Here is a 60,948-nt window from a genome sequence, read left to right as displayed (position 1 = left end):
AACTCCACCAAAAGACTTCTAGACTTAACTGACAGATTCAGTAGAGTAGCTGGATACAAGGTCAACACTCAAAAAACAATAGCCTTCTTGTACACAAATAACAGATTCACTGAGAGAGAAATTAGGGAAACAATTCTGTTTACAATAGCATCCCAAAAAATGAAATATCTAGGAATCAATCTAACAAAGGAAGCAAAAGAACTCTACACTGAAAACTACAGCACTCTGAAAAAAGAGATTGAAGAGGATACAAGAAAAAGGAAAGACATCCCTTGCTCCTGGGTAGGAAGAACCAATATAGTGAAAATGGCCATACTTCCAAAACTACTATATAGATTCAATGCAATGCCAATTGAAATTCCAACAATATACTTCACAGAACTAGAGAAAACAATCCAAAAATTCATTTGGAACCGTAAGAGACCTAGAATAGCTAAAGCATTTCTAAGCAACAGAGACATGGCTGGGGGTATCACAATCCCCAACTTGAAACTATACTACAAAGCTACTGTGATAAAATCAGCATGGTACTGGCAAAGGAACAGACCTGAGGACCAGTGGAATAGATTAGAAGATGCAGAAACAACTCCAGACATGCTCAGCCACCTCATCTTTGACAAAGGAGCCAATCACCATCATTGGAGGAAAGATAGCCTATTCAATAAGTGGTGTTGGAAAAACTGGATTTCAACCTTTCAAAGATTGAAACTAGACCCATACCTATCACCATGCACTAAACTAAGATTGAAGTGAATTAAAAATATAAATATTAGGACAGAAACACTAAACTTGCTGGAAGATAAGTTAGGTAGAACTCTTGAAGACATTGGCATAGGAAAAGACTTCATGAACAAAACCTCAGAAGCACGGGAAGTAGTAGAAAGAATCAACAACTGGGATCTCATCTTACTAAAAAGCTTCTGCACTGCAAAAGAAACCACCAACAGAGCTAACAGACAACCTGCAATCTGGGAAAAAAATTTTAGCAGCTGTACCTCAGACAAAGGACTACTATCTAGAATATATAAAGAATTGAAAAAAATCAGACCCCCCAAATTCAAAGACCCAATTCAAAAATGGGCATCTGAAATGAACAGACATTTCTCAGACAAGGAAGTAAAAGCAGCAAACAAATATATGAAAAACTGTTCAACATCACTCGTCATTCAAGAGATGCAGATGAAAACAACACTGAGATTCCACCTCACCACAGAAAGAATGGCTGCTATCAAGAAATCAACAAACAACAAATGCTGGTGGGGTTGTGGGGAGAAAGGAACCCTTCTCCATTGTTGTTGGAAGTGCAGACTGGTGCAACCATTGTGGAAGTCAGTATGGAGATACCTCAAAGAACTAGGGCTAGAGGTCCCATTTGACCCAGCTATTCCCCTGCTGGGTATCTTCCCAAAAGAATTAAAAGAATCATACCACAGTGATATATGTGCACCCATGTTCATAGTGGCACAGTTTGTAATAGCTAAAGTTTGGAAGCAGCCCAAGTGCCCATCAACTGGAAACTGGATAAAGAAAATGTGGTTTTTTTAATAAAATGGAGTACTACTCAGCCATAAAGAATGAAAAACTAGAGTCATTTATAGCTAAATGGATGCATATTGAGGCCACACTCTTAAGTGAAATAAATAGGACACACGTGTAAATACCGAATAGTTTCACTAGTGTGAGAAACTGGTAGTGTAAACAAGGGTTAAAATGATTTAAATGAATAATTGATAATTTGAAATAGGAAAAAATGTCCAGAGACAAAGGAGTGAAGGGAGGGGAAGGGGAAAGGAAAAGAGGGAAAGGAAAAACTATGAGAAAAGAAAAATTGGAAATGAAATCTATGTAAATAGAGGGGTGAAGGGTGCACAGGTAATGGGGAAAAAAATAAGAACCAAGATATATCATATACAGGTACAAACATCCAATGATAAATGTAAACAAATTGTGTACCTAAAATGTACCAGTAAAAGAACTAAAACAAAAAATAAAAATAAAAAAATAAAAGTGTTGGGAGGGCCGGGGATTTAGCTCAGTAGTTCCACCACCTGCCTTGCAAGTGCAAGGTTCTGAGTTCGTTCCCCAGTATCAAAAAAAAGTGATGGGAAAAAAAAAATCTCATCTTGACAGATTGTAAGAGTGGCTGTGACCATCAACTGGAAAACAGCAGCATCTATTGGAAACAGTTGCAGTTTTAGCCTTTGGGAATTGCTCCCCCTAGAGATCAAAGATGAACACACATTAGCATTTGGCACCTCTTTCTGAATTTCCAAAAGTAGTATTCCATAAAAATGTACCTTAAAATGGGTATAGCCAATACTGCTGGGGCAAGAGTTTTCATACCCATTCATTTCAGGATCTTCTAATTTAACAAAAAGCAAAGATTTTATGTGAAAACTACATTATATGAAATCTGTATTTTCAATGTTGACAGTTGTTATCATTTTCTCCTTAGTCCTAAAATTTTGAGTTTTCAATTTTATATCACCAGGTTACATCATTCACTACATCACTCAGTACTACTCACTATTGCTGTGATCCACTGTTCACTTCCACTCCAATTCCTCTTCCCCATTTTTAGAGTCCATACTTCTTGGTTCATTTCCACTTTCTCTAGCACTAATCCTGTCTCAATCCTTGGTAATTTTATATGCTGCATTAGTTAGCTTTCCTGTCACTGGAACACAATACCTGACCCCTGCTATTTAAAGGAGGAGAGGTTTAATTTGACTCATTACATCAAGGAATTCAGTCCATTGTTAGCTGACTCCAAGGCATAAACATCATGGTGGAAGGGCATGGCAGAGCGAGTTCACAGTCTCCAGGAAACAGAGTAGAGTAACAGTGCCAAAGAGAAAGGGGAAAGGGACCACATATAGTACCCAAGCCCATACCTCAATGACCCACCCAGAAACAGCCAAAAGTGTTCTTTACTAATCCCTCAGGTTGCCCTAAGCCCATCAAGTTGACACAATCAACTTTAACCCTTACATTAGACCCCTTGTCAACTTGACACCCACACACATTTCCTTTATCTATACTCTCCAAATAAAAACAATAAGCTAATAATTCTGCTTAACATGATACAACTATCTTGCATACAACCAAAAGTGCAACGATCCTTACCCCAAAAGTTTAAACAGTTGCAGCATTTTTCAAAAGTCCCTTCTGAAAAGGAAACAAGGAAATAGATATTTTGCAAATGGGAAGATGACTAAGAGACAAAGGGTAGGAGGAGGAAGAAAGGAAACATAAAAATATTTAAGATGTGTCATGTTCATGTACATATACCAACTACCCAGAATGGATGTAATCATTATATATCTCAAACATACAGTGTACAAAATACTGTAATAACAGTAATAGTGAAAATGGGGAAAGGAGAATCTAGCGATGGGGAGAGGGAGGTCAGTGGAGGGGGGGGAGAAATAAAAATAATCAAGATATGTTGAGTACATGTACCCTCTCTCTAAGATGAATGTAAACATCATATACTGCAAACATGTACTAATAAAATAAGTCTCTTCAGAGTCTCAAGGCAAACTCAGCTATGAACTTGTGGGAAAAATCAAAAATAAGTTACATAATCCCAAGGTACAATGCCACAGAGTAACCAATGCATTGCAAAAGGGATGAATTGCAGCGGGGGGGGGGCAGTAAAATAGAATTGAACCAAAACAAGACCAAAATCTAGCTGGGCAAATATTAATCCCTGTAGTTCCACGTTCAACATTCAGAGCACATGGCTATGATATGTGAGTTCCAGAGAGCTTAGATGGCCTCATCTCTATACCTTGCTGATTTGAGGTCACATAGCCTTTGTCTTAGCCTAGCTGTACTCATTGCCTACAGCTTTGCTCAGCAGACATTCCATGTTCCTAACATCTCCAGCTTCCACTGCAACTTCAGCTTCATTCCCACAGCTTCACACACTGCCTTCTCCTTGCTTGGGAGAAGCAAGGGGCTCCTTGCTTGGCCTTTCAGGCTTTCTTTTGAAATCTAGATGGAAGTCTCCCTGACTCCACAACTTTAGCATTCAGTGTGCATGAAACACCAGCATCATATAGATGACATCAAAATTTGCTACTAGGGTGAGAGGAACCAGGTCCCCTTGGACTATAGCAGCAGCACCCTCTGAGTGCCTGGATGGCTGAGCACAGTGAAATGAATCCTGAGAAACCAATTCCCTAGGTGGCCCTTCTTGAGAAGGGGGCCTGGAGGCTCTCTTCCCAAAAGAAAGATTTATACTTTGGCATGCTTGAGCCTATGATCAGTGGGATCTTTTTGATTCCTGAAATCTCCTGGGACATGTTTCTAATTGTACATGGTTCTATTTTAATGTCAATAATCTCTTCAGCAACCACAATCCTTCAGCCCCAACTTTACATATAGTTTCCTCTGGGCCAAAATTTAAGTTTTTCAAATTTTTCTACACTGATTTTTGGCCGATTCTAACTATAAATCTGGCTAAGCCCAACCAGAGATACTCATGCCAGGCCTTAACTTTGAGCTGCCTTGAAATTTTCTTTGCCAGATCAATTAATCTACTGCTTTTAAACTTAATCTCCCACAAAGCCTGAAGACATAAGCAAAATATAGACATTTTTTGCCAGAGTATAACCCACATGACATCTAGTCCAATTGTCTAAAGAGCCCTTTTCTCCAACTGAAAACTCCTGAGCCTAATCTTTTCTGTCCACATTCCTATCAGCATTCTGGTGTTCTGTCCTCTGACCAGAATCACCAATCAGGCTCTGCATAGAGCATTCTAAGACTTCTTTAGTCAAGATCTCCAAACCTTTCCAAACTTCTCCCACAAACTAGTTCCAAAGGCTTCTAAACTACATTATCATGTAAAGTGACAACAATGTCCCAACTTCTCTGGTACTACTTTTCTATGTCAGTCAGCTTTCCTGTCACTAGAACTCAATACCTAACACCTATAATTTAAAGGAGGAGATGTTAATTTGGCTCATGGATTGGCTCAGAAGATTCAGTCCATGACTGGCTGGACCGAAGGCATAAATATCATGGTAGAAGGTCATGGTAGAGAAAGATGTTCAGTTCAAGGTACCCAGGAATCAGATCAGGGGAACAGTGCCAAAAAGGAAGGAGCAAGGGACCAAATATAGTACCCAAGGTCATGCCTCCATGACCCACCCAAACACACCCAGAAGTATGCTTTACTAATCTCTTGGGTGGGCCCAACCCAATCAAATTGACACAGTTAATCTTAACCATCACATACAAAGAACAGATCATGATCTTCTCATTCACTACTCTAGACTGTTTTTTTTCACTCTTCTCTTCTAGTGATCTTGCACTCCTCCTCTTCCCTATTTCGAGCTCTAACCCCAGTGATAACTCCCGTGATAACTCCCTAAGACTTGTCATTATCAGGAACTGGATCTTATCCATAATTTCTATTTCTTGGATCTGACCACATTGCCTGTCCTTCTAGCAATTCCCTCCAGTACTCCAACCCAAATCACCCTTCCTCTTCACCAGGATATCTAATTCAGTATCTTTTGTTTTCCCCATTAACTTTATTGGTACATTTTAGGTATAAAATACAGTTACATTCATCATTGGGATCTTGTACCATTACATGAGTCTCTTGGTTCTTATTTTTTTTCCCCTTCGCTTGTCCTCCCTTCACCCCTCCACCCTTCCCTATTTGCAAAGACCTTGTTTCCATTTTTTTCCTCTTCTCATATTTTTTCCTTTCCCTTTTTTCCCTTCCCCTACCCCTCCCAATTCCCCCACTCTTTTAGACCTTTTTGTCCTGTTACACCATATCAGTTATACATTTTTAAAATTACAATATTAAGATCTAGGAGACATTATCACAGATTTTACAGAATTTAAAAGGATATAGAAAGCATATTACAAAAATCTTTTTTGAAATAAATTTGACAACTTCTAAGAAGTACCTTGGAAGACAAATTAATGAAACTACCTCTGGAGGAAATATAAAATTTGAATAGCACCTATTAAAGAAAGTATATTCCTAGCTTGAAAACCTACCTATATGACAACAGCAGGCTCATAAACATTTTAACTGATAAATTATATCAAACAATTAAAGCAGAAAAAAGAAAGAACACTTCTCCCCTCATTTTAGGAACTCAACATTATGCTAATCCTAAAACTGAATAAAGATAATAGAAGAAAAAACTATGAACATAGATAGAAATTTGTTTAACAAAACAAACTCTTAGAAGTCAGATCTGGCAGGATGTAGAAAGTGGTTCTGTTGTAGGGATGGCAGTGTTGGTTCAGCATTGGAAGATCCACCCCCCAAAGCCATCATTTTAACAGAGGGAAGGAAAAAGCCATATGATCTTCTCACTAGTTGGAGAAAAAGTATTGGACTAAATTCTACAGCTGTTGATGGTAAAAGCTATCAGGAGACTAGAAGTAGAACAGAAACTTCTCAACAGATTAAAGACATGTACTCCATACTTCCAGCGAGAACACCTTATATAAATGGAGAAGATACAATGCTTTCTCCTTGAGGTGGGGAACAAGGGCAGATATGCTTACTCTTTATCTGTCCATTAAACTTTGAAACCTAGGCCCCACCAAAATAGTCTGGCAATAAAATGACACAACTAGGATAGGATTGGCACGACAGAAGCAAAATCTTTATATGTAGATGAAATGATCATCTACAGAGAAAATACCAAGAAATCTCTAGGAGCCCCTAGAACTTGTACTTGAATTTAGCAGGATTAGAAAACACAAGGTATATATAAAAATTCAGGTCTGTGTATACTTGCTATAAATGAAGAGTTGGATATTGAAATTAAAAGTTATGTAGGAGTACAAAGGACCTAGAAGAGTTAAAAACAAAAACAAAAATAGTGTTGGAAGACGTTTAGTACCTAATTTTAAGACTTCTTCTAAAGCTACAGTAATCAAGGCAGTGTTGGTGTGAGGAAAGACATATAGATCATTGGAATAAAACAGAGAATCTAGAAATAGAACCACACATATATGGTCCACTGAGTTTTGAAAGATTATTTAACATTAGCATTTTATGAAATATAAACTCAATTCAAGAGCCGAGGAAGAGATAGTGTTTTCAGCAAACGGCACTAGAACACCTGGTACCCGTATATAAAAAATTAACCTCAACCTTTTATTTCCATACATGAAAATAATTTGAAGGGATTTATGAACCTAAATAAGAAAGCCTAAATGTAAGAAACTTTAAGAAGAAATTATAAGGGAAAATATTTATGAATTCAGGGTAGGCAAGAACTACCTAGGATACAAAAGACATGATGTATAAAAGAAAAAAATTGATAAATGAGATTCCATCAATATTTAGAACTTTAAATGACATCATTAAATGAAAAGTAGTCCTTAAACAGACCATATTTCCAATGCATATAACCTATGACCAGAATATATAAAGAACTCTTATAGCTCATTAATAGACAACCCAATGAAAATGTAGACATAAGAAGATGATAAATAGCCAGTATAGCACAAGGAATCCTGTGCAATTCTAGAATCAGAAAAATACTAATCAGTACAATAATAAGATTGAATTATACACTCATTAGGGAGATGAAGTCAAAACTTTTAAAAGCCTTGTCATGACTTTTTCTTTTTGTTGGATTCTCCCCCTTTGCATTTAATTTCTCATGCCCAATGGATTCATTCTGCTGGGTTTCCTGGGGTTGTGATCCTCATTGTCTTTTCCTAGGGTATTGTCTAAAATTTTTTGGAGTGCCGGTTTGGTATTCATGCAGTTCCTGAGGTGCTCTTTATCATGAAAGTATCTTATTTCTCCATCAACTTTGAAAGATAGTTTTGCAGGGTACATCAATCTGGATTGGAGGCTGTTTTCCTTTAGGGCTTGAAATACATCACGCCAAGCTCTTCTTGCTTTGAGGGTTTGCATTGAGAAGTCTGCTGTGATTCTGATGGGCTTTCCTTTGTATGTGATTTGTTTCTTTTCTCTCACTGCTTGTAGAATTCTGTTCTGCTGTTGGATTTCTGCAATCCTAACTATTATATGTCTATGTGTAGATTTTTTTTGATTAAGGCTAGCTGGAGTCCTATATGCCTCACTTATCTGTATATTAAGTTCTTTCCCCCTCCTTGGGAAGTTTTCTGCCATCACTTCTGTGAAGAGTTTTTTTATGTCATCTGCACTCTCTCCTCTTTCTTCATTGATTCCAATCAGTCTTATGTTATTCTTCTTTGCATCATCTAGCAGCTGCTGGATTGATTTCTTGTGTTCCCTTACAATTTTAAAGCAATTTTTCTTTTCCTGGTCATTAATTGCAATCTTATCTTCTATATGTGAAATTCTATCCTCACATTGGTTCATTCTGTTGTGCAGACTTTCGATGGAGTTTTTAATCTCTTGGAAATCTGTTTTTATCTGTTTTATGGATTCCATTTGTTTCCTATGTTGGGATTCCATCATGTTCCTCAGATCCTCTACTTTTTTATCTATGTCCTCTCTAGATTTATTAATCATGTCTTGCACCATGAACAAAATCTTTGCTGTTATCTGAGAAATTATTTCTGATTTCATTTTTCCCAGATCCTCTTTTGTTGCCAGTTCAGAGAGTCCAGGTGGTTGAGCATCAGATTGTTCCATCTTGTTTCCCTTTGGGGTTGCTGCAGATGATCTGGAAGTCTATTTTTGAGGCTTGTTTATGTGCCTTCTCATTTCCATGGGGGGTTGCTTCTGGTGCCCACGAGGCTCACCTTCTCTGCCCTAGGAGCTTGGGATGGCAGCAGGGGAGCTTCCTTCCGGGTGCTGGGACTGGCTGAGCTTGTCTGCCCTAGGAGCCTGGGATAGAGGCGGGGAGCTTCCTTCCAGGTGCTGGGACTGGCTCACCTTCTCTGCCCTAGGAGTCTCTCTAATTCAGTATCTTAATACCTCTTCTCTGGCCTCACTCCCTTATGTCCTTACATTACTCCTTTTATTATTATAATCACTCTTTGCATATGCTTTCTATTCCCTTGCTCACCAGTCACTTTGTGGAACTCTCTTGGCAAATCTACCATCTTGATTGAGTTCAGTTTTCCAAGTTTAAGGTCTGCACACACTCTTCTGAATGCAGACGAATGCTATTAAACACACATAGACACACACACACACACACACACACACACACACACTCCAAACATCCCCAAATCCTGTTAATCACATTCATTTTAAGTCAAAGCTAAGTCTCTTTTAAAATAATGCTGGGCAATAATACTATGCACCTTTAATCCACTTATTCTTTTAGTCTCTTTCTGAATTATTTTATGATTTCTTTTTTCCCCCTCAATTTCTATCATTTTCTCCCTTACCCTTATGCTCAGATAATGCCCTGAGAATAATAATCCATCAGGAAGTACTGGAGACCCCCACAGCAGATCCTGATCTCCTGCTCAGTACTACAATGCATAGCAACAAGAAAGACAGAATTAAAGAGACAGGGAACTGGGATGACCAGTGCTTAAGCAAGCAAAGGCTTGAGCAAGCAAAGGCCCTGGCCAGCCAAAACCATCCATATTTATTGGTGACACAATCATTGTTAAGTTGGGGTGAAGGGACTATGTGTAGGGGCTACATGTAGTTGCCTGGGATAGTTGCAGACAAGGCTTGAAGAAGAAGAGACAGAGTATTCTTGTATTAGGCTGGGCATGGAATTTAGGTGAGTCACTCTGACCTCGGCATGTAGGCTTTGGCCAGACTCACTCCTATACACAAGCCAATTTACAGCCTGCACTGCTTATAGCCTGCTTTGGGCATAATCAGTGGAGTGGTCCTCCACAAGAAAGAAAAAAATTTCTACTGAATCTCACTACCATATTCACCTACTTACTAACAACTGTACTAATGTATGCCTTCACTCTCTGAATTATCTAGCCTTCTATCCAAGTCTAAATTTCTCACTTCCATGCTAAATTCTACCCCCTGTTCCCTGGACAAAGGCAACAAGGGCAGTTATTTTCCCTCATTTATGCTAAATTATCTATTTTTTACTCCTTATCGGCTCAATTCCATCAGAATACAATATGATGTTATTTCTTCCACCTTGAAAACAAAACTCTTTGATGCCACTTCACACTTTCATCTACCACTTCCATTTCTTTGTTCACTTTTGGAATAGAGTTGTATATTCTCACTGTCTCCAAAGTTTGTCCACTTATGTTTTGTCTTTTATACATGTTCTTGTTAGAGCCACCCCTCTCATCTTGCTCTACTAATAATGCTCCATTCTGGGTCACCTGTGTCCACATCATTGTAACTAAAATACCAAGGTCAGTTTTTAGTCTTTGTCTTACTTGATCTATTGGTAGTTTTGTTTTGTTTGGTTTAACTTGCTTTAGCACTCTTCTTCTTGGACAATTTCTTCATTTGACTTCTAGGATATCACATTCTCTTACATTTTTCATTTACTTCATTCCTCAGATTCCTCTGTGATCCTTTCTCTTCTCCCTTAAATCTTAATGTTGGAGTGTCCCATGAATTAATCTATGGTCCTCTATCTATACTCCTTTGGTGATCTCAGTCCATTTCAAGGTTTGAAATATCACCTGTGTTCTAAAAATTGCCAAGTTTATATGTCTATCTCAGACTCTTTCTTAAACTCCAAGGTCATTTCCAAAATTGAACCTTTGATCATGCCTCTTGAACATACTCTTTCCAAATTCTTCCCATTTAGACTAACAACAACTCTCTTTTCAGCTTCAAAATATGTAGACTCATCCTAGACTCCTCTATTTTTTCATAGCACTCCATCAATCTACCAGCAAATACTGCTTACTCTATTAAAATTTATCTAGAATCTTTCCACTTTTCCTCACCTGCTCTGTTGCTGTCTGATTTGAGCTCCTCCTTCACATCTTATCTGGATTATTATAGTAGCCTCCTAAAAGTAGCTCCCATTCTTGCATCCCACAGGGCTTCCCCAATTCTGCAGTGGGTTGGCCCTTTTAAATCATATATGAAAATGACACTCCTCTGTTCACAATTCAGCAATGGCTTCCAATTTTAGTCAACAAAAGCCAAACGCTTTATATGATCTACATTCTCTTTTTTCTTAGTCTTCTGCTCCTTTTCCCTCTGAACTTGTTTTCTTGTTCATTCTGCTTTGGTCACAGTGTCCCAGCTGGCCCTTCAACACCCCAGGGAGAATCTCACCTTAGAGCTTTTGTACTTGCTATTCCTTTGACCAGTATACTCTTCCCACATATCTAAGGTCTATTTTGACTTCAAAATTAAAATTGAAGTGATCCATGCACGCAGATTTGGGCTGAGATGTGACTGGGTTGGTCCCATAATACATAGCTTGGAGGAAGCATATCTCATTTGATTTCTTCTCTCTGTGTGTGAATCTGAATAGGAACAGATAGCAGATCTGACCATCTCTGAGACCCATTCTGCAAACATCAAGGTTGATAGTAGAAAGAAATGAACTCTGGTAATAGTCCTGTGAGAGGAAGAACTAGGTTTTCAAAAAGATCACTGAGCAACTCATTAGTTCTATGCCTGAAGCCTTAAACTGGTGAACTGAAAATTACATGGTTTAAATTCCCTTGTTAAACCATTTTTTAAGCCAGGAATTTTGCTATTTACAGTTGAATGCATCAGAAATGACATACTGGGGCCGGGGATTTAGCTCAGTGGTTTTGCCGCATGCTGCGCAAGCGCCGAGTTCGATCCCCGGTACCAAAAAAAAAAAAAAAGAAATGACATACTGATGAGCATTTGGTAATACTCCCTGATTTGTTTATCATTTATAAAACATACGGGAAGGAAACTAAATTCTGCCCAAAACTATAGTTCAAATAGCTGCTCAACTCATGCTAGGTAGGAAGTAGAGAAAGAAGTTTAGAAGCTGGGTCATACTGCCAGTGACCCACCTCCTCCAACCGGATCCTACCTCCTAATAGCACATTCTGCTATAAACTTATCAAGGAATCCACTGATAAGTATAGTGCTCCCATAATACGATCAGCTTCCACAATCCCCAACTTTGAGCCCATGAGACCTTAGAGGGACATTTTAGATCAAAACCGTAACACCAAGCTACTTATACCTCTGCCTGGCCAACTGCTACTGAATATGGCTTGTCCATACAAAACTCATGTTTAGTCAGGAGTTGAAATCTTTAAAAGGTAAGGCCTAGTGGAAGGTGATTAGATCACTGGAGGCACCACCCTTAGAAGGGATAATGCTATTCTCTGAGGAAATGAGTTCTCCCTCCTGTGGGACTGAATTGATTACTGAAAAAGCAAGTTGTAATAGACAGAGTTTGGCTTTCTCAGCTTCCTGTCTTACTTCATCTATTGCCATGTGATCTCTTTCACATGTGCTGCTTCCTGCTGTCACATATGCTCCCACCCTGTGATGCCATCCACCACCTTGTGATGCAGTCAGAAGGCTCTCACCAGAAGTTGACAAGATGGGGGTGCCTGATCTTGGAATTCCAGCTTCTTAAACTCTGAGCCAAATAAACATCTTTTCTATATGAATTACATACATAGAAACACAAAATAGACTAAGACACCAACTATAAGTTTTAGGGTCCACATGATTACCTCCAAATATGATAATTCAGTAGAATGACTCCCAGGACTCAGTGTCTGTAAGGGATTAGTTCCAAGATTCAATTACTGATGATATAATTGAACTCAGTGTCCAGGAGGGTGTAGTTGATAGTTCCAAAGCTCTAGTCTTGTGCTTGGTCATTCTGGCATGGGCAGTGCCTTCTTTGAAACTACGTAAGAGCTCACCATGAGTTAAACTATGAGTTAGATTCAAACATAATGGAACAGAGTTCATTGTGAATAACTGGAGGACTGCCTCATTGATTATGCCCAAAGCAGGCTGTGAGCAGTGCAGGCTGCAAAGAATTAACCCCACAATTGGCTTGTTTATAGAAGTGAGCCTCGCCAAAGCCTATGTGCCGAGGTCAGAGTGACTCTGATCCAAATTCCATTCCCAGAATAAAGACCATCTTTACTAAAAAGACAAGATTATTTGCTAACCACAACCTATAGTTTGTTCTGTTCCTAATTCAAGAATTCTTTGTCTCTTCCTTTGTAAGACTTGCCTGGATCAACAATGTATTCCTAACAACTGCATGTAGCCCCTTTGCTCTGACTTAACTGTGATATCATAATATGTATCAGCGGCTTTGGCTGGCCAGGGCCTCTGCTTGCTCAAGCCTTTGCTTGCTCAAGCCTCTGACTGCACAAGCACCAGTCATCCTGGTTCCACATATCTGTCTCTTTAACTCTGTCTCTATGTGTTTCTTCTTGCCATGTGTGGTAGCACGGAACAGGAGACCAGGATCCACTGTAGGGGTCTCGGGTAAATAACAAAAGACACTTTTGTCACTCCAGAAATTCAAAGGGGTTTTAAAGCTCTGTGTCAGGAGATAGGAACAAAAACCAAACACATTTAAAAAATAATATTACATTCATTTTGTCATGAGGATTTATTGGAGTATTTGTCAGGGCTATCTACATTTTGTAGAGAAGAAAATTGAGGCCTATCTAGCCACTGAAACTATGTTGCCTTTCCAGCTCAGTTTTCTTTCAATTAATTGTGTTTCCAAATGAATCTGCGTTGGACAGAGTGTTCATTCCATTAATTCCTTTAAAAAATCTGCAGCAGCTCTGCATTTTATACTGAAACTCTGCCACTCAAGGTTCTTTAGAGCAGTGATGGAAAACCTTTTAAAGACTGAGTGCCCAGACTGCATCCAAAACCCACTTATTTATTGCAAAGTGCCAACGCTGCAATTAACCTTGAATTCTGAGGTTTTAGTTTAGAAAAATCAACTCATACATAAACATCTTTTGTCTTAAAAGAAAAGCGCAACACGTGTGCCATAGGTTCGACACCTTTGCTTTAGATCTATTGGCAGTTTTCATCTATTTCATAGTGGTTGTATTTATTCCTACCCCCCTTCCCTCCCTGTTTCTGTACCAATCCTCAATAGCTATCAAATTCTAGCTATCCTGTAAGGTGCAGCGAGAAAGAAAAGTAACCTTAATGGAACACATACTATCACATAGTTAAGTGCTTTCTGTAGTGTCTCATTTAACATGCCAATAACCCTACAGTTTTTCTCATTTCATTTTATTTTTAGTTTAGGTGCTTGAAAATATGTGAATGAGTTAAAATTTCAAATTCAAATTTATTTGGCTCTAAAAGCACATGCTCTTTTTCAGTAATCCAAGAGACTTACTCCACTATTCTGGCCTCTAAAGTTGAATTGTATATAAAACTTTATATTTTTATTAAATTTTAAAAGTAGTTTCATCTTAAATTTCTGCCTTTAGTATTGAATACAGATTACTACCCAAAAGTCAAAATAATTACGTATTTTGTAGTCAATCCAGGAATAAGGACAGAATTATACAGCCTGAGAAAAGTTCATAACACATTTTAACTAGGGGTTTGTAGAAGAAACATTAGATGAAAAGCAAGAAAAGATGAACACAGGGAAGGAAGAGGAAACATGCATATAGAACTTTAAAATCACAAAAATTTATTTTGGATTAGTGGTTAAATTTGCAAAACACTTTCCTTGAGATTGCAACTCAAAAGGAATAGAAGCTGGCCGCGGTGGTGCATCCCTGTAATCCTACAGTTTAGAAGGGTAATTTAGGAAGATCCAGAGTTCAAGGTCAGCCTAGGCTACATAATAAGTAGCCCCAGCCTAAGCTACCTAGAGAGAGACTCTAGCTCAAAAAAAAAAAAAAGAAAAAGTAGAGAAACAATAGAATACTGTTATTGGATTCCAAGTCAATAAATAAATGCTCTATATGTCACAAGATAACTTTCTTACCTAACCTGGAAGGGAGCAAATAATGTTTTTCATTTTTTGAAAGAAATTTTTAAATTTTGATTTAATATACAAAATGGCACATAAATCTTAAGTATAAGCAGTTTGTTACATCACCACAAAGTGAACATATGTAATCAACCAGGAAACAGAACATTACCAGAATCCCAATCCTTCTATGTGCCTCCTCTCAATTATTTTTCCTTTCTGCCCTGTCAAAAATAAATACTTTTCTGATGTCTAAAACCATACATTAATTTTGCTTGCTTATCAACTTTACATGTTATCACAAAGTATGTATTCTTTATATCTAGTTTCTTTTGTTCAGCATTATGTTAATGAATTTTTCCATGCTACATCTAATAGTAATTTGTTCATTTTCATTGTATAAGGTATAAAATTATATGAATGTATCACAATCACTTTCTCTATTTTTCTGATGATACACATCTTAGTTGTTTCTAGTTTTGAGCCATTATAAATAATGCTACTACATACATTCTTGGAGATGTCTGCTGTAAACATATACATACATTTTTGTTGTGTGCATATTCTACCTAGAAAACCAACTTCTGAGTCATAAAATTTACAGTGTCTGTTCAATTTGGGTAAATACTGTTGAACAATTTTCCAAAGGGATGGCTCCATTTTATACTCCCGTTATCAGGGCCAGCTACACAATTTATGGGAGATAGTGCCCCATTAAAATACTAAATTATAAAGCCTTTTCTTTTGCAATATCTTGGATTACTATGATGTTTTTTTACTTGAAATTTAAAGTTATAAATTAAGTAAAAAATGTAAAATTATAAGTACAAATTTTACCATTGATCTTTATATTGTACAGTGCCAGTTTTAAACACAAATATAAAGAAGCTTTGATTCATGTGTAATCACTAAAATTACCCTATTTTTATCTCATTGTTTATCCACTTATGTATTTCATTCTTACAAGAACTGTAGACAAGCTTCAAACTAAACTGACTCAACTATTTTTACTTTCTTTCTGGATTTGTACACATCATAAAAATATCTCTAACTTCAGTTTATTAATTGGGACTAACTGAAAAGAAACTATTTTTCCCTTTCCTTCTACGGTGTCATTTTTTAACATAAGTGCTTGGCTAGTACAGGAAAGTAACACAAGTAAAAAGGACGTGATAAAGTTTCTTGGTCTCCCATGTTTCTTAGAATATCATTGATTTTTTTCTGCATTCAAAGCAAGTTCTGGATTGGTAAGGAGTGCGTGGCTTCTAGGGGCTGTCAGCACCTTCCCAATTCTCCCCTAGACTCAGTCACATATACAACATGCTTTGACTCCAGCTTAACTCCGTTCAATTGTAGATCACTTAGAATTCTGTGTTCACAGGGCTTCCTGAGTCTCAAAATGCAAGTGGTTGGCTGGAAACAGTGGACATCCATAAAGTGCCTACTTCTTCTGCTCATGTTTATTCTATCTGTCTCCTTTTAGACTTCACTTATAAAATACATGTTCAAAGGCAAACTTATTAAGAATTTCAAAACAGCAACAACTGAACATTACACAAAGTGCAAGGTCTTTCTGAGTGAAGGGTCCTATGTGAAGGTCACCTGCCTATGAAGCAGTGCTGGTTAGAGTTCCAATTAATCCCTAGTCTTGCCAACACTTGACATTGTCAATCTCTTCATTTTAATAATTTGGTATTTTAGAAATATTTTGTCATTTATCTGCATTTTCTTGATCATCAATGAGAGTAAGCATCTTTTCATACATTTATTACTATTTGGCTGTGTGTAGGGGAGCCCTTGTTTCAGTTTTTTGTCCATTTTCCTACTGGCTTCTTGTGAATTGATTGAGGTTTTGTTTTGTTTCGTTTCATTTTGTTTTTTTAGTCTGGATTTGTAACAATTGATTTTATATGCTCAATAGGAGCATTATGTAGGTTGTATGTGTAGCAAATATCTTTCCCTTCTCTTTAGATTGCTTTTCACTCTCTTATAATGTATTTCGATGACTAGAAGTTCTCAATTTTAATATAATTTAGTTTGTCAATCGTTTCCTTTCAGGTTAAATATTTTGAATCTAATTTTAGGAAATTTTGTCTTCTTCCAAATTATATTCATTCTTTTATATAAATTTCTTTAAATTTATTGTTTTGCTTTTCACACTTAGATGCACAATCCCCCTGGAATTTCATAAATATTAACTCTGATCTATTGTATTTGCCACCATCTTCTCTTTCTTACTTCAATACAACACTATCCTCCTTTCCTTGCCTTTGATCATAACCTTTTCAATGTATTCTACATTTGGCACATAACAGCGTGTGATCTCGTCATTCTTTCCAGCCTCATTCCTTGCCACCTGTCCTCTTCACCAGCTGTTTTGCCCTGTCTTTGCAGAAGTTGTTCTTTGAGAACCTATTTACACCACTCTTCTCTGGTTGTTGAATGAATGGCTAAATCCATCTCTTCTATCACTTGTACCAATTCTCTAGGGGAGAGGACTTTTAAAACTTTTTGAGAAAAGTCCGAGAAAAGTTTTCCCTTCGGGTGACGCTGGGATGTAGTCCGGTATACTTAAAGCAATCTCCTCTCAAGCCCACCTAGGTTTGAGGAGTAATCGATCAGATCGGGTATCGCCTCACCGAGGTAGCTCGGCTAGTTCTGGCTCGATTGGCTCACCCCGGAAGTGGAAAGTGGGTTGAAGTCGGTTGTGGTCAGTTGTGGTCCCGCAGCCTCCGGAGTGCACGGGTTCTGTAGCCAACATGGCAGATCCTGACCCCCGCTATCCCCGCTCGTCAATCGAGGATGACTTCAACTACGGCAGCTGCGTGGCCTCTGCCAGCCTGCACATCCGAATGGGTAGGTGACCCGGTCGCTCTGTTTCCCGGGCGCGCCCAGTTGCCCCGCTGTGCGGTGATCCGGCCGCTGCCCGGAGCGGGCGCCAGTTGCCGGAGTGCAGGGGGTACTTTGAGTTCCCGGGCGGCGCCGGCGCCTGGAGCTTGCTGCTCTGGAGCCAGGAGCTCAGGAACCCCAGCTGGAGCCTTCAGGGGAGAAGGGGACGTGCGAAAGCCTCAGCAGCTTGATTCCACAACTTGAAAAGAAACGAAGAGTTACTTTTTCTACGAAAATAAGTTTACTACGTGATCTCTGTGACGTACACCCGAGTGCAGTCGCTTACTTGATGTGTTGGCTTTAAAGGGTGTAAACGCGCTTCTAGGTTTTCTTTACTAGCCTGCCTCACGTGCCGGACTGTAAACTTGGTCAGGGATAATGACTTTACCTATCTTGTTCATTATTTTCTTCTACAGGTCATAAAGCTTAACATATGTTTGAGTATTATTCAAGAAGTTGCTGCAAATAAAAGCTTCCTAAGTCAAAATGCCATGTTAGTTTGAAGTTACAATGATACCGTCTCCAGCCTGCAGACATTAGTTTGAATTTAAAATGCTTAGTATCATATAAGTGGAATTTGTTCCTCCGTCTAGTTCATCCATTTGATCCCACAAACTGCCCTAGATTTTTAGCTTTCTCTGGGTAGTCAGAACTGGTTTTGAAAAGGGAAGTACGGAGATGTGATGCACTAAGAATCTTGGTGCCTAGCATCTATGCTTCTGTACTTGAATTTTGAAATCATTTTGACAAGCGAGTGGACTTTTTTTAAAAAAACAATTTGATTGTGGTTAAAAAAATACATAACAGAAACATTTCCATCTTAACCATTTTTAAATTTAGTAGTGTTAAATGTCTTCACATTGCTCTGTACCCAATCTTAAGAACTTTTTCTTTTTGTAAAAGTGAAACTATATACGCATTAAACAACTCCCCATTCCCTCCTCCTTCCTGCCCCTAACAACCTTCATTCTACTTTCTGTTTATGAATTGGACTACATTAAATACCTCCTAGTCCAGGGCTAGCAGCAAATGCCTGTAATCCAAGACTGGGAGCCTGAGGCAGGAGTATGGCAAGTTCCAGCCCAGCCCAGTGCAATTTATGGATTCTATCTCTTAAAAAAAAAAAAAAAAAAAAAAAAGCCTCATAGAAGTGGAATTACACAGTTTATCTTGTCTTTTGTAACTAGATTATTTCAGTTAGCATAATGTCTTTAAGTTGATTTCTTGTTATAGCATGTGTCAGAATTTCATTCTTTTTTAAAGGCTGAGTAATATTACATTGTATGTATGTACCAAATTTTGTTTATCCATTCATTCATTGATAGACATTTGTGTTGCTTCTTCCCCTTGGTTGTTGTGAATAATGCTATTATGAATATTGGTGTGTTTGCTTCGGCAGCACATATATTATGAATATTGATGTGCAGGTATCCTTACAATATGTATATCAGAAGTGGAATTGCTAGATTGTATGGTAATTCTATTTTTAATATTTTAAGGAAATATTATATTGTTGAACCATTTAACATTCTCAGAAACAGTGTACAGTTATTCTGAGTTTTCACATTCTTGCCAGCACACGCTATTTCCTGTGTATTTGAAAATAGCTGTCTGAATGAGTGTGAAATGATGTCTCATTTCAGTTTTGATTTGCATTTCCCTAATTATTAGTGATATCATGAATTTTAAAAGAATGCTGGTTGACCATTTGTGTATATTCTTTGGAAAAATGTTATTCAAGTCCTTCAACTAATGTTTTTTTTTTTTTTTTTTGGTACCAGGGATCGAACTTGGACCCTGCTCTTGCGTAGCAGGCTCCAGAACCACTGAGCTAAATTCCTGGCCCTCAACTAATTTTTTAAAATAGACTTTTAAAAGGCAATTCTAGGTTTAGAGCAAAACTAAGCAGAACATGTAGAGTTGTCATATAACTGGATTTGTACATTTTTGTTATAGTCAAGTTATGAAAGTCCACAGTTTACATTAGGATTCACTCTCAGTGTGGTATATTTTATGAGTTCTGACAAATGTATAGTGACATCTGTCATTGATAGTATTGTACAGTATTGTTTCACTGCCCTAAAAATACTCTGCTTTGGGCCAGGGATTTAGCTCAGTGGCACCACACCTTGTGCCTTGCAAGCACAAGGTCCTGAGTTCAATCCCTGGTAGCTAAAGCAAAAACAAAAAACAAACCTCTGTGCCTGAATACTCTCTTGCTCGTAGCTGAACACTGGCAATCACTGGTCTTTTTATTGTCTCCTTAGTTTTGCCTTTTCCAGAAGGCCATATAGTTGGAACCATACAATATGTAGCTTTTTCATATTGAATTCTTTCACTTAGTACTATGGTGTACATTTAAGATTTTCTACGTGTCTTTTCATACTACAAATATTCCATTGTCTGGATATACCACAGTTTATTCACATACTAGAGGACATCCTGGCTGTTTCTGAGTTTTGGCAATATCAATAGAACTGTTTTGTAAACATCTATGTGCAGGCTTTTGTGTGGACAAGAGTTTCCTACTCATTTGGGTAAATACCACAGTGCACAGTTGCTGGGTCAAATGGTAAAAGTATGCTTAGTTTTGGGAGAAATCTTTACCAAAGTATGTTCCTCAGCTTGCAGTCCCATCAGCAGTGAATGAAAGTTCTTGTTGTTCATTTTAGCAAGATTTGGTGTTGTCTGTGTTTTGGAGTTTGGCCATTTTAATGGATGTATGATGATATCTCATAGTTATTTTAATTTGCAGTTTTCTAGTAACTTATGATGTTGACCATCTTTTCATGTTTATTTGCAATCTGTATATTTTCCTTAGTGAGATGGTTCTTTACTAATTAAGAGGTTAATAAGAATGCTCCATTTCTTTTTAATTTAATAAATTAAAATTTGTCTAGTTTGTTGATATTGATAACTAGAGAGATTATTTGAAACTTGCTAGATTGATGATATAAACAAGCACAACATAATTAAACGTTAACATTTCAACTTGTTTACATTGTACTGGTAAATGACTGTATACTATTGTCATTGTATGTTAGCTATCACTCATACATATCACAGTCAAATTTATTATTTCTCTGTTATAGATGGTAGAAATTTGATTAAATAGATTTGAATCCCAGTCCTTTGTTTCTGATTCCTTTTTTTTTTTTTTTTGGTACCAGGGATCGAACTCGGGTCCTTGCGCTTGCAAGGCAAGCGACAGAACCACTAAGCTAAATCCCCGGCCCTACTTTTTAAACACATTGTTAGTTTAATTGTTTGCTTCCTGAGAATCTAACCTGATGAATTTGCTCTGGACTCTGTTAACAGGTAGTGCCTGGAGGATGAAGCTTGCTGACACTGTCACATATCTTCCTCTCCTGGTGCACTTTTCCTGCTGAAATTTGCCAGATCTCCTCCCTTAAGTTCAAGTATCATTAGCAGCTCATTTTATATCTCTACATTTTAAATCTTGGACAGCTGAGAGTTAACTCATACTTCTAAGCAGTGCAAGTTTTGTTAGCAAGCATAGTCCAGGGAAATGGGAGGGAGCAGAGCCATATTTTGATAGAGATTTGAAATGGGAAGTAATCTGAAAAATGCAGTATTTTTTAGAAAAGTAAATTAGCTGCTTGTGATGTGTACATTTTCTAAAAGATACTTTTAGAATACTATACAGGTACCTAATCAAGGCTCATGATAGAAAATAACAAATATAAAGCTATAGAAAAATTATGTGAAAATAAATTTCTGAGTGTAGTCTCTCCCTAAAGCACTTTTATGGTGCTAATTAAACTAGTTTATATAACTCTTCTATGTATGTAATATATGTAATGTACAATAGTCTCTGGTCTATTTTAGCAATATGGTATATGTATATTTTGTGTTTTTTAAAACTATTTCTTTTAAATTTTTATTATTACAACTTTGTCATACACAATGATTACATTCATCATGAGGAGTTGGTACACATACATAATACATCTTTACTTTCCATTCCCCTCCCTTCCTTCATATGTGTATTTTTTAAAAACAAAGATACTGTTATTTTTTAGGCTCAGAACTATAACTTATAATCTATAGGATCATATTATGCACATACTTGTTCTGCAGCTTTGCATTTTCACTTATATCTTACATTAAAAAATAGCAATACACATAGCTTTATCGTATTATTTGAAACAGCTGTGGTCTTTCATAGCCTGTAATTACCATAATTTAACCATCTCCACATGATAGCTGTTCGCTTTCTTTTTATTCCTTCAAATAATGCTTTAGAGACATCCTTCCATGTCTTTGTAATTTATCCAAAACTGTTATGAGATACATTTTTGGAAGTGTAATTTTAAGAAGAAAAGACACATGCATCTTAAACTGAATTGCTATCATTGATTGCCCTCCAAAGAGACTGCACCTGTTGATTCTTCAGTGCCCTTCATCCATACTGAGTATCATCAAACTTTTTAATCTTTGGCAGTCTGGTAGAACAGGAGGGGCACACATTTTCTACAAGGCCCAACTAGTAAATATTTTTCGCTTTGTGGGCTATATGGTCTTTGCCTCAGTTCTGGAATTCTGTGACAACTGTTCAAAATCAGTTGTGGAAGATACATAAATGCTAGATGTGACTGGGTCCTAAGAAAACTTGACTTATAAAGCCCATAGTGGGATGGATTTGGCCAGAGGGCCATAGTTTGCTGAGTTTGTTTGTGGTACATTAAAAAAAAAAAATCTTACCTTATATTAATTTGCATTTCTTTAGCTGTGTAAGTGAAGATGAGGATTTTTCTTCATCCATAAAACTTAATTGGGCTCTTTACTAGATGTTAGGAATATAGTGATGGACAATGTCTCAGTCTTCCAGAGTTATCATTTGGGTGGGGGAGTAAGAAAGACACACCCTAAAGAAGTACACTAATAAATGAACTACTAGCTGTGATAAGTTGTCTGATGAAAAGGAAGAGGTGTGACTAGAAACCAGGGTTTAGGGTGGCAGCTATAGGAAACAAAAACAACTCCTAAGGGATATTGCCATTGGTTTGTATGAGAAGGAGCTAGCTAGGTTTACTATAGCTACCCACTACTTTTTAACAATTACCTCAAAATTTAGTGGCTTAAAAACATGATTTATTATGTCACAGTTTCTGAGGGTCAAGGAATTTCGGAGTGGCCTAGGGGGGTGGTTCTGACTCTGGGTCTCTGTTGAGATTTCAATCAAAATGTTGACCAGGGCCCGGGGATTTAGCTCAGTGGTTTCTCGGCCTGCTGAGCAAGCGCAAGGACCCAAGTTTGATCCCCGGCACCAAAAAAAAAAAAAAAAAAAAAAATGTTGACCGGGTTGCTGTCATTTTTTTGTTTTATTTATTTATTTATTTTTGAGACAGGGTCTCACTATGTAGTTCAGGCTGGCCTCAAACTCACTATGTATCCCAGGCTGGCCTTGAACTCACAGTAATCCTCTGCCTCAGCCTCCTGAGTGCTGGGATTACAGGCGTGTGTCACCACGCCTGGCTTAGGTGGTAGCCATTTTAAGGCTTGCCTGGGATGGAGGATCTGCTTCCAGAAATTTGACAGGAAGCCTCACTGCCTTCCTACACAGGCCTTTCTGTATGGCTCCTAGAGTGACTTATGGCACCGGATCTGGTTTTTCCCAGGGCAAGCAATCCATAAGAGAAAAGAGGAAGCCGCAATGATTTTTTTGACTCTGTAATGGAAATCACGCACACCATCACATCTTCCTCTGGTACTGTGTGTACAGAAAGACCTAATGTTTATCTATACATGTTTGTGGAAACACAAGTATACATGTATATAAAAGACTGGAGTAATATACATTAAGGTGTTAATGGTTTTTTTCTGCATAATATGACTAAGAATAATTTATATGTTTCTTTGCTAATCTTTATTTTTCAGACACCAGGGATATAGAAATGAAGGAATTATTCTCTATTATTAGGAAACTTTTATGCTTCATAGTCTAATGCAAGTGAAAGACAAGTAGCCTTATTAGTTATAAATCGATGAGAATCCCTTGAGAACATGAAGGAGAAACATCTAATTCACTCTGGGGAATGAAGAAAAGCCAGTTCCTGAGAGATGATTGATTACTATGGTAGTTAATTAGAGGTGTGTTGAAAGAGGAGTGTGTTCCTCCTGCCTCAGCCTCCTAAGTAGATAGGGTTATAGTATTTAAAAAAAAATTTTAATTTACACATAATTGTACATATTACAGGGTACAATGTGATTTTTAGATACATGTATACATTATATAATGATTAATTAGGGTAGGTAGTGTATTCTGCACTTCAAACGTCATTTCTTTGTGGTGATAACATTCAAAATTCTCTTCTAGCTATCTTGAAATATCCCTTCTAATTAGCTGCAGTCCCTCTACTGTGTAATAGATGGAAATACGTACGGGTATTGCTATAGAGGGTTGGGTTGAATATTCCTCAAAGGCCCATGTGTTAAAAGTTTGGTCCCAGGGTGGTGCTACTGGGAAGTAGTGGCACCTTCAGAAATAGGACCTTAGGTCTCTGAGGGCTTGCCCTTGAAGGAGTTTAGGACTCTGATGCCCTCTTGGCTCTTTACTCCCTGGTCCTGAGGTGGCTGGCTTTGCTCTACCAGCTACTTCCGCCATGATGTGTGCTGCCTTGCCACAGACAGGCCCCAAACAATAGGCCCAGCCAGTCATAGACTGAAATTCCAAAACTGTGAGCCTGGATAAACTCTCTTAGTTGATTTTTTTCAGGCACAGTATTTTTAAATATTCTAAAGTCAATTAAAAATTGTTAGGATTTGGAGTTGATTTTATAGGTGTAAATAGTAAAAGAATTTCCGAAACCAGAGGCCTAAGTACTGTAAATATGTTTATATCTTATTTTCCTATTAAGAACATTTCATTTGGGGTAAACGTTTACTGCTGTGGAAATTAAGGCTAAAAAATTTATATCCAACTTTATGCTTTCTATTTCTGCTTTTCAGATACAAGATAGTACCATTTTATAAAGAATGTTGTTTTTAATCTTTTGCGCTGTTGTATGAGGCATTTGATATTTTCTTTTTATTTTGATGAAAACATTTACAATCTGTCCCATTAACTTATTTTTTTAAACTCAGTGATTTTTGGAGGATTAGTTATCTCCTACAATTTGTAAATTACTTTGGAGGCATTTCCCCTCTAGTTTTAGTTATAGATTCCATTATTTAGATTAAGATTTAAGGAAGAATGCATGTAATAATTTGATTTTTCAAAGAAGGAATTTGATCATATAGTTCTGTGATAGTCATATGTAATATTTTTCTCTTTTAGCCTTTCTCAGAAAAGTCTACAGTATCCTAACTCTGCAAGTTCTCTTAACAACAGTAACCTCTACAGTGTTCTTATACTTTGAGTCTATACGGACATTTGTATATGAAAGGTAAGGTAATGAGATGATTCTCAATTATTTTCAGACACTTACTGCATATGATCGAAAGCGTTTATATATAAAAGTTCATTTTTTCCCATGAAATGCAAAAAAAAAAATCCATTATCTAACTCCTATAAGTTAAATTAGTTTTGGTTTTTTTTTGGTTGTTGTTGTTGTTTTTTTGTACTGGAGATTGAACTCTGGACCTTGTGCTTACGAGGCAGGTGATGAACCATTGAGCTAAATCCCCGGCACAAATTAGTTTTGTTTTTGATAAAGGAAAATGTTCTACAACAGGGTGTTTTACCTCTTTTTAGTTATAGTTTCTTAGCATTGAGCTCCTACCTCCTGAAATAGTATTAAGAATTTTTACTGCATGCAATTTAAGTCTTAATTATTTTTTTGTACTTTATTATGTTATTTGCCCTGTCCCAAAAGAGCTTAAAAAATTACTTAATAAATAATATATGTTTATTTTAGTTTTGGCTAATGAATACGATAATTTCACTGAGAAATTTCCAGAAGGGCTCCTATTGATCCGACCTTAATAAAGATTTTTATCTTCAACATAATTATTTCTGTGGCTAAAAATAATATGATTTCATTATATTAAAGTAATGAGAAAATAAAGAGTATTTTCTTAGAAGTAAAGAATTTCTGTCTCCACTCCCCTACCAAAGAAGAATCTTAAGCAATTAGTTCTCTATTTGGGGTAAAATAATTTAAAGTACAGCCAAATGGTAAATACCCTAAAAAAGTGGTTATGTGTAAAATTTGTTTATTGTTTAATATCTTTTATTTATTGTATTTTAGTTATAAAAGCATTACAGTAATTACAAACATTACTCAAATATAATAGTAGTTAATGAAGTAATAAAGAAATGTCTCTCCCTATCACTGTGAGCTTTTCCTTTGTCCCGCTGATCTTCCTCACCTCACACTCCACAGATTTTCCAGGTATAAAAACATTTCTCTTGACAGTATGGTATGGATCAATCATTTTAGATTTTTTTCTCATACTTTTATGAATGCAAGAAATAGATAAATTTTATGAAATTGGATAACACTGTTCATACTATTTTAAAACTTGAAATGTTTCAATATTATGTCTTTTAGTCCTGCCTTAATTTTGGTGTTTGCCCTTGGAGCTTTGGGTTTGACTTTTGCGCTGATTTTAAACAGACATAAGCATCCCCTTAACCTGTACCTGCTTTTTGGCTTTGTGAGTACTTTGACAACGTGTATTCTTTTAGCATTTAGTCTGACTTTTCAAAGTGTTTATTTAATTGAATAAAGAACAAAATTGAGTTTTCTTTTATTTTAGGAAATTATTTGTAATTTTGTACTCTTTTAGAATTGTAAAAGATTTGTTAATTTCCACAGCGTTTGTATTAATCTTAAGATTTAGTAGAAAAAATACTTAATTGGAATCAGATGACTATCTGGTCATGTGATATTTGGCAAAGTATTTAGCCTTTCTGTACCTAATTTTTCTCATATGCCAAATGGGAATATTAAGGTAGATAATTCTTGTGATACTTTCTACCTTTAATATTCTGTGATGGGGAGGTGTTATATTGTAGCCTTAATTTTATGAAACTCGAATTTTTTTTCTAATTTTTATTTTTTTGTGATACTGGGGATTAAACCTAAGGCTTTTGTACTGAGCTACATCTATAGCTTTTTTATATTTTTTATTTTTATTTCTTAATATTTTTTTTCCTGTACTGGGGATTGAACTCTGGACCTTGCACTTGCCAGGCAGGTGCGGTGCCACTGAGCTAAATTCCCGGCCCTTGTATTTTTTATTTTGAGACAGAATCTTATTAAGTCACTAAGTTGCTCAGGCTAGACTGGAATTTTTGATCTTTCTGCCTTAGCCTTCCAGAGTGCTGGGATTACAGGCATGTGACACCCTGCCTAACTTGGAGAACCTGACTTTAGATTTGTTGAGATAGTTGTGAAAATTAAAACTTCCGCTGTCACCTATAAAAATTAAATCTTTGTTTGGGAAAGATTGTTAAGGCTTAACATTTTTTTGCATGATTTCTTTTCTCCTTGGGTTCTGACCTGAAAATTTACTTCCAAACATTCCAAACATTTAATATTTGAAGTCAAGTAAGAATGCAAACACCATTGATCAGATTAAATGGCTTTAAATTAAAGTGAATTCTTTTTTTAATTTTAATTTTGTAATACATAATGATTACATTCATTGTGGGCAGTTGATACATGTATATAACAGATCTTAGTTCTTTTTTCATCCCTTTCCTCTCCTCTCCCTTCTTCCACTCGCCATCATTTGGTCACCTTCCCTTTTTTTTTTTCCGTAAATTCTTTTATTGGTACATTTTAGGTATGCAATACATTTGCATTTATCATTCGGAACTTGTACCTTTACATGATGCATCTTGGTTCTTATATTTTCCCTATTCCCTGCCCTCCCTTCACTCCCTCCACGCTTCCCTATTTACAAAGACTTTGTTTCTATTTTTTCCTTTTTCATAATTTTTCCTTTCCCTTTCCTTTCCCCTACCCCTCCCACTTCCCCTACACGTTTGGACCATTTCTTCCTATTTCACATTATCAATTATTCATTTTAATCATTATTTACACTTTCAGTTTCTCACACCAGAGAAACTATTCAGTATTTAACATGTGTGTCCTATTTATTTCACTTGAGTATATCTTCTATATGCATCCATTTAGCTATAAATGTCTCTAGTTTCTCGTTCTTTATGGCTGAGTAGTACTCCATTTTATAAGAAAACCACATCTTCTTTATACAGTTTCTAGTTGATGGGCACTTGGGCTGTTTCCAAGCTTTAGCTATTACAAACTGTGCCGCTATGAACATGGGTGCACATATATCTCTGTGATATGATTCTTTTAATTCTTTTGGGAAGATACCCAGCAGGGGAATAGCTAGGTCAAATGGGACCTCTAGCCCTAGTTCTTTGAGATATCTCCATACTGATTTTCTACAGTGGGAGTCTGCACTCCCACCAACAATGGAGGAGGGTTCCTTTCTCACCACAACCCTGCCAACATTTGTTATTGGTTGATTTCTTGATAACAGCCATTCTTTCTGGAGTGAGGTGGAATTTCAGTGTTGTTTTCATCTGCAACTCTCCAATGACCAGTGATGTTGAACATTTTTTCATATGTTTATTTGCTGCTTTTACTTCTTTGTCTGAGAAATGTGCGTTCATTTCAGATGCCTGTTTTTGAATTGGGTCTTTAAATTTGGGAGGTCTAATTTTTTAAAGTTCTTTATCTATTCTAGATAATAGTCCTTTGTCTGAGTTACAGCTGCTAAAAATTTTTTCTCACATTGTAGGTTGTCTCTTAGCTCTGTTGGTGGATTCTCTTGCAGTACAGAAGCTTTTCAATGAGATGCCAGTTGTTGATTCTTTGTGCTAGTTCCCATGCAACTGAGGTTTTGTTCATAAAGTCTTTTCCTGTGCCAGTATCTTCAAGAGTTGCAAGTTTAATGTTTGTCTTAATATTTAGATCTTTAATACACTTAGATCTTAGTTTAGTGCATGGTGATAGATATGGGTCTAGTTTTAATTTTTGCCAGGTTGAAATCCAGTTTTTCCAACACCATTTATTAAAGAGGCTATCTTTCCTCCAGTGAGGATGGTTGGCTCCTTTGTCAAAGACGAGGTAGCTGAGTATGTCTGGAGTTTTTTCTGTATCTTGTACTCTATTCCACTGATCCTCAGGTCTGTTTCTTTGCCAGTACCATGCTGTTTTTATCACAGTGGCTTTGTAGTATTGTTTCCAGTTGGGGATTGTGATACCCCCTGCCATGTATCTGTTGCCTAGAATTGCTTTTGCTATTCTAGCTCTCTTCTGCTTCCAAATTAATTTTTGGATTGTTTTCTTTAGATCTGTGAAATATGTTGTTGGGAATTCAATTGGCATTTCATTAAATCTATGTAGCAGTTTTGGAAATATGGCCATTTTCACTATATTGGTTCCTCCTACCCAGGAACAAGGGATGTCTTTTCATTTTCTTATATCCTCTTCGATCTCTTTTTTTCACAGTGCTCTAGTTTTCAGTGTAGAGAACTTTTGCTTCCTTCATTAGATTGATTCCTATATATTTCATTTTGGGGGATGCTATTGTGTGGGACTGTATGATTCCAAATTCAATTACTCCCCTAGCCTCTATTGTATTTAAAAATTAATGGTTAAAATGTGCTTGTTAGTTCTGGGATAATAGATAAAATCTGTAGCAAAACAAAGTTCCTAAGTAAATTACTCAACCCTTTGTTTGTCCAGAGAACGAATGTTCCCGGGCCCACTGTCGGTAGAACAATCCATCAATGTGTCTGCCGACCATCAGTATGTGACGGTCGTGACCATATGGTCGTGACCATTACTGTGTGTGTCTGCTGACCATCAGTACGTGACAGTCGACCACTAACCTTTGTTCCTTTTTTTTCGGACATCTACATGTTAAACTCCCCCTCAACCCCCTATAAAACAGCCTCGGACTCTGAGCCAGTTGCCTCTCTAAGCTATTTTGCTTTGGGAGTGCCGTCTGGCCAGACTAATAAAGGTCTGTTTTATTTTCCAACTTGTCCGGTGTGTTCCTTCCCGGGTGTTCACCGCTGCAGTCAGCTCCTCGGAGCCTTTGGTAAGGCCCTCGGTCTCACAATTGTGAAAGGAATTGTTTCCTTAATTTCTCTCTCAGTGAGTCTGTTATTTGTGTACAAGAAGGCTATTGATTTTTGAGTGTTTACCTTGTATCCAGCTACTCTACTGAATCTGTCTAGAAGTCTGATGGCAGAGTTTTTTGGGTCTTGTATGTGGAGTATCATATCGTCAGCAAATAATGACAGTTTAACTTCTTCCTTTCCCATCTTTATTCCTTTTATTTCTTTCTCTTTTCTAATTGCTGTGGCTAATGTTTCTAGAACTATATTGAATGGAAGTGGTGATAATGGACATCTTTGTCTTGTTTCTGATTTTAGCATGAAAGTTTTCAGTTTTTGACCATTTAGTATGATGTTGGCTGTTGGTTTTTCATAGACAGCCTTTATTAGCTTGAGATATAGACCATCTATTCCAATTTTCTGTAGGGTTTTTATCATGAATGGGTGTTGGGTTTTGTCCAATGCCTTTTCTGCATCTATTGAGATGATCACATGGTTTTTGTCTTTGACTCTGTGAATTTAGTGTATTACATTTATTGGTTTACGTATGTGGAACCATCCTTGCAGCCCTGGGATAAATCTGACTTGGTCAGGGTGTATGATCTTCTTGATGACACTCTGTATTCTATTTTCCAGTATCTTGTTGAGGATTTTTACATCTAAATTCATTAGGGAGATTGACCTGTAGTTCTCTTTTTTGGTTGGGTCTTTCCCTGGTTTTGGAATCAAAGTAATACTTGCTTCCAGGAATGAATTTGGAAGTATTGCTTTCCTTTCAGTTTCCTTGAAGAGTTTACAGAGTAATGGCAATAGTTATTCTCTAAATGTCTTGTAGAATTCAGCAGTCAAGCCATCCGGACCTGGGCTTTCTTTGTTGGTAAATTTTGAAGTACATTTTCAATTTCACTGATTGTAATAGGGGTATTTAGAATTTTTATATCTTCTTCGTTTAACTTTGGCAATTCATATGTATCTAGGAATCTGTCCATTCCTTCTGTGTTTTTCATTTTATTAGAGTACAGGTTCTTGAAGTAGGTATTGATGAACCTCTGGATTTCTGTTGGATCTGTTGTGACTTCACCTTTTTCATTCTTAGTTGCATGGATTTGAGCCTTTTCTTTCCTTTTTTTGATAAGGTTGGCTAAGGGTTTATCGATTTTATTTATTCTTTCAAAAAACCAACTCTTCAATTCGTTGATTTTTTTGTATCGTTCTCTTAGTCTCCACTGCATTTATTTCTGCTCTGATCTTTATAATTTCCTCTCTTGTATGAGCTTTGGTTTGTCATGCTCTTCTTTTTCTAGGAGCTTGAGGTTCAGCATTAGGTTGTTTATTTGAGCTCACTCTGTTTTCCTAATATGGGCATTCACTGCTATGAATCTCCCTCATAGAACTGCTTTCATTGTGTCCCATAGATTCCTGTATGTTGTACTGGCATTATCATTTACTTGTAGAAACTGTCTAATTTCTTCTTTTTCTTGGTACCGGGGATTGAACTTGGGTCCTTGCACTTGCGCAGCAGGCGGTGAAACCACTGAGCTAAATCCCTGGCCCCTCTAATTTCTTCTTTAATTTCCTCTGTGACCCATTGGTTATTCAGGAGGGTGTTATTCAATTTCCATGTGTTTGTGGGGGTTTTGCGGTTTCTTATGCTATTGATCTCCAATTTTATTGCACGATGGGCTGATAATATATAGGGGGTAACTTCAGTCCTTTTGCATTTACTTAATCATGTCTTATTAGCTACCATGTGGTCAATTTGGGAGAATGACCCAAGTGCAGCCAAAAAGAATGTATACTCTGATTTTGTGGGGTGGAACACTCTGTAGATATCTATTAAGTCCATTTGTTCAAAAGCTTTGTTCAGTTCTAGAATTTCGATGTTGATTTTTTGTCTAGATAATCTATTTGTGACAGTGGGGTATTGAGGTTCCCCCACTACAATTGTATTAGTGCTCATTTGGTTTTTCATGTCCATTAATATTTGTTTTGTATAGTTGGGGGCATTTGTATTTGGTGCATACATATTTAGGATTGTCATCTCTTCCTCTTGTATTGTTCCCTTCACAAGGATGTAGTGACCATCTTTGTCTCTCTTAATTAGTTTTGGTTTGAAATCTACTTTGTCTGCAAATAAGATTGCTATCCCTGCTTTTTTCTGGGTTCCTGTTGCATGGAGAACTGTTTTCCATCCTTTTACTTTCAGTCTATGAAATTTCTTTTTTAATTAGGTGTGCTTCTTTTATACAGCATATTGTTGAATTTTGCTTCTTAATCCATTCTGCCAGTCTATTTCTTTTTATTGGTGAATTGAAGCCATTAACATTGATGGTTATAATTGATAAGTATTGACGCATCCTTGTCATGATGTTTTACTGTTGTTGGCTCTTTTGTTTTTTATTTTTTCCCCTTTCCCTTTAGTTTCTTGCCTTCTCTTTTGGGCCTCATGGAGTTGTGGCCTTCATTGCTTTTTTCTAGGATATTGTTTAGAATTGCTTGTAGTGCTGGTTTGGTGTTCATGAAATTTCTCAGGTGTTCTTTGTCATGGAAGTATCTAATTTCCCCATCGATTTTGAAAGATAATTTTTCAGGATACAGCAGTCTAGGTTGGAAGTTATTTTCTTTTAGGGCTTGAAATACTTCACTTCAGGCTCTCCTTGACTTGAGGGTTTGTGTTAAGAAGTCTGCTGTGATTCTGATGTGCTTTCCTTTGTAGGTGATTTGTTACTTTTATCTAACTGCTTGTAGGATTTTGTTCTTCTGTTGGGTTTCTGGGATCTTGTCTATTATATGTCTAGGTGTAGATTTTTTTTGATTGTGGCTAGTTGAAGTTCTATATGCCTCACTTATCTGTATGTCCAATTCTCCACCTCTGTCTGGGAAGTTTTCTACTGTTACTTCTGTGAACAGTTTTTTTATGTCATTTTTACTTTCTCCTTCCTTTTTTTTGGACTCCTAAGAGTCTTATGTTATTCTTCTTTGCATCATCTAGCAGCTGATGGATTGATTTCTCATGCTTCCTTACTATTTTGAAGAAATCTGTTTTCATAGTCACTAATTGCAATTCTGTCTTCTATATCTGATATCTTCATATTTGCTCAATCTGCTGTGAATACTTTCAATGGAGATTTTAATCTACTGTGTATCTGTTTGAATCTGTTTCATGGATTCCATTTCTTTGCGCGATCATGATTTCCATTTCTTTCTTATGCTGGGCATTTATGGCTTCCAGCATGGTCCTGAACTCGTCTGTTTTTTAATCTGTTTCTGTTCTAGAGTCTCTAATCATATCTTTCACTCTGCTCACCATCTCTGTAGTTATCTGGGAAATTGTTTCTGTTTTGAATTTTTCTAGAGCCTCATTCATCTGTTTTGTTACTTCCTCTGCTATCGGTTAAGGGTGTCCAGGAGGTTGATTTTTCCATATTTTTCCATGTCATTTCCCCCAGAATTTGCCTTTGGTGAGCTGCAAGTCTAGGTTTGTGTTCTGCCAAGGTGTCTTCTCATTTTTAATCCTGTTATTGGTGCTGTTTTTTGCTTTAATTCCTGGGCTGATGCTTCAATATTTCTTATTGTGAGTATCTTTATTACCTGTGTTTAGAGCCCCTATGCAGTGATTGCTTCTCAGAGATATCTTCCAGGTATAGCTGCACTTTTTAGGGTTTGAGTCTCTAATGCCTCTTAGGCAATCTCCTTTTCAGTATACCAGGGAGGAAAATTGATTAGATCAGTCACGACACCTTAGCCCAATTGACACAGTGAGCATCAACAATAGCATCAAACACACCTTAGAAAATGATAACTTGTGGTAGCAGTTAATTTGTCACCTTTAATGCAATTGGGAGCTAGATCAAAATCTAGGGCCAATCCAAAATATGTTTGTAGTAAGTAAACCTGTCAATATTGCAAATTTTCCCTTTGGGATAAGGATTTAGGAGGGGTTGGGGAGGGAGAGATAGAAAGATGGAGGCAACAGGAAAGGTTAGAGGTGAGGCTAGAGGACATGGGAAGATCACACAAATTGTGAGAATCTGTTGAAAACAGGAGGAAAAGACAGCGAAAGAACAGAGACAATTACGGAACAAACTGACAATAATAGGGAAGCTAGAAATTGTATTCACCTTCCTATAATAGTGACAGTTGAGCAGAGAGAGAGAGAGAAACAATTCAAAATGGGACAGGAACAGAAACAAAGAGGGAAAGAAATATAGATCTGGGAGGGAGAGAGAGAGAGAAAAATAAAATAAAATTTAAAAAATATATATCAAAACAAAACAAAAGTTCACCTTCAGGATGTATCTCTGCTGTCCTGGTAAACAATATGGGCAGCAGTGTGCAGGTCCAAGTCCATTAGTCTCACCAAGCCAGCTGTATTCTACTGAGATTCAGGGTGATTTCTGGCTACAAGGTCCGAGTTGAGGTCCCTGTCCTCATGCAGGATTAAACTCTGCAAGGTTCTACTTCAGGTTCCAGCTGTCCTCCCCGCTAAGCGAGTATGGGTTTCTATGATCCCACCAAATTACCAACCACGGTGGTCCAGTGTACTTGCATTGAAGAGATTTTATTCACTTTCCCAGTGGGCTTCAGTTTTCATTGAGGAGCCTCAGAGAGGCCCTCTCTATTGTTCACTTTTGCTCTATCTTTTGGGCCTCATAACCATGGCCTTTATGTTCCCCCAGTGCCTCTGCTGTGAGGATTCAGATACTGCGCAGAGGGGTCTGGTGAGCATGGCCTGCCAGGGTGGGGTCTGGCAGGGCTGCTGGTGTCAGAGGGCGGTTCCCTTCCCTTTTGGAAAAGATCTATGTTTATGTTTCCTATTATCTATCTTTTATTCTGCTCTTTCTTTACATTTTGGGTTTCACTTAATATTATGGTCTCAAGGTACACCCATTTTCCTACAGATGACTCAAATTTATACTTCTTTATGTCAGAGTAATACTCCATTGTACATAAATACCATATCTTCTTTATCCATTCATCTATTGATAGACATATGAAAGTTTGTGAATTCTTAAATAAGTTTGTGTTAATATGATGAAAGAAAAGATCAGGAGGACATGAGAAATTTCAATTATAGGAGAATTTATTCAGTTAAATCTTAAGCTCTCATGTTTTCACATTTGTCAATCCTAACCCAAGTTATCTCAAACAACAGGGAGGTTATTTAAGGATATAAGAGCTTGGTAACCCACCAGCCCAAACCCAACAGGTCTTAAGAAGAGGAACTAGAGGAAGGGCCTAAAAAATGATGCTATTATAGGAAATTCAGGGCAGGAGTTTGTGGTCTTTTCTCCCTTGTTCCATTATATCTCTTCTCTATCTCACAACTGTTCTTGCACATTATTTTCCTTTTTTCCATCTTTAAGTTTCATATGACCTGTTGCTGGCTCCCACATTTATCTTTCAACTTTAGCTCCCACTGCTATCACTTGCTTCTCTTAATTTCAGTTTCCTGAGTGAGAAATAATCTTATTGGCATAGGTCACATTGTAGATTGTTAGCCAGTACATGGGGTGCCCATCCTTAAGTCAGATTTCAACTCCTGGAAATTTGCACTGAACTACATCAGTCAGCTCTGTGCCAGGAGAGCTGATGGAGACACAAAAAAGAGTCATGTCTATTTCCTCTTCAAATCTTCATAGGGCCTCCTTTCAGAAAGACTGAGCTCTATATGAGAAGAGTTTATGGGAAAACTTTTGCCCAGAAAAGGTGGCCTTACTAAAAAACCATTAGCCGAATGTTTTAGGCAAGATGGTCATTTATTGCTAAACCTATTAATCATGTCTATAGCATAGATTCACAATAAGGAAGTATGTAAAGTACATTTCTTCTATTCTGTGACCTCTGACACTAATTTTTTTTGTCTTTCTGCACCAAAATAAAAGGGAGGGGAATATGTGTGTGTGTGTGTGTGTCTGTGTGTGTCTGTGTGCGTGAATTTTAAAGAGGGCATTCATTTGGGAGAGTGTTATATTTATCTAGTCCTTATATTTACTCTCATTTATATTGTCCTGTCTCTTTCAGATTCTTGAAGGGGGGGAGGATGGAATTTCTTTTCTAATATTATGTCACAAATACCAAGAATGTAATTATATTGCTCAGAAAAAAATATTTCTATCATTTTTTGCTACCACTTCCCCGATACCACCATGACATATTAAAACATGGCAGCAACTTTATTGTCTCCACATCTATCTGTAATTTCTAATAACACTTTGCTTTTATTCCAGTGCTTTGTTGATTTTAGGTAGGATGGGGTACAGGGAATGCTTTTACCAAGAGTATTTCACAGCTTCTATTGTTACTTCCAGCTTTGCCTTTGTTATACAGTCTATCAGGTGTTTGATAAAATCCAGTGAGAGTACACATTATAAGACAAAGTAAAATAATACAATTAAGAGGAAAGCAAGGATAGAAGGCAAACCTTAATATCCCCACAATTTTTTATATAGGACATGGGTTCAAATATTTTATTTAGAATATAGATAGGTTCAGCTACTTGTAACATAGCTTAAACAGTGACAAAATAACAATGGCTTAAACAAGATAGTTTATTTCTCTTTCATATAAGAATCTGAATGACTAATGAAGTTATCAAGGGCCCAGGCTCCTGCTATCGTACAGGTATTCCTAAAGTGTTGCATGATATAAGATAGCTCACTACCATATCCACATGGTATCCAGTTACCAAGTAAAAAAAAAAAAAAGAACAGAAAAAGTGAAGAGAGCAAGCTTTATGCTTTTAGAGCACAATCTGGAAGCTGTACACTTCTCTACTCATATTAAATTGGCGAGAACATGACCAGACCTAGCTGCAAGGGAGAATGAAAAATGTACCGTTTAATCTGACACCGAGGTATACAGGTAAAAATTCAGTTACTAAGGAAGAAAGTGAAAATGAAAATTGGGAGACAGTTTTAAGACTTCCACATCAAAGTACAACCTAGTTATTTTTTCTTCTAAATGTTTGAGTGGAATATTGAAGTTTTTATAGATGATTTCCAATATAATTTTTTTACATTACAAAGAATGAGAAAATAGAATTTTCTATGTAGTTTCTACTATATAATCTTCCTATTACAGATATGAAAAGTCTGATTAGAGAATAAAAAGTGATGGAACCACAATTAGAATTTAAATATACTCAGTACATTGAGGCCTCATTTCTGATTGTGGTGGGCCCAATAACTGTCCCATATACTTGTCAGCTGAAGGTAAAATGAGATCATTCATAGGGGATCACATTGAACTCCCAGAAATTAGAAAATATACATGAGCGGGTACACATTTTACATGCATTAATTTCAATTTCTTTTTTTGTAGACACTTTTGGAAGCTCTGACTGTAGCAGTTGTAGGTAAGCCATAATTGTGCTTCTGTATGTTACAGCAACTTTAATATGGATAAATATTTTAGGTAAAAAGGTATTTGGGATCAACTTTTTTTTTTTTTGTAATTTTTGGTACCAGGGATTGAACTCTGGACCCTGTGCTTACAAGGCAGGTGCCGGAACCACTGAGCTAAATCCCTGGCCTGTAAAAAGGTATTTGGGTATTAACATCATGGAATGTCACATGTCAAAAATACACCATAGGACAAAGATTGTCTAAAATACAAACAAAAGTTAAATATTTATACTTTACATAGTAAAGCCAAGGTTACAGGAAGTAGAAAAGTTTAAGGTAAATAAAAGGAAGGGAGAACAATATTTCATTTATATTATTTATAAAAATAAGACAACCATATCTAATTTTTTTCCTGATTTAAAAGGATCTTGGAGGAATTAAGACCATGTGTTTTGAGCTGTGTATGAAATTAGCTCCCTCAAAATTTCCTGTACTTTATTGCTGTATCCTCTTTTTTTTTTTTTTACTAAATGCCATTACAAGAAACAACCATAGCTTCTTTTTCTATATTTCATGTTACATATGTGTTTGAAGGCCAGATGTCTGTTCAAATTATTTGAATTAGCCTTTGTAATACCTCAAATTAAAACTTTCAGTAAATTAACAAGCCTTCTAATTGTCTCAAAGTGGTTAATAGTGGGTACCAAACAGGTCAGCATTCACTATCATTCTCCATAACAGCAAGTTGTTAATAATTATGGTTAATATATTTATGTCTTCCTATTTTGTCATTACTATTTTTAACCTTTCAATGCCAACTTTCTTGAGTCTGTGTTTTTTTGGGGGGGGCAGTCTACTACTTTTTAAAAGAATCAATATAAATCAGTACAAAGAAATACTAAAATAAGTAGAATTGAAGCTTCTCAGCATAGAAAGGAAGTATTGATATGGATTAGCTTACTATGTGTTAGTGTTGCTATCTGTTAATAGTACTTACTATTAATGTTATGAAGGTCATCTCTTCCCCTTTCCAATGTCCACCATGTGGAAAGAATAGGAGAGAGATTTATATCAGATTTATTGGAATTGGGGGTAAAAATACATAGGTGGGGTAATGTGGGAACATTATTTTCCTCCCTAATTATATGTTTCCCTCTTGATTATGTACTAAAATTATTAACAAGAAGCAAATTTGATTTTTAAAATTTTATCTTTTCTGTGTTCACCTTCCTAAACTTATCACAAATAGAGAAATTCCAATAATTTAGGAAGAGAAATAATGTGGATAATTAGCCTTTGAAAATTTAAAAATTACTTAAGTGGTTTTGGGTTCAAGTCTTTAATCTCCTTTAAAGCCCTTAAAGTCTCCGTTATAATTTAGCATTCATTAAACTGTTAAGGAATTGTATTATAATAGCCATGGTCAACCTGGATGATCAGTCTAAAATAGAGAAGTGAGTACATATTCAGCAAACCTCATAATAATGTACTCCAAGATAATGCAGATTTAGATGTGAAGCACTTAGTGACTGATTTCTGTCGTCTGCAGGGTAGGTAGATGGCAGGCCACCCCAAACAGCCCCAGAATTTTCCTTGCTTGGTTCCCTTGAGTTGGGCTGATAAACTGGGCACAGCTGACCAGATGATTGCCAGCAGTGCTGCTTCTGTCTAGGAATTCCTAGATAGCTAGAGGACCCAGAGTCATCTCTGTTGATAGTTAAGCCATAATGAACAGTCATCAAAGATGATAATAAGCTGGGGCCAGGGATTTAGCTCAGTGGTGCTGCTGCCTGCCTCACAAGTGGAAGGTCGTGACTTTGATCCCCGGTACCAAAAAAAAAAAAAATGGTGATAAGCTGCAGTGGGGACAGAGGTGACTAGAATCATTCTAACCATATCCCTAAAACTCCTAACTAGTTACCTGTGTAATACCTCTATACTCATTTCATTAACTTCATTATAATGTGACCCCTTTATTTTTGTGTGAATGAATTTTTTTGGAGCCTGTTTATAGCATTTATGGGTGTGATTTTACTGTACCAATATATTCAAGGCTGGGTGAGGAATCTTTTAAGTGTTTTTATTAAAGGTGAGTTGTATAGGAGAAAATAAAGCATTTCCATTAAAGGCTGTTTTATAGAGTATGTTTATATATCCTTTTAATCAATGTTTTAATTTTACAGTTACCTTCTATGATGTATATATTATTCTGCAAGCTTTTATACTGACTACTGCTGTATTTCTTGGCTTGACTGTATATACTCTACAATCCAAGAGAGACTTCAGCAAATTTGGAGCAGGGTAAGTTATATGTTCTTGACTATATCAGATAGATGTCTTTAATATTATAGGTGGCTTTGAGGGAAATGCTATACTATTAGCTTTGTGTACCTTAAACTGGAGGGCAACCAGAGGTCATCTCTATGTACTAGGTCCAGACTCTTACTTTCCCAGAGCAAAAACAGGAGATGGAAAATAGCTTTGAGTCATTTCCTTCCCTCCTGTAGTGAAAGGGAAGTGAATGCCAAAGAAAGAAAGAAAAAAAAAGCAGTTTTCCAGCGAGGGTAGCCTTATATGCTTTATCGACAGTGTGGAATTTAGTGAAATTATTTCAGTCTTTGTCTTAGAATAAATGCTGGGAATATCCACATCTGTGGCACTGGCAGGGTAACTGGCCTAGAAGTTAGAAAGGTCTGCATGAACATTAAAAGCTTTTTGATCCGTGTATATTAACCTGTATCCTTTTTCAAGCAAATAAAGATATTAAATATCCTTTTTATATTAGATAATGTTTCTATGTTGCCTTTACCTGGTAAGAATTTAGAATTTTCTAAACTCACAGTGACCGTCTATTGCCAGGCACCCAATGAATTTCTGTTCTTTTTCCTGTTACAACACTAAATATTTACAAAGTCTACTCTTACCAAACTTTCTTCCCCCCTCCCTTTTGTTTCCTGGTAGTTCAAATTATCAGAAATCTCTGTTGGGATAAAATACAGTTGTGAAAGGTGCCTAAGTACTAATATTAGAATATTAGAATGGAGTTCGAGTTAGGGAGAGGAAATTTCTTTTTTTTCTTTTCCTGTGTGTGTGTGTGTGTGTGTGTGTGTGTGTGTGTGTGTGTGTGTGTGTGTGTGTGTGTGTGTGTGTGTGTGTGTGTGTGTGTGTGTGTGTGTGTATGGTGTATATGATAAAAGATTTGCTCTACTTCCTCTTCCTATCCCAATCTCCAAATGTGTCTGTTCCTCTGGTCCATTCCAGTATCTCTCTTATACTCCTGGTAAACAATCTCCCCTATATTTCAGCCTCTTTGTGGTAAATTCATATTTATCGATACAACTGATGTTGTAATTATATATAGTTCTGACACCAGATATTTCCAAAGTCTTTGTACAGCTGGCTATTTCTGATAATTCTTATATTTTATTTCCTTCAGCCATGTAATTATCTTTAAAAATTATTTGAGGCTTAGGTTGAAGGTCCATTCTTTCATAGTTATGTGTATTTGCTGTTGCCTGGCATCTGGGAAAACTCCTGGATTGGATCCACTGGAAACTGTATTTATAGCTCATAATGTTTTCTCCTAAAGGTTGTGAATTGAGGTTACAAACTTGTAAAAGGATAGCTTCTGGTGATACTTTCTCAGAGATTTCCTTTCCTTACCCTTACTTTGTGCATTGTTAACTTTTCTTGTCATCTCTGGGTAGGGGTAAGGAGGTGATGTATGATTTTCCTGACTTTTAGGTTATACACTTTGGGTAAGTCCAGCAGCAATACCATGATTGCCTTTGGCTTTCTACTTTTACCTAGATTTTGACTTGATAATTCCTTTTTGCCTTGTCAGTTTTTAAGAAGGTTTTATTTGTTTTCTTTTTAATCCATTTTAGTAGTTTTGAGGGGTAAGGAGTGAGGATGGTAAGTGGTCTGAATACTCTTGTTTCTATTATATTGGAAGCAGGCCACTTTCAAAATTGTCTCTCACCTGTATTACTACAGCCAGCTTTTCTATCTCTAATCTTACCAATTTCCATTATATTCACAGAGCAACTGAGTGATATTTATAACATGCAAACTTGCTCACAGCATATTAAAAACCCTTCCACAGTTTACTACTGCTTAGGGATAGAGCCGAATTCTCCATTGCATTACTTTTATTGCCATCAGTTATGGGATATTGTCATCTAATCACTCTCTAGAAAAATCCCAGTAATGGTTATATTTTGGTGAGTATGCCCATAGGTTCAGATTCCTAAGGGTGGCACTTTATTGAATTTTAAACAATTTCAAGGCACTAATTATTGTGAAGCCTCAGAGTAAAAAGTTGTGGAGCCTAAGTGCCAAAAGGAGACACAAACACTGAGCAAAAATATTTTCTTCAAAAAAGTTTTAGGCTACTCATTCTGATGTTTATAGGGAATAGTGGGGACTCAAGAAATACATGTTTACTATATGGTAGCAGCAGGTAGTGATGGCAGTGTTCCATATATTGACTCATATCTGGATGGTTTTTGCAACACCATTGTTATTTACTATCATTCATTATCCTGTAGTAGTTTTGTCACAAAATGAATTAATCTTAGAACTACATTATAGTAACTATGGCAACTTGTATTGGCATGCTAGAGCCACTTTGTACCAATTTACATGAAGAAACTTGAAAGTCAGTTGTTAAATTGCTGACAATTTAATATTTTAGTATATGTGCTACCAAAGCGAGTACCGTTGACAACTTAAAATAATCCATGATGGATGTATTTGTACCACAGAAGTCAGAAAGTGCTACCCATCAGGGCTTGTTTTTGTTCCCCCCAAAGAGGCCAGTTTACCAACACCTCGTTGTATGTTATTTTTAAATCTCTGGTTCTTATTTTGAGAAGAAAAGATATAATTTGTTTTTGCCAGTCCTGTAGATGGAGGAGTCAGAATAGCAAAACCTATGGCATTTCTCATCTAATCTTATTTATAGTCTCAGAAAGTTTGCTCTCTTTGGTGTTTAAATATTTCAGATATAAGTTAGATGCTATTGAAGTAACAGTTTAGGAAAGCAAATCATAATTTTTAAACTTTTACTTGACTATTGCTGTATGTGTAGAGATTATTGTCATAAACTGAAAACTCGTAGGCTCCAGTTCATACCAGAGATTTACTAATGGAGTCTGTGAATCCAAACAACCCTTCTACCATGTACTATACACTTAGGTCCCTGGGGTTGCTTAACCAGGGAGTTTAAGCTTGTCAGAGTCATTGTTGTATAGGAGAAAAGACGTATGTTTTAATATTTATTATCCATAGTATCTGATAATGCTCAAATATAGCATTTGTATGTCTTCAGTTATAGTAAATAATAGAGTTAAATTAATGGCCAAAGTTCACTGCCAGTCCTGTCCTAATCTCTTATCAGAAGTCTCAAGGAACTGCCTTAATATCTTTTGGGAGATACTTTGTTTTGTGTGGGTCTCATATTCCCGAATGTCTTGTGAATGACATACTGACTGCCTTTTGTTCCTTTTTGGTGTTTTTATGATAGCTTTGAACATTAACAATGTCTCCCTCTAAAGCAAAGAGCAAGCATGCCAACTCTCCATTATATATACATAAAAAAGATTCAGTTCCCTAAATTCAAGGTTCTTCTTGTTATAACACAATTTACTTTGTGTCACCTGGTCCTCTTAGCATCACCTTGTGTGAACTGAGCTTTCTGGTGTAAAAATGCTGGTTCCCTGGCTATTGTTGTTGCTGAAAAAACTTTTAAAAATCTCAGACCTAGGAGATTCATGCCATCTCCCAGAATCTGTGAAACTATACCAGACTTTATTTTTTTAAAAAGTGCAGAGGGTATTGTAAATATTCATTGTATATTTATTAATTCTTACATTTTATTCTCTGGCAAAAATCTGAATGAATTTTCTTCTTCAGGAAATGTTGAATGGGTCTACCTAAGTTTTTTTTTTTTGTAAGACAAAATATTCTGTTTTACTAAATTTTGTTTTTTTAGGCTGTTTGCTGCTCTGTGGATTTTATGCCTGTCCGGATTCTTGAAAGTAAGTTGTTTTAGAACAGCAAACTTGCGATATAATTCTGGCCATGTCAATATAGTAACTCAAACAGCTGGAGGAGTTACTCTTAAAAGACACTTGGTTATAATTATTTGGAACATTTGTATGTAGAATGATTATAGAATAATCTCTGAAAGAATCAGGGCCATTTGTTTATCATTCTTATTTGACTGAAAGATGAATGAGAAAATGAGTTAAATTACATAGCAAAAGGCCCATGCTTGTAACTGCTGCCATCCTCCAAGTGGCACATTTAATTCTGAAAAAGAAATACATTTTAAAATAATTTGTATTTAGAATGCTAGTATTCAAAGTTGAGTAGGTAATTTAATAGAAAGGAAAATATCCATTCATTCATCCTTCCATCAAACAGAAGTAAGCATGGACCTGCCTTGCCTCTTTCTTTTTTTAATGTAAGTATTCAAAATTGTACATCATTATTAAATATGTAAGTAGCAATAGATCATTAGTGGAAGTAACTTAAGTCTTCTTAACATGGATCCAAATATAAATATATTTCTTTAATCTCTTGCCTATAGATATTTTTTCATAGTGAGACAATGGAGTTGGTTTTGGCTGCTGGTGGAGCTCTTCTTTTCTGTGGATTTATCATTTATGACACTCATTCACTAATGCATACATTATCACCTGAAGAGTATGTATTAGCTGCTATCAACCTCTACTTGGATATTATTAATCTATTCTTACACCTGTTACGGTTTTTGGAAGCAGTTAATAAAAAGTAATTGAAAGCAGTATTTAAGACTTTCATTAAGTAATAAAGTTTGAGATTTAATTAAGTGTTAAATACTTTTATAGTCTTTATTAATATTCTGGGCTTTAAAATTTCACTATTCTTTATGGTATATCTTATTTCTAAATCCTTGTAAATCAGGTAAGAGATGTAAAAATTCTTTTTATTTTTCAGTGCTGAATTGGCCATACCTAACTGTTCATTTGTAATTTAAAAGCAATTTTATATTACAACATTTATCTTTAGTGATTTAATTTAAATTTCCCTTATTTAACAGATTTGATTCTGATTCTGAAGTACTAGTGTCCACCATTATAAAGTATAAATCTACTTTCACTAGATTTTAATCTCAGTAAAAATTATAAAAGATAAATTCTAGATAATTATTCAGTATTGATTAAAATTGTATTGTACTGTTAATGACATTTTCTTACAAAATGTATTAAATATATGATGTATTAAAATGTACAAGTCTGTTTGAAAGTCAGATAAAATTTGACAGTAATTTTTTTTTAAGTACAGGGTTCATTTTAAAATTATATAGCATGATTATATTGTTAAAGGACCCCAAAGATACTGGCCCATTTGACATTAAGTACATATACCGAAAATAAAAATATTTGGAAAATAGTGTCTTGTAGTTCATTTGTGTTTGTCCATATAATATATAGGTAAGCATACCAGTGACCCATGAAGTTTTGGCAAATTTCTTCACTCTAAGTATTCCTCCCTATTTACAGTTTCATAGTTTGTGGTTTCAGTTTCCTAAAGGCCATTGTAGTCCAAAACTACTAAGCAGAAAATTCCAGAAATATTATAACTTTAAAATTGTGTAAGTTCTGAGTAGCATGATATAATATTATGCTGTTCTGCTCCGTCCTCCCTGAGACATGATCCCTTTGTCAAGTGTATCTAAACTGTACCTATTATCTACTTCTCATGGTTCAGTGATCCAGGATCACCTGAAGCAGATGATCTTCCTTATACACAGTCAGAAGGTTAATAGTAGCCTACCTCTACATGAGTGCCTGTCATTCACATTTCATCTCATCTCATAAGCTTTATATCATTTCATTTCACAAGAAGAGTACATACAGTACAATATTTTGAGATACCACATTCATATAACTTTTATTGGAATATAGTTATTAGTTATAATCACTCTTATTTTATAATTATTTTTTGTTAATCTCTTAACTATGCTTAATTTATACATTAAGCTTTATCATAAGTGTGCATGTATAGGAAAAAACATAGTATAGATAGGGTTTGGTACTTCTGTGGTTTCAGGCATCCACTGGGGTATTGGAATATATCCGCACAGATAAGTGGGGACAACTATATTAGTGTGCTAGGGCTGACATACCCATAGACAAATGGCTTAAACAACAGGAATTTATTTCTCACAGTTCTAGAGGCTGGGAGTCCAAGATCGATGTATTGTTAGACATGTTTTTTTTTTCCTGAAGCCCCTTTCCTTGGCTTGTAGATGGATGTCTTCTTGCTGTCTTTACCTGGTCTTTCACTTTATGTCCAAATTCCTTCTAACAAGGAAATCAGTTATATTTGATGAGGGCTCACCTTAATGACTTCATTTTTCCTTAATTACCCCTTTACAACATCATTTATCTTTAGTGATTTAATCTAAAATTCCTTATTCACATTCTGAGGTTAAGACTTCATCATATGAATTTTTAGGGGATACAAGTCAGCTGTTTTGACTCACTAAGCATCATTTTCCAGCTATTAAAATAAATTAGTAGTATAGATTTAGTCTCTAGTGACTTTTAGATCATCAATCCTTTGCTTAATAATCACCCAGTTGCAGGAAGCAATACAGTCAAATGTTATGTAGTATAGTGATCTAGGTATAGTATCTAGGTTATAATTCTTAATATGCAACTAACTGGCAAGTTACTCAGCCTGCTTTATTTAGGTCTTTTGCCTAATTTTTCTTTTCCTTTGGTACTGGAGATCGAACTTGGGACCCTGCGCTTGTGAGGCAGCTGGCAGAACCACTGAGCTAAATCCCTGGCCCTTTTGCCTGATTTTTATAATGGGAATAATAATAACTCATTGGGTTGTTAAAAGAATAAAATGAGATAGATATATAAACTAAGTACATAGTTAATATTATTTTCAATTCAAATGTAGAATAGAATGAATTGACTAAAAATAAAAACATGACATTTTAAAAATGTAAGAATGACATTCTTTTATGTTTAAGAAATATATTTTTTATAATGTTATCTAACAAGTTTATCCGTTTTGATGACTTACATCTCCAAAAAAAAGGTTTTTTTTTAAGAGTAGGAAAAATTTATTGAGAGAAAGATAGCTTCTGTCTAAGAGAGACAGAAGGGGAACCGGAAAGTGGGTTACCTCATGTTTAATTTTTGATATGTGTCATAATTGTTGGGTATAAAGTGATCTCAGGACCAAAATGTTTGAAAAGTACTGATATAAATATTCTATTTTATAAATGAACCACAATCATACATTTTTCAGCCAATGAATTTTATATGGCTCTTCCTTTTTACTGTCAGTGCTACTCTGTACATCTTGCATGTATCCTGCTACAGACATGAGAGTTTGCATAAGTAGAGAGTATAATGAGAAAATTACTGGCTATGAGGGCATTACAACTTCGATTTTTTATATCACGTAAATGTATAACTATAAAAATTTGAGAAAATTTTTGAAAAGTGGACTAGCAGGACTTGGACAGAGCAACAGGCTGCTTAGTATGCAAAGAACAAACAGCCAGAATGGTGGCAGGAAAAGGAGAGAAGAGTGGAATCTGAAAACTTTTGTATATATTGAGTGTCATTTGTGAAAACATGCAGTGAGCCGTATGTATTCACCTTTTTTTCTTTGCAGGCCTCAAACATGGCTTCTATCCACTTAAATGCAGTCTGAGGATTAGTGATGTCTGCAGCTAGCCACAGGCCTTTTTGGAGCAGCCAGGATTAGATTCTTTTTACTTTTATCTTTGTAGAGCTTTGAAGTCCCCATCATCTACAGGATTGATAATATGGGTCACCACCCGAATTTCAGAAATCTTCCTATTCCTTATTAAGCCACAGTGCATATCACAAATTCCACGGAGAGGCCTGGCTGCAGGGCCCCCACTCACTGGCTGGTTCTAGTAGGCTACCAGGGCTTTATAGATGGGTAATCAGTTGGCTGCCTGTCAATTTCTAGCACTACCCTCAATGCCTTTAGTTCCATCACTTTCTTCCAGCTCTGAAGAGGGGAACTTTAAACCTTATTCTTCCATCAGAGGTTAAAGTTTTCCAAACACAGTCATTTGGTTTCCATGACCTTTGTATATTCATCAAAATGCCTATTATAGAGTATATACTGGAAAGCATGAATGAGTAGATTAAGGATTTTACATATACTAAGGTCAACCAATAAAAAAATTCAAAAAATATATTAAGATCATTTAATTGTGTTAGAACTACAGTACTTTCATACAAATTGGTGAGGGACATAATGAAAAAATTCTTTATTCAATAATTAGCCCATGATCCAGCTTTTAAAGGTATTTGTAATGTTGAATTTGTGGCATTTAACACTATGATATTTTCATAATAGGATTTTTTTTTTTTTTGGTGCCAGATTTTCTGGTGAAAAGTTTTGGGCTAGCATATTAAGCTTCTTGTAGTCAATTTGAACTATCTGAAAGAGAACATTTTCTAATTTAAAATGCAATATACATAAACACATTTTTGGGGATAGGTGGCCACATTCTAATTTGAAAGACTGAATTTTTCAGCCTGTTTTTAAAAATGCACAGTATTCTGAATTCAGTAATTTCCATATTATGGTTTCTTAAAAGACAGAGATTTAAAGAAAAAAAGGTAATCACAAATTGTCTCACAAAGAAATCTCTTTACTATCAGCCAGAAAGGAATTTACTAGGCCATCACTAAAGACAATTCTTTTCTTGCTTTTTAGTACATATTTAAAGTCTCTAGGAGACACTGCTTGCAAATAGCACTGGTCAGCTATACTTTTGAATCTACAATACAGAAAAAGTGCTACCATTTGTTGCTCTCATCACCTATCTAGGGTCAATGAGATTGTATCATCACCATAGGGACAAGGAAATCTAAGATCTAAGACATTCATTATTCACTTGTCTCATGCGCAGGTGTTGGAGCCAAGAATTACAACACAGAATTGTGTGGTTTTAAAGCCTATGCAAGGAGGTAGGAGTGTGACTTATTGGTAGACTACTTGCCCAGCATGTATGTAGCCCTTGGTTCTACACCAGGCACCACAAAGAGAAAAAAAAAGCAAGCAAACAGGCCTATGTTATTAGAAGCATATGTAAAATAATGCTATTTGTGACCTTAGAACAAACCTACTTCTTAGGCTTAGTAGAGTGGTATATAAGTGTTCAGATAGGTAAACATTGGTTAAACTGGAATAGTTTGATCATTTTAAACTCTTCTTAAAAGATCTTCTTTGATCCTTTAAACTTTTCTTTGGGATAGGAATAATTACGTTTTTAGTAACAGCTTTGAGATTTGTTATACTAAGCTGCACGTATTTAATGTGTACGTACAACTGGGATGAGAAAATGTCCAGGCTTTAAATAAACTGATCATCCAGGATGATTAGCTCTAAGCAAATCCAAGATTATTGGGTGACTGAGTCTGGCCTGGGGTTGGACAGGTGGGCTCTTATTGCCTTATCTGACAGGGAGGGTTCCCTGGCCGGGTTCACTCCTTGTGACAAGAGTTTCAGGGGTATCCCTCCTGCGTTCGGGACCTACCTACCTACCTGCCTACCTGCAGCCTGACCCTGAAACACTCTTTTGCATTCTCCAAATCCGACTTCTTACACCTGTAAGAGTCCAGCCACGCTCAAAGGTGGACGCGCACACCAAAGGCGAAAGGCGCGCCAGCGACTGGCTCCAGAGACCCCGCCTCTCAAGGCTTTCTCTGACGTACCGGCGTGCCTTGCGCCTGCCTTGGCAGGAAAGAGGAAGTGTGGGGACTTCCGGTTGGCGTGTGTTCTTTTCGGTGAGCATACTCGTTTCTCCGGTGAGTTCCGTTCCTCCTGAATCTAGTGAGACTTTGAGCTCTCCCCTGCCACTCAGAGAAGTTCTTCTCAAGCCCCGATTTTCTTTCGGCCAAGTTTGACCTCGGGTTTGAAAATTCAGGACTGTCAAGAGCGAAAGTCCCTGGTAGGGGCTGCCCTCTGACTTCTTTGTGTAAAATGGAGGCGTTCCTTGTCATTCAGTCCCGCTGAGGTTAACTTTGCTTCTCGGAGTTGTGTACTGCAACACTTCCCGCAGGGTTTGGATCATTTTAGAGCAAGGCACACAGTTTTGTGATTACGCGCGATCAGAATATGGTTTCCGGCTAATTATCTAGGCAACAAAATTTTATCCTTTATGCAGAGTCCTGTGCACTGAGGGATCCAACAGTGAACAAGAGCTGCTTAACCTCTGCCTTCATGGAGCCTACAGTCCATCGAAAGTGACAAAATAGCTTCAGGTTATAACACACATTAAGCAGGGCGGGAACGTGCAGGGCTCAGCGATGTACTTTGAGGTACTGAAAGGTACCAAGCCTTGGGAAGAGCAGTTTCCAGGCATAGGAACAGCAAATGTCAGGACATTGAAGTGAACGTAGTTGGACTTTTAACAGATGTTGGTGGTAAGGGGGTAAGGAGGGGGAACAGTGAGAATTGAAGGAAGCAGAGGACAGATCTCAGCCTTTTAGATCTGCGATATATGAGGGGAGAAGTCGTTAAAAATTTTTTAAAAGACAGTGTTCACACTAACCCCTTTGTGAAAGATTCAGTGTTGGGACTGGAAGTGGAGAGAAAGCAAGAATGGAAATAGATACATTTAAGGTAGTTGGATTGGCTTGAGTGGGTGAATGAGAAACAGTGCATTAAATGATTTTATAAAAATTATTTTGTAAATTGTAAACTGTTACATAAATATAAGGACATGACAGTCCTTGAATTTTGAGGGAAATTTTATTTCTGCAACTTATAAAACTAGCTTTCAGAATTGGCAAGATGTATGGTTTGCCATTGCCCGAGGTAGTTTGATTTGCCATTCTTGTTATTTAATGGCTGCATGTTCCATATTGATCCTCACGTAAGTGGCACATTAATTTACCATAGATATTGAACACAGTGAAGAGTTCACCCTCCATTAATACCTGTTTTGTAAAGATACCCACTGACCTGATTTTCCGAGGATTTGCCTTTTATTATAATAATTTGCTTTTGTTAACTGCCAGGTAAAACATGGCTAAAAGTTTACGGAGTAAGTGGAAAAGAAAAATGCGTGCTGAAAAGAGAAAAAAGAATGCGCCAAAGGAGCTCAACAGACTTAAAAATATTCTCAAAGTAGACTGCGATGTTTTAATGAAAGATGTTCGGGAGATAGCAACTGTGGTGGTACCTAACCAATGCCAAGAGAAAATGGACTGTGTGGCGAATGATGACGAAAAAGGTAATTTTATATGCTTCATTAAAAATAGCCCAATTTTATCAGTTTCCTTTTACGATTCTTTTTCCTTTTGTGATTTTCCTCTATCCATCTCCACATATTCTCCTCTACACAGCAGAAATGCCCACGTATTTATTCTTCGAAGGCATATAGTGCTATGAGAGAATCTGTTCTAAATTGTTTAAAATCCAGTTCATTTGACCAGGGATGTTTTGGATTATTCAGAAGGGTCTTCATAGTAGCCTGAGTATATCAGGAATAGATAAAAACCTAAGCATGCCCTGACTGGAAAGGTAGACAATTCAGAGTCTGGGCAGATAGAAAGAGGTCATTTTATTCTTTGCAAGGTCTAGTTTCCATTCTGGTCTATAAGTCCTATGTTCTTGTTACCCTGAAAGTCCCAGAGTTTTACTGCATTTGATTTTGTCAAACTAAGAACTTTTGTATCTTAGTCATAGTCCAAAGTTGGAGACAGGATATAGTGCTGGTTTTAGCAGAGGAAAAGGCTTATTAGTTTTCACATCCTAATGTATCAGTTTGGTAGGAAGCTAAATTAAGTATCACTTTTTATTTTTTTGTTTCTTTTTTTTTTTTTTTTTTGGTGCCAGGTATCGTACTCAGGTCCTTGCTCTTGTGCAGCAGGCGGCGAAACCACTGAGCTAAATCCCCGGCCCTAGGAAGCTAAATTAAGTGAGGGCCTTAAAATAGACATATTTATTTGGTGTCGTATAGTCAAAGAAGAGAACAGTATTGTTCAACTTTCCAATTCCAGAAGTTGACTTTTCTATTTTTCAAAATGACTAAAAAATTTTTCCATTCCAATTCTCTCATCTCATTCTACTAAAAATGAAAAAAAAAAAAAAACCTCTCTTAAATTCAGTTTCTTTAAAATTTAGAGACGATCAATAGAAATAGTCTTGGGCTGGGGATTTAGCTCAGTGGTTTCGTCACCTGCTGCACAAGCGCAAGGACCCGAGTTCGAGCCCCGGTACCAAAAAAAAAAAAAAAAAAGTACTGTATTTGCCAGGGATTTAGCTCAGTGGTTTCACCGCCTGCTGCACAAGCGCAAGGACCCAAGTTCGATCCCCAGTACCAAAAAAAAAAAGAAAAAAGAAAGTAGAAATAGTCTCATCTTTCCCTTACCACACACTATAAGAATTTAAATGTGTAGTCTGTTTTCCCTCTTTTATTAATCTCTCAAAGGTTAGATTCTCCACTTGTTTTGAATCTTCTATTGCATTCTCAAGGGCTGTAATTACATGTGTCTTTCTTATCAGTATTCTGCTGGGTCATTCTCAGCAGCATAAATGTATTCTGAGATGTCCCATTTTAAAAAAAAAAGAAAAATTTTTCCCTTGAGCACACGTTTCTCTCAATCTGCTTTATTTTAGTTCTTGGAAACTTTTGAAACACTTGCTTTTGCTTTCTGTCTTCCTTTTTTCACATTCATGCCACTCCTGCCCATTTACTCTATTTTTTGTTGTTGAGGCAATTCATGTAATACAAAATTATTGTGTACAGTTCAGCCCCATTTAGTATGCTCACAGTGTTATGCAGCCATCACGTCTAGTTCCAAAACATTTTCATCACCCTAAAAGGAAGCCCTGCCTACTAAACAGTCTCCACCTTCCTCCAACCCTTGATCTCTGCCAGTTGGTAATGTGCTTTTTTGTCTCTCAATTTGCTTTGGTCTCTGCCAGTTGGTAATGTGTTTTTTTGTCTCAGTTTGCTTATTTTGCATGTCATAAATCAATCACATGCTGTAATATGTGATCTTCTGTGCCTTACCTTTTTTACTTAGCATAATATTTTTGAGGTTCACCCACATTGTATGTAGCATTTTCAGTACTTCCCTTTTAAGGTTGAAAATAGGTCATTTTATATATCACATTTTATCCATTAATTGATAGGCATTTGAGTTGCTACCAACTTCTGAGTTGTGAACTGTGCTACTGTGAACATTTTTGTACAAGTTTTTGCTTGAATACCTGTTTCAGTTTTTCTGGGTATATACTTAAGAATGAAGTTGGGCTGGGGATTTAGCTCAGTGGTTTCACTGCCTGCTGCGCAAGCACAAGGACCCGAGTTCAAGCTCTGGTACCTGGGGAAAAAAAAAAAAAAAGAATGAAGTGGCTGGGTCATATGCTAATCCTTTATTTACTGTTTTCCACATCAGCTACACCATTTTATGTTTCTGCCTGCAATGTAGGAGGGTTCTGTTTTCTTTACACCTTTGCTAATGGTTATTTCCCATACTTTTTTATTATAGCCATCTTCCTAGGTCTAAAGCAGTATCTCTTGATTCTGATTTGCCTAATACCTAGTAATGGTGAACATTTTCTCATATACTTACTGGCTTTATCTTCTTTAGAGAAAAGTGTTCAAGTCCTTTGGCTGATTTTAAAATTAGCATGCTTTCAGAGCCTACCAAGTCTTAGTCTGGTCTAGTTCCAGTACATTTGTAAAAACCACTTACCACAAGCTGAAATTTTCTTTCTTTTTTTCTTCTGTTAATCTCCCTTGACTGAATGTTATAAATTCCATGAGGGCAAGGAGCATTTATGGACCATGATATCCCCGGTAACTAGAAGACCTAAAATAATCACTCAACAACTTGTTACTAAGTGGCTATTACGCACTGGCACTGTTTAGGCAGTGTGGAAACAGTGATGACTAATAATACAATGTCAGGTAGTAAAGATAATAGTAGATCTTGTATGTCAGGCTTAGGTCCCAGGGAAGGACATTCTGGGCATGTTCTTTCCCAGTAGATAAGGTTGGTCATAGGTATGCCACAGCATGTTTGCAGAGAACTTTCTGCCAAATCCTCTGTCAATACAAGTGGGTCACTAGATGTTATCTGGATAGGTGTATAGCAGCCTCAGCAGTTGTCTAGATCTTTCTTCTCTGTTGTCTTCTCATCTCTGTCATCACAACCTTGCTGCTGACCACACCACTGAGCTCATTAGGAATTTATTCTAAGTTCATTAGAATATAGTTAAAATTTAAGTCAGGCATGGTGGCACATGCCTATAATCCTAGCTACTCAAGGCCTGCGACAGGAGGATTACAAGTTCAGGGCCAACTTGAGAACTTAGCAAGATCCTTTCTCAAAACAATAAAAAGGGCTGGGGCTATAGCTCAGTGGTAGAATGCTTGCTTACAATGCTCTGGGTTCAGTCTCCAGTACAGAAAGAATACAAATATATTTTTAAAAATTTAGTTCAAGTTCACAAGAAATGGACAGTGATTTTTAATTAGTTCATTCACTTCTAAGTCCTGCCCATGAAAAGTATGAGTGCACCTCTTAGTGCCTCAACGATCTTATTTAACCCAAGGAATCAGTATGAGAGGTGCTCTTACAACTCACATATGCTCAGAGCCATATGTTACCTACTGATGCAGTAACTCAAAACTATACTGTACATCCCAAATATTTCCTGTTTAACTTTATTATTCCAAAGGACATTTGGGACAACAGTCTTCATTAAGTTTCTCAGTGAGTAAACAGATGGTGTCCTTAGTTACTCACAAACATTTTTTATATCTTTCATGGTTGTAGGAAGACATGACAGGATTATCTGATTGCACTGAATTTGCTGTAAGAATTTTTCAGTGACAAAGAATATTCCATAAAACCAGGGTTTTTTCTTCTGTAGTTTCAGTCAGTACTGTACTTTCAATTCTGATGTACTCAGGGCATTCGTGGGCTTTCACAGGATTGGTGTTTTTAAACATGAATGTTAATGATTTTTCCTTTTTTTTTTTTAAATTCAGATGACATGGAAATGGAGATTGAGATAAAGAGAAACAAAAAGACTCTTCTGGACCAGAATGGACAGTACCCAGTATGGATGAACCAGAGGCAGAGAAAAAGGCTGAAGGCAAAACGAGACAGAAGACACGGGAAAAGCAAAGCAAAAGCAGCAAAGGCAGCAAAGGGTTTGGCCTGGTAGACCCTGAAAAATAGAAATGTCACGTGGTAGAAATGCCAAGTGGGAGAAATGTTTGATTAGAAAGTACACATTGATTTCAGATCCTACTAAATGAAAACTCTTTCTGTTCATATTTTAACTTGGCCTTTTTTCACTTCAAATTCAAAATAATTTGTTTTGGGAAATTGAATACAGTGTTTTCTTTGGATAAGAGCTGTATTGATGTTTTAGTTGGAAATTGACCAATATTCAGGTCTTATCAGACATCAAAATCCTGTGAAATATTAACATGGTTGTAATTGTTTTTACAACTTGGTAATTATAGTCAGTAAAGTAAATGATATACTGACAAAAATTTGAGTGAACTCATTTAAAAAAAGCTATGATGTAGTCATATTTAAAAATACAATAGTAGATCTCATAAGCAGTACTTGTTTGGAGTTTTGATTTTGTATAATTCGGAATAAAAGATACTTTGTGTGTAGATTGTGAAGTTTGATCTTTTTTATATTCCTGAACTTCTCTCGTACTAGAGAACACCCAATTCTTCATATAAATTTTAGAATGCTAATAAACACAAATCAGTGTATTTTCTAGGAAATTAGAATCTTTCAGTTTTTCCTAGAAGCTTAATATTCTTCAGTGTTAACCTAAATAATATAGTATTTCACTGTAGCCTGAAATAATATAATGCAGTATTTCTCAGAGACTTCTTCAGAATCTGTTTCTTCAGATGATTGGTTTAAAAATGTATTTGTGTCCAGGTATCGTGGTGCATGCCTGTAATCGTAGCTCTCAGGAGGCTGAGGCAGGAGGATCACCATGAGTTCAAGGCCAGCCTGAATTAATAGTGAGACCCTGTCTCAAAAAAAAAAAAAAAAATAGGGCCGGGGATTTAGCTCAGTGGTTCTGGCGCCTGCCTCACAAGTGCAAGGTCCAGAGTTCGATCCCCAGTACCAAAAAAAAAAAAAAATTTTGTGGGAAGTGCTGTATAGTCAAAGATTCACAGGAAGTATTAGCTTAGTATAAATAATAGTTTTATGAAGAGATCTAGAACTAATGAGGCTTACTCAACTTTGACTCTGATACTAGTTCTCTGAGAAATAGAATAGTATGCTATTGGAATGCTGTTGCTACAGTGAAATTATAGTCCTGCCTTGTTACTCAACAGCTTTGAAACTTGCTGAATTTGGTACTAGGATGCATTCTGATATGAAAATATTGTACCAGTACTACATATACAAGCTACAACTTGTTGATATCACTTGCTTTATGACTACTCTTTCCAGCCAAAACAATTTGGAACTTGTTTTTGGTACTAGTTGCCTCCTGGAACAAATTAAAGATCACTACCAAGATATCACTGTAGTTGGGCATGGTGGTGCAGGCCTGTAGCTCCACCTGAGGCAGGAGGGTTGCTATGAGTTCAAGGCCAGCCTGCACTATGAAGTGAGACCCTGTGTCAAAAAACCCAAGACCCTCCCCCAAACCAAACAAAAATACCACTGTAGTTGTAATTAAGTCCGTCTTGTGATTTGCTAATTTCACTCATTTAATTTTAGTTAAACCATCTAAATTTAGCATTCCCTGTGAAATTTGACTTAGATTATCTAAATTCACAGTATCTACTGTGTGTCAAGAATTTTCACCGATCTTAGAAACACAGGGAACAAAACAAAGTATCCTTTTAGAGCTGAGAGCTATATATCTGCTCAGAGCAGGATATTTACTACACAGGAAAACCAACTAAAGGTGAAATGTATTAAAATAGAGTCACTTGGCCATGAGGTCACAAACTTTGTGCCACACAAACACTACTATACTGGGGCACAATACAGGTAATCAGGATAACTCAAACCCTATGGGAGATTGGAATCTATAAAATTAAATGCCAATAAAATATTGAAATTATTTTAACATAATAGATTTTCTCAATTTACTCAGTTCTTTGAAAAGTTAGTGAATAATTTTATTAAATTTTCTGAAAACAAGCTAAGAAAAGGTTAAGGATGTAGCTCATTTGCACAAATCCTGCCTTGCACACATGAGGTCCTAGCATCGATTCCCTGCATTGCAAAAAACAAGATGTAATTTGAAAGATGTCATTTGCAGTCTGTTTTGGCATAATTGTGAGTAATCATAGCTTTCATGAGGGATAAGTGGGTACATAAATGTTTATTCATAAAGTAAAATGTTACTGTCTAAGCCACTGACAATAATAAAATCATATTTCATCTCAGGAATTGTGTAATGATGTTATGCACTTGACACTCATTTAAATTTTGGCATTGTCAGATATTTTCCAACTGGGTTTTCTTTGAATTGAAGTGCAAGACCAGGGCCAGGTATCTATTCACATTTTGTATGGCCATTTAATTCAACTCCAGACGTGAAAGCTTTGTTCTCTCAGCAGGGCCTGTGATGTTAGGACGTTCACTGAATTTTGTTCAATCATGAAATTTGTCCATTCAGGATTTAATTTAAAAATTAATAAAACACTACCCAAAACTTTGTTGGGAATCATGTTCTGGAGTGTCAGAGCCTTTTGAACATTAGCTACTGAACAAAAATTGTCTTCTGTGTTGAGAACAGGTCCAGGGCACTGAGTTCCTGAACTGTGCTGACAGCAGGATTTGTCCCATCTCAGATTTGGGCAGGAAATTTAGACTGGCGTTCCAAAACTAGTGAAGGGATGTGATAAATTCCTTTCCCCTTTATTCTTCAAGATTAATAAATTGAAAAGGATAGCACACTCCTTTAATGTTGTATATAAATACCTATCTTTTTGAAATTTGTCATCTTTTTACTTGACTGATGTTATACAGAGAGTTACTGTAGAACCGCCAGGGGGAGCTCAAGCACCAAATCATTTTTGGAATTACATTGAGCCAAATCGTATTAGGAATGGAATGTAATATTTTGTGTTTAGAGAAACAAAATTTTAAAATGTTTAAGAATACAGAATTAAAATTTCTTAAAGTATTAATTCATTTAAGCCACTCAGCAATCCTTTGAATTGGTATGAGTATTTTCTATACAACCAAAGTGAACAAATCGTATCACTAGAGCCAGGAGATCTGGGATTCAAATTCAGGTAGTCCATTTCTTACCATGCCATTCTGCCTCTCAAGGATGTATAAAGCTGCCAAGAGTAATGATAATTTGGGGATAGGACCAAAAAATAATGGTTCAACCCATGATGGATTAGGTTGATGGAGACTCAGGATCAGAGAAAGAATAGATTTTAGTAGAGAAATGCTTTCTAGACCCCTCAAACCTCTGAGCCTAAACCAGACTGGATTTTCCTAGGCAACACTTTGTTAAGAATGGTCTGGTCAATGGAAAGGAAAAGGTGTAGTCCATGATCATTAGTGTCAGTGACTAGTCAAGAGAAACGTGAACTATAGTTGAAGCTCTAAGGTAGAAACTAGTGGTGGCTTTGGCTCTATCATTTTAATCCACTGCCATGTCTTTTCCCACTAGTTCACATGCTACATAAAATGCACACAATATTGTTGCTTAAAAAATTTGGATGTTTTCAAACTTTGGATCTGTATATTTGGAATATGATCTTTAAGAGATGAAGAATAATTTACTGGCTATAGATGACTTGATTCAAACATCTGAAATGTTCTGGTGACATTCACGATGGGTAGTTAGACTAGTGAAGATGCTAGCCACAGAATAAAATTGGAGGGATTAAAGAGATCTTAAGAAATTGCCAAATTTATAAATACTACAATTGAAATGCAGATATTTGGCAGATGGCTAATTTTATTAGCTAAGTAACTAACTTCTGACATCACCTGGCAGAGTGATTAAAATTTGTGGGAGGCACAAAATACAATTCTTTTGTATTAGCTGTCATATAAAGACACCACTGCAACAGATAACATGCCAGTTGTACAAGAAAATGTTTGGAGGTGAGAAGGGCCTGCTCCATTCTTATACCATGCCAGAGGCCACCCGACTGTCCCCGGGGGCCTGTTAGGCAGCCAGAATGGCCAAGACCAGGTTTGGGGCTTGCTTACAAAAAGAAACAAAATTTACATAGTTTAATGCCAAAGGTCTTTTGTACCTATTTTAGAGCAGGGAGGAAATACAATGTGATGTCAAATGAGACTCATTTGATAGAATAATAGTAGATATATCACAAAAGCCGACATTTAGAGTATATATGTTCTGCTAAATGCTTTACATATATTACTGAATCTGTAAAAGAATGTTGTGGGGTCAGTATTCTTATCCCTAGTTTCGGAAGAGGAAGCAGTTTGAAGAGGTAATACCCAAAACTGTGTAACTATTAAATAGTAAGAAAGGCTATGTTGAGTAGAATTCATACCTATGATCTAAAGAGGAACTTTCTAACCACAGGGTCTGGAGTAGCACACCCTCCCACCCCCACCAAGCTCAGGCTGGACTAGTTGGCTGGACATTTGGTTGGAATGTAGCAGGATGGATTCAAATACCGTGATTGAAATTTATGTTGACAGCTGTTAAAGTGCTTTTCAGCCAAGCAATGCCCTGTAGAAAGTTGCTGTGTTTGAGATGTATTGTACTTATTTTGCTCTATCCAGTCGTTTGGCACTATATGATTGTAGACATAAATATAATTTTTTGGATGGAAATAACAAAATCTGTAATCATAATTTTGTGAATGTTACTAAATCTGGTATTCATTCAACTAAGTTCCAAATTAAAGTATGGAAAAACATTATAAACATCTGCTTTAAACAATGGGAAGGGTAAAGACTTTCAAATTTTAATTTAAAGAGTGGCATAGCTTTATAATATATTGTTTATAATATGCAGAGTGTATTTTATTTCCTAAGTGATGAATTGTCTTGGCATTATGCTAACTTATGAAACACTTTCTCACTCTCACATTGTGTCCTTATAGTTTTCAATATCAGCACAGCCATTTAGTGGTCTTAGTTGGGTGTTGTGTATCATTGTACAGTAACTGCTCGTGCATATGGAATTTCTGATCCATGTAATAAAGTACATTTGTCATGGATCTTGTGATCTGCATACCTTTTGGCCGTTACTTCATAAATCTGTTCCATTGGAGAACTGCTTTGTAAAGCAATGGTTGAAGCTGCTTTTAATAAACTAATATTTTGGGTCTTTTATATGTAATCAGGGAATATTATAGACTTGTTCCTCTGTGGAGAAACATTCCACAAAACTTCTTTTCTTTTGGCAATAATGGAAAAAAATAGCTTGGGAAAACTACAGATGTTCAAGAACATATGTTATTTGCTCCTACAAGTCAGCTGAAGATCTTTTATATTGCTTCAGATTTTTTAAAAAATGCTGTAGAGAAGAAAGTTGAGATGTGTGACGGGAAGAAGACAGTTACAAATTTCACCGTGAGACTAACATTGGATGTTATTTGTCAAAATTCTAAAATGCCTCTCCTTGCTCCCACAAAGTGGTATTCTTGCACAGAGTTGTAGGCAGTTGGCCAAAGATTGGTCATTCCCACCTGCTTCCCTACTCAGACATAAGCACTTTGTTCTCATTTTAGTCTTTGCTCTGTTCCAAACTTCAAATTAGCAGTATCTTCACAAATGCAGGTATTTAATAACTGCAGTACAAAGCTACTGCCCTTATGCCCTCTTCCCCCTTGAATTATTGGATAGAGGCTGTTGCCTTTCTTATGCTATAGAAATGTGCTCAATGAGTCTGATCTCTATTGCCTGGAAGTTGGTTATTGACATATATATATGTGTATATATATATTAAATATATATGTATATATATATTAAATATATATATTCTTGGAAAATGCTTAAAAAGAAAGTATTAGATGAGATTGGTATGAATGTCCTTTATAAGTCTATGAATCTTTAAGAAGAGCTGCTATAGAGAGAATGGGAACCAGCTGTTCAAAATCTCCACTGAGGAAATGGGTTTTAACTATAGCAGAAAGGATTTGGGTTAAATATAAAGAAGAACTTCCTGAATATGAATGTTACTTAAAGTCAGGTATGGATTGAAAAGAGGCTGCTGAACTGTCTCTGGAAGAGAAACAAAGCATGACAGAAAGAAATGGAAGGAGGCAAGGAGAGAGATCAACGCCCATTTAATTAAGATAGCTTAAATGTCATTCTACCCAATGGTCCTGAGTCCTTTGTTCTTCTTTCTTACACTCACATCTCATGGTATGGGGTTTAAAAGATCAAAACTGAAGAATCTTCTTTAGTCCTGTTGTAGTTAGAAAGATTCAGCAAGGGAATACATTAAATACAGGACACACAACTTAAAAGGTTATTTTATGATAATTACCCAAAGATTTAAATGCAAAGGAGTGCAAGAGATTAACCTCACACTAGAAACCCGAAGGATTCAGCTGAGGACCTAGATCCCAGCAGTTTCCCACAGAAGTCCAGCTGAAGGCCTAGAGTCCAAGGCAATGTCCTCCTCGCGTCCAGCCAGTGGCGTAGAGCCCACAGAAATGTGTCATGCTTCTCTGTATTGAGGATCTGCACCAGGAAGGCTCAAAGGCCAGTGGTGGAAGCCAGAAAAATCTACACTGGTGAAATGAAGGATTTCTGCCACCAAGCTGAGGGATCCACACTGGAGCCAGGAAGCGATGCTC

The 60,948-nt window shown here is 36.5% G+C and overlaps 2 protein-coding genes across 3 annotated transcripts; both read left to right on the top strand.

The window, feature by feature from the left end:
* Positions 1–17,471: 17,471 nt before the first annotated feature.
* Positions 17,472–44,555, top strand: Tmbim4 (transmembrane BAX inhibitor motif containing 4). Its single transcript, XM_004861100.4, has 7 exons — positions 17,472–17,669; positions 25,003–25,111; positions 26,219–26,324; positions 37,093–37,126; positions 39,299–39,416; positions 43,111–43,156; positions 43,711–44,555. Exons 1-7 carry the CDS (start codon positions 17,573–17,575, stop codon positions 43,915–43,917), a joined length of 717 nt encoding a protein of 238 aa, XP_004861157.1. The 5' UTR covers positions 17,472–17,572; the 3' UTR covers positions 43,918–44,555.
* Positions 44,556–48,879: 4,324 nt separating this feature from the next.
* Positions 48,880–56,583, top strand: Llph (LLP homolog, long-term synaptic facilitation factor). Of its 2 annotated transcripts, none has more exons than XM_004861101.3 (3): positions 48,880–48,982; positions 50,198–50,412; positions 54,187–56,583. In XM_004861101.3, exons 2-3 carry the CDS (start codon positions 50,205–50,207, stop codon positions 54,363–54,365), a joined length of 387 nt encoding a protein of 128 aa, XP_004861158.2. In that variant the 5' UTR covers positions 48,880–48,982; positions 50,198–50,204; the 3' UTR covers positions 54,366–56,583. The 2 variants fall into 2 exon arrangements, with proteins under 2 accessions (XP_004861158.2, XP_004861159.2); XM_004861102.4 differs by having other exon boundaries at positions 48,941–48,961.
* The last annotated feature ends 4,365 nt before the right edge of the window (positions 56,584–60,948 follow it).

The sequence above is a fragment of the Heterocephalus glaber genome, unplaced genomic scaffold (assembly GCF_053883595.1).
Source record: "Heterocephalus glaber isolate CG9 unplaced genomic scaffold, H.glaber_assembly_v1.0 deba00001569, whole genome shotgun sequence".
NCBI lineage: Eukaryota > Metazoa > Chordata > Mammalia > Rodentia > Bathyergidae > Heterocephalus > Heterocephalus glaber.
The sequence above is the reverse complement of the archived record's forward strand: the minus strand, read 5'-3'. Positions and strand labels throughout refer to the sequence as shown.

Bases quoted from the DNA above. Each gene is read 5' to 3' on its own strand.
- Tmbim4 (XM_004861100.4), top strand. From the start codon at position 17,573: ATGGCAGATCCTGACCCCCGCTATCCCCGCTCGTCAATCGAGGATGAC. The intron at 25,112-26,218 runs GTAAGGTAATGA...TATGTCTTTTAG, and splicing joins CGGACATTTGTATATGAAAG to TCCTGCCTTAATTTTGGTGT. The intron at 43,157-43,710 runs GTAAGTTGTTTT...TCTTGCCTATAG, and splicing joins GCCTGTCCGGATTCTTGAAA to ATATTTTTTCATAGTGAGAC.
- Llph (XM_004861101.3), top strand. From the start codon at position 50,205: ATGGCTAAAAGTTTACGGAGTAAGTGGAAAAGAAAAATGCGTGCTGAA. The intron at 50,413-54,186 runs GTAATTTTATAT...TTTTAAATTCAG, and splicing joins GGCGAATGATGACGAAAAAG to ATGACATGGAAATGGAGATT.